We start from the raw sequence: 72,089 nt of genomic DNA, 5'->3' as shown, positions 1-72,089 counted from the left end.
TTTCTCATGTGGCTATTAGTATAACTACTAGTCCTTGGACCTGAAGTCACCATGGATCCCTACATAAGGAGTTACGTACTTTGGCTTCATCAAACGTCACCGTTACTGGGTGGACTATAAAGGCAATTACTGGGTATGTAACGAATTATGCAGAGGGATGTGAGTGATGTAGATGAGATCTATCCCTCCTATATGACGGGAGTGACATCGATATTCTTGATAGAGTGAGACCACGAAGTGCATGGCCATGCCCAAATGAGTCAATATGAGATATTGAGCTCATTTGATTGAGTGAGTCTACTTGGAGTTCAAGATTTAGATTGATTAGAGGATGACACGGTCTATGCCTCATATTGATCAATCTAGATGTCTAGGATAGAAGGACACTTGTCATATATTGTGAGGAGTCACAATTAGTAATCACAAGGTGATGTTGGATCTCAACATTCTTATAACTTGGGTAGTAATGATGTTGATCCTGTCCGAACCAGGAGTCAACGGAAGCTGGGGGTGTGGCGCTTCTTGCTGGATCCTCAAGTGCTCCGGCGAACCTGCAGCAAAACCGAGCCGGGAGGGGTGTCCCGGCGACGACCCTCCGACGCTCAAGTCAGGCGAGGAATACAAATTGATCCTGTCCGAACCAGGAGTCAACGGAAGCTGGGGGTGTGGCGCTTCTTGCTGGATCCTTGAGTGCTCCGGCGAACCTGCAGCAAAACCGAGCCGGGAGGGGTGTCCCGGCGACGGCCCTCCGACGCTCAAGTCAGGCGAGGAATAACAAAAAGGTGGCCTCAGGATCAAGACTCGCGTACCTCCGGTGAAGAAATAGAGACCTTATATAGACCTCTCGAAGGAGCCTGGGCGCGCCAATCAAAGCAATCACCTGCTTTCGACCATGCCCGGGTATGGGTCTGTCAGAAGGACCATGCCCAGGTATGGGTCTGTCAGAAAGACGTCCATAAGGCTATACCGCTACTGTACCAACCTCTCCATGATGTGACGGCGAGATCCTCCATCGTGCACTCTTATGTACGGCGTAATCATTAGACATGCCTTTGCTGACATCCCATATCCTGAGCCGAACGAATAGGCCGCTCGGCAAACCTTTGTACCCTCGCCCTTATCCTGGCCGAATGGACCACCCGCTCGGCCCTTCGGTCCTAGCCGGGCAGACTCCCCGCTCGGCCATTCGGTTCTCCCGCCTTGGCGTCGGAAACCCAAGCCCATGACTGGGTTATCTTTGGTTCCGCTCGGACCTACTCAGCTGCTCGGCGCGGCCATTAACCGCTTAGTCAGCCCTCCATCTGTCCTCAAGCTGAGACCCTTCAGGAAGTGGGTCCCCCATTTCACTTGCCTTCCCTTCAAGTCTAGTCGAAGGAGGCAGTGAGTCCGACTGACTGGACTATGTGTTCGAGCGGGCGGTCGTCGCCTTACCGTCGCTTATAATATCCCTTGAGCCGTTCGGCCCTTATGCCAAATTCAGCCGCTCGGCTCTTCGTTTTGGCTGTCTTGTCGCTCAACGTGGATGTTTGCTTGTCTAAATCTTCTCGAAAATCACGCAAATCCTCTTCATTAAGCCGAAGCATGCGCGGTATGGGCGCATTAATTACACCTGGTGACAGAGCGCCACGTGGCTCTTCTTGCGTGGCGGTGATGATCCGTACGATGGGACGCCGATTACTTTGAAATGGACGGTTAGATGATGACCTCGTCTCTCGTGACCTGCATCCGACGGCGGAGGCCGACCGGCCTCGGCCGTATAAAGCCTCCGTCTCCTTCCTTCGCCGCATGTTTGCTTGCGCGTTGTCCTTCTGCCTCTTCTTCTGCTGCGGCCCCCGACGATCCAGTTCCTATTTTTCGGCGGCTACCATCCCACCGGTGATCCTTTCCGCCCGTTTCCTTCTCAGTGAGTCTTCTCCCTTCGTTTACAAGGTCTTCCCAACTCGTTTTGCCTCTTTCGTTCCCATTCCTTCGTTTTCTTGCTATCTTTTTGCTTCTCCGAGATGGCAAGCTCCTCCGAACCCGCAGTTGGTGTTCATGGCCCTTGGTATCTGACCATGGAGAGTCGATTTGATGAAGAGGGCGCTCGGCGCCTTGTTCGGACGTACGGGATTCCTGATGACCATGAAATAGTTATAGCCGACCCGATCGACCGGCCCCATGACCCTCCGATCGGCACCGTTTGTTTTTTTCTAGACCAATTCCAGGGTGGCCTTAGATTTCCTACCCATCCCTTTATTTTAGAGGTTTGTAATTATTTCCACATCCCGCTCGGCCAACTTGTGCCGAATTCCTTCAGGCTGCTGAGCGGGGTGGTCGTCCTCTTTAAGCTGCACAGTATCCCACTCGACCCCAAGATATTCCACTATTTCTTCTACCCCAAACAATCCGAGTTGGGCACTTTTATTTTCCAAAGTAGAATAGGCTTCAAATTTTTTGATAATATGCCGACCTCCAACAAGCACTGGAAGGAGTTCTTCTTCTATATCGACTTCGGCGGCCATTTAGAACCAAATGGCGGACATGCCCAGCTCGGCAAATTCAAAAGCGATCCGACCTACCTTCATGCGCAAACTGGTTGTCCGGTCAGCAATACAATTGCTTCTCAAGGTGTTGTACATTTTTGGATTATCTCCCGTTCGGGCCATCCCCTCCGCATGGGTAAGGACTCTTTACTTCTTTCACCTTTTTGTCTAGCGATTTTAATTTCTTCTGCGGTGAAGTCATGTGGCGCTCAAGGCTACCGATCATCGAAATTGAGGCGTGGAAATGGGCGGCCACGAAAAGAACTTCATGACGGGTCTCATCCCAACCGCGGCGGAGAGGGAGGCGCGATCGCCTGAAGCAGTTGCCCAAGCCGCCAGCGGAGGTCGGCGGATCTGTTTCTTTGCTCCAGTGAGGAATCCCCAGCCAGGGATTCACCACCGGGAGTTCGACGGAAACGTCGAAGAGACTCCAGCCTTCCGCCGACCAAAGAGGGCGAACCACGGGCGCCGATCGAGATTGCCTCGCCCGATCGCACGGAGTCGTAGATCGGGACCCCCGTGGCCTCGCCCATCGCACAGCACTCTGGCTCTCCTCCGCGGACTCGTCGTCGCTTACGACGGTTGGGCGAGACTTCAACCATAGGGGAGTCCTCGGGCCAGGCGACTGCGGCCGAGAAAGGGCTGGCCGGCCACCCGACCATCAAGACGACCCTCCGATTTCCTTCGGAGGAATATTTATTATCTGCCGATCGGCCATCAAGCCCTGTTCATGAAATAACCCTGACGGGTCCGCTCGCCAAGCTCTTCGAGGACGCCCAGATTCAGGTGGCCCTCATGACGCCCAAGCAGCTCGGCGATAACAACATGCAGCAGGCCACTCAGGTACGTTCATTTTTCTTCCTGTGCCATGCTACCGTTTGGCTCCTGATTTTATTATTTCCTTTACAGCGTTGGGCTGAGCAAATCGCCACTAGCCATCGGCTAGCCGAGCTGGAGGATCTCCTGGAAAAACTCCAAGTGTCGGGAGGTCCATCGGCCGAGCGGGAGAAACAAGCCCTCGAGGCCGAACAGAAGAAGGCCGCCGACCTGGCTATAGAGGTGGCTCGACTCGACGACTTAGTGAAGAAGCGCGACGGGGACATTAAGCGTGCCAGCAGCCGGAAGAGGCGGGCGATTGCTGATCTGGATAAGATGAAAGTTGAAGTCCGAGCCCTAGATCAGCAATCTAAAAAGCTAGAGGCCCAATTGGCTGCCGAACGGGATGGGCGCTCTGCTGAACGCACCAAAGCGGAGGTGGACCAGAAAGTTCTTTAAGATTCACTGATTGCCTCCCGGACGGCGCTCAGACAATATAAGGAGGGAGAGTCGAGTCGCCTAGCAGCAGCGCGCCAAGAATACCTCCGCTCGGAGCGGTTCGGCGCAAAATTCGGCGGCAACGTCTCCTCAACTTTCGCCGAGGCGGTCAAGGTCACCATGGCGTACTTGAAGAAGGGTGGCCACCTTCCTACGGGAATGCACATTTCCGCCTCCGACCTGGCGGCCATGATAGATGATATCCCGGATGCCTTTTTTAATTTTGAGGACCCGGAGTGAGGCGAGTTCTTCTAAGTACTTTCTGTATTTCATCCGCTTTGCGAATGTAAAACTTTTGTACGTGCCGTTCGGCATAATTGTGTTCCTTTACTTGTATTTTTGTTTGCCCTTCATTGTCCTTTTTTATTCTGTTTGATGCTCATTCGTAGAATCAATTAGGTTCCACGTGTTTCTCACTAGACGACCGATCAGGTTAATCGATTGGCTCGTTTTCCTCAAAATCGTTTAGCGCTTGGCTATACTGTTTGCGTTCAGCGAATGCGAAGTATTGACAAACTGACAGCTGATCGGCCTTAATCAATTTAGTACTTGCGAACGCTCGTTATTTGGCGTCCTTAGTTTCGTCCAAGAAGTTCATAGTCGCGGGTTCAGCACTCGATCTTTAACGACGGGGCTCGTCGACCTTCCGCTCGGACGTTTATAGACGACGGCTCGTCTCTCGATCTTTAACGTCGGAGCTCGACGACGCAGATATTTATAGCCGGTCGGCGCGACTCTCGATCTTTAACGACGGGGCTCGTCGACCTTCCGCTCTGACGTTTATAGACGCCGGCTCGTCTCTCGATCTTTAACGTCGGAGCTCGGCAGATATTTAGCCGGTCGGGCGGCTCTCGATCTTTAACGACGGGGCTCGTCGACCTTCCGCTCGGACGTTTATGGACGCCGTCTCTCGATCTTTAACGACGGGGCTCGTCGGCGCAGATATTTATAGCCGATCGGCACGGCTCTCGATCTTTAACGACGGGGCTCGTCGGCCTTCCGCTCGGACGTTTATAGACGCCGGCTCGTCTCTCGATCTTTAACGTCGGAGCTCGACGGCGCGGATATTTATAGCCGATCGGCGCGGCTCTCGATCTTTAACGACGGGGCTCGTCGGCCTTCCGCTCGGACGTTTATAGACGCCGGCTCGTCTCTCGATCTTTAACGTCGGAGCTCGACGGCGCGGATATTTATAGCCGATCGGCGCGGCTCTCGATCTTTAACGACGGGGCTCGTCGGCCTTCCGCTCGGACGTTTATAGACGCCGGCTCGTCTCTCGATCTTTAACGTCGGAGCTCGACGACGCGGATATTTATAGCCGGTCAGCGCGGCTCTCGATCTTTAACGACGGGGCTCGTCGACCTTCCGCTCGGACGTTTATAGGCGCGGCTCGTCTCTTGATCTTTAACGTCGGAGCTCAGCGGATATTTATAGCCGATCGGCGCGGCTCTCGATCTTTAACGACGGGGCTCGTCGACCTTCCGCTCGGACGTTTATAGACGCCGGCTCGTCTCTTGATCTTTAACGTCGGAGCTCGACGACGCGGATATTTATAGCCGATCGGCGCGGCTCTCGATCTTTAACGACGGGGCTCGTCGACCTTCCGCTCGGACGTTTATAGACGCCGGCTCGTCTCTTGATCTTTAACGTCGGAGCTCGACGACGCGGATATTTATAGCCGATCGACGCGGCTCGATCTTTAACAGCGGGGCTCGTCGACCTTCCTTCGGACGTTTATATACGCCGACTCGTCTCTCGATCTTTAACGTCGGAGCTCGACGGCGCGGATATTTATAGCCGATCGGCGCGGCTCTCGATCTTTAACGACGGGGCTCGTCGGCCTTCCGCTCGGACGTTTATAGACGCCGGCTCGTCTCTCGATCTTTAACGTCGGAGCTCGACGGCGCGGATATTTATAGCCGGTCGGCGCGGCTCTCGATCTTTAACGACGGGGCTCGTCGACCTTCCGCTCGGACGTTTATAGACGCCGGCTCGTCTCTCGATCTTTAACGTCGGAGCTCGACGGCCTTCCGCTCGGCGGCTTTAACGACGGAGCTCGTCGGCCTTCCGCTCGGACGTTTATAGACGCCGGCTCGTCTCTCGATCTTTAACGTCGGAGCTCGACGGCGCGGATATTTATAGCCGATCGGCGCGGCTCTACGGTTTAACGTCTGGGCTAGACGGCCTAACCAGGCTAACTCCTTACCAGGTCAAGCGACCTTGGCCTTCATACCTTATCCCGTGCTTGAACAGTTTTTATGCCTATCCGAACGACACGGGTCATTTGCTTACGAATCTAAATGCATACTCCTCCTGGCCGATCGGCTCGGGGACCTTCGCTATTCGAGCACTTGGCTCGAATAATCCATATGCCCCTGCCGAACGGTACGCCGTTCAGCGGAGAATGCTCAATGTGTTTTCATCTTTTTGCTCCCTGCATCACAAGTATATAGGCGACCAAAAAGTATATAAATTTATATTTAGCGCACCTTTCACCTAGCTTGGAGAACGTACTCCTGGCTGAACGGCTCAGGGTCTGCTTCGTCGAGCATTTTGGCTCGGATAATTTACCTCCGTCCGAACGGTACGGGGCCTTCAATTCTGGTTGATGATGCCTTATATTTGTTCTCTTGATTCTTCATTTCTGCATTTCAAGTATTCGGTCGAAAAAAGTACACAGGATGATTTACATTGATACACCTTTCACCCCGCCCGGTAAGGCTGGAGGTGGTTCGCGCTCCACGGTCTATCTAGCTGCCGACCGTCCTCGTCTTCCAAATAATATGCGCCTGAGCGGAGCTTTTCGATGATTTTGAAGGGACCTGCCCATGGAGCTTCAAGCTTGCCGACGTCGTCGACCGGCTTGACTTTCTTCCAGACCAGGTCGCCGACCTGGAATGATCTGGGAATGACGCGCCGGTTGTAGTTTTACTTCATCCGCTGACGGTATGCCATCAGCCGAACGGATGCCTTGGCTCGCTCCTCGTCAACCAAATCCAGCTCCATGTTCTTTCGCTCGGCGTTGCCTTCATCGTAACATTGGACCCGGATGGACTCGACGCCGACTTCAACCGGAATGACCGCTTCGCCGCCGTACACCAGATGAAAAGGTGTGACGCCCGTTCCTTCCTTAGGAGTCGTTCGTATGGCCCATAAAACGCCCGGCACTTCATCCGGCCAACTTCCTCCCACGTGGTCGAGCCGAGCGCGTCGGAGAATTTCCGATTGGCTACTTGACGGCCGTTGCTTTGGGGTAAGCCACGGACGTGAAGTGTTGCTCGATGCCGTAGCTTTTGCACCAATCTTCTAGCACCTTCCCTGTGAATTGCCGCCCATTGTCGGAAACCAATCGGCGAGGGATACCGAACCTACAGATGATGTGTTGCCAGATGAATTTTTTGACCATCTGCTCGGTGATCCTGGCTAGTGGTTCGGCCTCCACCCACTTGGAAAAATAATCGACCGCCACCAGCAAAAATTTCCTCTGCCCGGTCGCCATCGGAAATGGACCCACAATATCCATTCCCCATTGATCGAACGGACATGAAACGGTTGATACTTTCATCTCCTCTGCCGGTCGGTGGGAGAAGTTGTGATACTTCTGGCATGAAAGGCATGTAGATACTGTCCGAGCGGCGTCTATTTGTAAGGTCGACCAGAAATATCCAGCTAGCAGGATCTTCTTAGCTAGTGATCGTCCGCCCGGATGTCCTCCACATGATCCTTGATGTACCTCTTGGAGGATGTAAGCTGAGTCCTCCGAGCTCACGCATTTCAACAGCGGGCGAGAGAAAGCCTTCTTATAGAGCTGATCACCAATGAGTGTGAACCGACCGGCCCTCCTCCTGAGCAGCTGAGCTTCATCCCGATCGACCGATGTGGCTCCCGAGCGGAGGAACTCTATGATGGGTGTCCTCCAGTCGCTTGGAAACGTGAGGCCTTCCATCCGGTCGACGTGCGCCACCAGCAGTACTTTTTCAATTGGTTGCTGAATGGCGACCGGCGTTATAGAACTTGCTAGTTTGGCCAATTCATCGGCTGCCTGGTTCTCCGTTCGGGGAATCTTCTGAATAAGAACCTCTCGGAAAGTAGCTTTAAGTTTTTCAAAGGCCTCAGCGTAGAGTTTAAGCCGAACGCTGTTGATCTCAAAGGTGCCAGAAAGTTGCTGAGCGGCCAACTGTGAATCCGAATAGAGTGTCACCCGACCGGCACCCACATGCCGTGCTGCCTGCAATCCGGCTATGAGGGCCTCATACTCTGCTTCATTGTTGGTAGCTTTGTAATCCAGCTGGACGGATAGGTGCATCTTTTCTTCTTGAGGTGAGAGCAGCAATATTCCAATCCCACTTCCGAGCCGAGTGGAGGACCCATCCACATATATTCTCCACATAGCTTCCGGCTCTGGCCTTTGCACTTCGGTCACAAAATCAGCCAAGGATTGCGCTTTGATCGCCGAGCGGGGCTGGTATTGGATGTCGAATTCACTTAGTTCTGTTGTCCACTTAATGAGCCGTCCGGACGCTTCTGGATTCAACAGCACTCTTCCTAGTGGACTGTTCGTCCGGACAATGATGGTGTGAGCCAAGAAATATGGTCGAAGGCGCCGAGCGGCTAGAACCAAAGCAAAGGCCAACTTCTCGAGCCCGGTGTAACGAGATTCAACATCTTTTAAAATGTGGCTCAGAAAATACACCGGTTGTTCCTCGCGCTGGACCTTACAAGTGCCGAGCCTACAGCATGCTCGGTTGAAGACAGATAAACATAAAGTGACTCACCCCCGATCGGCTTGGCTAGTACAGGCAGGGAATTAAGATATGTCTTCAATTCTTCGAATGCTCGGTCGCATTCCTCGTCCCAGTGAAATTTAGTGGCCTTGCGCAAAATTTTGAAGAAAGGGAGGCTCCGGTCGGCAGTTTTGGAGATGAATCTGGACAATGCGGTTATCCGACCGGTCAACCGTTGCACTTCCCTTGTATTTTTTGGAGGCGGCATGTCTTGTAGAGCTTTCACCTTGCTGGGATTTGCTTTGATTCCCCGCTCGGTCACTATGTACCCCAAGAAACGCCCTCCTTTTGCTCCGAACAAGCACTTCTGGGGATTTAGCTTGACTCCATATTTGCGCAGCGTTCGGAAGGTTTCTTCCATGTCCTTGAAGAGATCGGCCGCTCGGACAGATTTGATAAGAATGTCGTCCACATATACCTCCAGATTCCGCCCGATCTGCTCCCTGAACACTTTGTTCATCAAACGTTGATAGGTGGCCCCGGCATTCTTCAATCCGAACGGCATCACATTGTAGCAATATGTGCCGTCGGCAGTCACGAAGCTGACTTTTTCTTGATCTTCACGGGCGAGCGGCACTTGATGATAGCCTTGGTAGGCGTCGAGCATACATATTAACTCGCAGCCGGCCGTAGAGTCCACCAGCTGATCTATCCGGGGCAGGGGATAAAAATCTTTGGGGCATGCTTTGTTTAAGTCCCTAAAGTCGATGCAGACTCTCCACTTGCCGCCCGACTTGGAGACTAATACTACGTTAGCCAGCCAGCTCGGGAACTTCACCTCGCGTATGTGGCCGGCCTCCAGAAGTTTCTCTACTTCCGCCCGGATGATGGCATTCTGCTCGGCGCTGAAATCTCTTTTTCTCTGCTTTATCGGCCGAGCGTCCGATCGGACATGCAACTCATGCTGCGCTATGCTCGGCGAGATTCCGGGCAACTCATGTGTCGACCAAACGAAGACATCATGATTTCGTTGGAGGCATTGGATCAGCTCTGCCTTCTGCTCCTCCTCCAGATCAGAGGCGATAAAAGTCGTGGCCTCCGATCGGGTTGGATGGATCTGAACCTCCTCCTTTTCATCATAAATTAAAGCAGGAGGTTTCTCGGTTATGGCGTGTACCTCGATCCGGGGCGCCTTCTGGTGTCGGCCTTTTTGCATGTCACAAGGCGCTCCAAATTAATAAAGATTGGAACTCATTTAAGCTAAAGAAAATGCGTGTAGTAAGGAGTCCCAAGTCGTATTTTTCCAAGGATAACTAGTATGTGTGTATGAATCATATTATTGGTTCCAATCAAAGTATTACATCACAAGATCAAATAATAAGATCAAATAAGGTTCATTCTCATCTAAACATGATCCATTTCCTTCTCTTCAGATGAACGCAATTTAATTCAGATTTAAATTCACCATTGAATCAATTAAAGCAATTCCCTCATCTTCAATCAACAATCAATTCATAATCGCATTCAAATTCAACACTTAACTCATTCACCAAGTCTTCACTTCTCACTAACAATCAACCACATTCTACAAAGGTGAACAATGAAAAGTTTAAGTGATTTATTCATCAATCAAGCTCATTAACAGCTACCTCAACATTCAATGAGTCAAACAAGTATTTCCTAAATTCATGAATTGACTAATCCTAACTTATAGAAACCGAAGCAAAGAATTTCAAGTAAAATAAAATTGCAAACCAAGTTAGTAGCTAACATTACTGTAATTGCAGAAATCTTAAGGAATTAGAATTCGAATCAGAAATAAGAACTGGGTTTTTGCAACAAAGAAAATCAAAACAGAATTGCATAAGAAAAACTCAAACAAATTAAAATGGCAAAGTAATGGATCAGATCTGAGGATCTGAACATGAACATCAACAATTCAAAGACAAAACAAATAAATCTAAACCCTAAGCATTCCTCAATCCGGATCCCGTAGCAAAAACTCCTCCAATCTGCTGTAAAACCAACAGAAATGCTCTCGGAACCCCTATAAGCATTCAACAACAATCAAACAAACTTCCAGCTATTTCCATAGGGCACTCACAGCTCACGGAAACCTCCGTTCAAGCTCCATCCATCTGGAAACCTCATCGGCCGAAGAAACAGAGCCCAGGTCCTGTGAAGTTGCAAACCAGATCGAATGGCCAATTCAACACAGTTTGGCTGCGGAATGGAGATCGGAAAAGATCCAGTAGCATCTGAGAAACCTCCCTTCAGCTCTGGTGGATGCGAAGATCGCCGATTGGGAGACCTCCACAATCGGAATCGCGGCGATGAAACAGAACCCAAATCGCCATTCGGGAAACCTCCCTCAAGCTCTCTGATCACCGGAAGATGAACGTCGGCAGCTGATGATCGTCGTCGTCGAAGAAACCAAGCTCTCGGATCTGGAACGTGGAATGGGAACTCGGGCGCCGCAAGGAAGAAGACGATGACACTGTAGCGGAAATCACGAAGCCGAGCCCAGCTACTGTAGCTTCTCACGCAGGTTTTTAAACCTCCTCAGTTCAGATCCAACGGCTGAGATTCATTTGGGCTAGATCAATGGTGGAAAGTCATCCAAAATCCGATCTGAATGTACTGATGTTGATCTAGGGTCTGGATCTACTCTCCTGTAGGTCGGATCGATCAGATCATCACTGGATGGTCCAGATCAGCCCAGACTTCAATGAACGGTCCAGATTAATCCGGCTGGATCAATGGCTGGATGAACTCAGATCTGGATCAAAACTTCTGGATCTTCATAAATGGCTCAGATCTGCTCCCCTTTAAGTTGGATCGGCCAGATCTTCAACGGATGGCTCAGATCTACTCAATCTTGGATGAACGGCCTATAATGCTCCGAGGCTTGATCTTCTTGTTTAGCCCTTGATTTGAGCCCAAATGCAGCCTGATCTGATCGGGTCCATGACCCTTTTGATGCCTACAAAATAATAAGCAAATATTAGCATCAAATACCATGAAAATAGACTAATTTGCAATTAGGTCCAAAATTGATACAAAGTATAAAAATGTAGTGTAAATGTGGATTCTATATATGAAAACTACATCAAAGCATGATTGTGTGAATGAGAATAGTATAGTAAAATCATGGTTATCAAATTCCCCCACACTTACTCTTGAACGTCCCGTGAAAGTAAAGAAAACTAAAAATCATCTCCATAGAAAATTCCCTAGCAATACCTAAAAGATAGTAAAAAGAATTTAACTACGATCATCTTAAAGATCACAACAATCATGAATACAATCCAAACAATAATCAGTAGGTATGGTAGTTTCAATCCAATTGAAAAATTAAGCAAGTTGCAATCTCACAAGGGATTTACCTATTCTAGCTCTCACACTCAAAATTGCATATATGTGGAGCTCTCTCAATGCAACTCACAACATTTCACTACCATAAGCTTGCTTATTTTCTAATTCTTCACCACTATAAAATATAGCATACATGAATCAAAAAGAATTCATCATGAAGAATTTAACTAGAAGCAAAAAGAACAATTGAAGTGGATGAAATAGGCAAAAGAAAAGGCAATAATGAAGAAAATTGAGAAGATGAGAGTATTGGAGGAATATACTTGATGAGTTGACCATTTTGATGTAAAAAAAGATGAATACCATTTGTTATTACCAATTCAACATATCAAGCTAACCTCTCCTTCAATTTGATGGCAAACAAAGAATCTTGATACTTTATCTCCAACTCTGATACTCTCTCTTGAATGTGCCATTTTTTTCTTTCTTCACTATTTTTACTGTTTTTTTTTTCACTTCAAAGCTCAAACCATCTCACAACGATTAATCAATAAAAATTCCCTCCCCCACACTTAAAATTTGGTCGTCTCGGACAAAGGAATACATCATGCATTTGCAACTCTTTAACTACTGTTTCTTGTGTTTGTCTTCCTGCTGCAGGTTTTTTAATATGTTTCTATTCTTTTGGAACTCAAGTAACCAAACCATTATGATTTAAAACCTCAATTCCAGCAGGAACTCAGATTATCACAGCTATCAAAGAATAAGAATTTCAGCAACTTGCATTTCCAGATTGCGCAGAAATCTCACTGTCTCATAGCTGCAATTTCAAGATAACTGCAACTAAAACCATTTAGAGTTCAGTTTACCAAAGAATAACATGCAATATTATTCTAACAATTCATTTCCAAATTAACTCAATCCAATCTAAGTTGATACAGAAGTTCCATATCTGCAGAAATCAATATCACAAAATTTTCAGTTTGGTTTCTATAAAAACTTCCTGCGTTACAGATAATCCAACTCACTGAATTCATCTCTGAAGCACAGCCGAATCTTCATGTTCAGAGCACTACACAAAGAAATCATACTCCACAGATTTGAATTGGCACCCATATAAATCAAAAGTAAAGGTTGAGTTCTAGTTTTCCAGATATCAGTCCAGAAATTGGATTTCAAAGTTACTTCAGCACAACAATTCTCAATCTGTATCCTATATACTTTTCTTACATCAGAATCTAGGACTCAAGTTACAGAATTCAAAAACTAAGATAACTCCAGCTGCGTTATGAAAATTCCAGGTTAGCAAAGATTCTCATTGCTTCCTTATAAACAGAATCAACAAAATCTGTTTACAGAGTATTATTCCTTGTTTTCAGCAACTCCTGAAATTTTTGGACAACATTCCAGCATTGGCACATTAACACAGCTCCAGAAATGCACATTCATTTCTTGCAGCCTCAAAGTTTCGCACACAAAAGACTTGCTCTTGGTAATTAGTAAAGACTTCCACAGCTTCAATTTGCTGGGTACAGGACACTTTTAGTACAGAAGTTTCAATTTCAGGATTGAATACTTTGAAATTTCAGAAATCAGATCCTATGAAATATTCAACTTAAGCATCAAAGTGATTGGAGCTTCATTTAAAAGCACTGTTAATCAGTCTCTACAGAATCTGATCTTTGCAGAAATTTTCAGTTTCAAAAATTGAAATGCAAATGTTGAATTGCCCATCCACAGAATAAACTTCAGAATCAATTTAAAAGACAGAGACAGCAACAGGTTTTGGCAATACAAAGGTTTCAGAATAGTAAGGAACTCCACTCATCAACTAATGATAATAGCAATATTGCTCAAGCAAACGAATGTGAAGTCAATAATAGTAGTTCAGCTAACCAGAGCTCCTTACTGCATGAAGAGTTCCACTGCTTAGTCTAGATTTTACAAAGTTTCAGCACTTCAACATTGTGTTACCCTTCAGCAACTACTCACATCATCTCGCATCTCCTATCAATTTCTGAATTCAAAAACTTAACTCCAGCTGGATCTTACAGAATTGAAGCTCCACAGGTTCCAGGATTTCAGAAATTAAATTTAAGTTTCAGATTCCATAGCTTAAAATTCCTGTGCTGCAGCAACAAGTAACTCAAATCCAGCAGCCTTACTCTGCTATTTCACTTGATTCTTGCATCACTAACAATTAAATGGGATGATGTTTTGGTTTCTACAAGTTGTTTAGGAATTTAGAGCTTTCTTGTTATTGATTTACATGTTGTTTCTGATTTCCGATACACCTTGATACTCCACAGTTACTAGAAGGTGTTATTCTTGACAGTTTTGCATTTGCTAATTAAAAATTTGCAAATAGAATTCACAGCAATCCAAAAACTGGCCCTTGTTGATACATTCATGGACCATTTCATTCCTTCAAATTCAGTTCAGTTTAATTCATCACAATCAGCACAGAATTCCTTCATTCAAACATTTCATTTCTGCACATTCCAGTTTTTACAGCTTACTGCATCTTTCCAGTAATTTAGAGTCAGAAACTATAGTTGACAATCTGATGTTCTTGGTCCTGTTCCTTTGAAACCTTTTCCAGTAGCAACAACATCAGTGTCAGTCTTATAATTCAGATTCCAAAATGTCACTAATCAGAATGCCCAGAAACTGGACAGTATCAGAATTCAAGTACACTGAAATTATATGTTCTGAGCCATGTAAATCTCAGAAAGAAGACATCAACAAATGGCAATGGAGTGGTAACAAGTTTGATTAAAGTTATTTCCAGCTAGAGACTTTCAGAATAGATTGGCACAATTCTTACTCCTCAAGAGCAGGTCAACACAAAACTAAATACTCCTGCATTTAAATACTGAAATTCTGAACAGGTGTCCAAACATTAGAAATAATCTGTTCATACAGCTCTTGGAATACATCTTTAGCACCAAATATGGACTGCTATTCAGTTTGTTCCATTACATTCCTGCACTTCTTCAATTCCAGAATAGAACTGCTATTCAACAATAGCATACAAAATTGGCACCAATAGAATTTCAATACAAATTCCAGAACTCAGATTTACAATTCCAATTGTGCCATTCAAAACCTACACTTAAGTTTCAATCCTTTTACTTCTGTGGAACTTCGAATTTCTGCATTTAAACTTATCTTTGAACATTCAATATTCCGGCCATTAAAAAAAAAAATGCATCCCAACATTTAAAAACACTACACAACAATCTTAAAATTCCCAATCTCCATGAACTTTGATCATATGCCACTACAAGAAAAAAGCTAATAGACAACGCTTTTAAAGCGTTGTCTTTTTACTTGAAAAAGCGTTGTTAAAGGCACTGTTGTTAAAAGTCTGCTCAACGACAACGCTTTTAAAGCGTTGTCGTTTGTAGCAAAGACAACGCTTTTAAAGCGTTGTCGACGCTTTAAAAGCGTTGTCGATTTTTGCAAAGACAATGTTTTTGCAACGCTTTTAAAGCGTTGTTTTTTTGGTAGAAAAGACAATGCTTTTGCAACGCTTTAAAAGCGTTGTCTTTTTAAAATAAAAAAAAATAAAAAAAAATATTTCCAAAATCATTGTTTTTATATTTACAAAACTATTATTTTTCTTTTACCATATCCAGATTCGAATTTGACATATAATAGAAGTTAATCAGCTTGGCTAATGATTTCAAACTCATACCAAAACAATAGAATTTAGCTACAAAGTAGATATTAATATTTACAGGAGAATTCAGCTACAAAGTAGAATTCAGTTAATGGTTTCAAAGACTAAATAATTCTATTTCAAAATAGATCGTGACATTCAAATTTAAAACAAAAAAGCACAACATAGTTAGCCGGCCTCGAAGGGAACGATCTTCTTGCTTACTTCTACTAGATACATTCAAAAAGGATTGCTGGCTTGAGACTGGGACAAACACCTACCACTGTGTATCTGTCACAGAAAACAATACCATCAGTATTATGCAAAAGAAAAACTGAAAACAAAGGTCACAGTTCAGACCATACAACAATTAGAAAATCTGGATTGAGGTACAGATGAGGTAAATCAAAACTTGACAAGGGTCATTAGTGGACCTATGGTGACAACAATTAGTAAGAAATTTGTTGTGGTTCATAAGCCAATTCCTCATAAACAGGTATGCAAAGCACAAGCACAAAAGTGCACCCATAAATTGTCATGTACACCAAAAATAACATACAAAAATATAGGTGAAAAGTAACAAGATTGAAGTTCTATATCAACTTATAAAAAGTGTAATGATCTATGACAAGCAAAATACATTTGGACAACTCAATCATTTGATAATAAAGGTTATTATCAAGCATTGTTGTTTCTGATATTTGATCGGCAAGCTATGTTGTAACAACACAACTTACATTATACATCTTCCTAAACTTAACAGTAACAAAAACAAAACCTTAATTAACAAGATGGGATCCAAAATAACCAACCTTGGCATTGCCTTGCTTAGAAAAGCCATATTTCATATCCTATCACTGATCCTGTTATAGTACTGTTGAAGAAACCTTTGGTGCACTAACATCGCAGGAGGTCCCAAAACCTTCACGTTGTTGCTATTTTTGTTATTGCTATTGTTGGCATTGTTTATGTGCATCTACCCTGCAAAATAGTAAATAAACATGTAGACAAGATATGACGTTCTATGGTTCACACACATATATACACAGGAAAAAAAATTAAATAAAAGTGCAGGGAGGTGTAAGAAAGTAAAAGTATATAGGATACATTTGTGCAAACTTGGACATTTCCTTCTCTTGGCGTAATTGTTCTCTTTTCTGCCTATCATCACGGCTGCTTCCATGCATTTTTCTCATTTCTTTGAATCTCTGTAGATTTTAGAAAGAATAAAAGCCACATTGACATGTTGTAGGGACTATCATTATTCTAATAAGGTTACAGATGAGGCTATCCTTGACTATGAATGACAAGAATTATTAAAAGAGATGTAAATTGTGAAACCAATAAACTAATTCAGGCTCCTCTCTACAAGAAGCATTATTCTTGCTCAACAATGCTCTACAATCAGAAAAGAATAATACATGAACACCAAAAGGGGAACAATCTTACTCTTAACACAAATGCATTATTGTTACCTACAATCTTGGTTGATGGCTTATAATTTCTCATGTCATAAACAGCAACCCAGCAACTGTAACAATGATTGTCGATGGGAATCCGAATCGCAAATGGGTGAGAAAAGAGAGGTTGTAGCCGAAAGATTAAGACCGGCGAGCCTGTTTGCATACTATCAAATTGGCAGCAGATCCCAGAAGTGACAAGTTTCCTGCAACTGTGCTGACCCAAGCCAACATGAGCCATGCCTTGGTCTCTTCACCAGGAGAAATTTCTGCAGCAGAAGCTGCCACCCGAGCTCCAAGTAACAAGACTGAAGCAAGCATATATATACAAGTTAGACAACAAGCATGCAAAGAGAAGGATAGTTAAGATTAAGTTTTGCCAAGCAACATTATTCATCTGTCAAAATTTGAGAAACGAGGATTCTAAGTACAGAACATTCTAAGTTTTATCAAGCATGATTGTTAGACAGGGACAGTGTATGCATATAAGAAAGAGGCCATGAAAATAAAAATGAATGCAACATCTTTTATTATGTCTCTTGTTTGCTCGACACATCTGAATGAAAATCTCAATGTATAATCTAAGGAGCACACAAAGCATCACATGGATGCAACCAACAAATTCAACAGCACCAATATTTGGAAGTCTCATATTGCTGATAAGCACTCAAAACCCAGTTCTTACACCTCTAATCTTCCATTATCTATGAACAGAAAGAAGGTCTAAGATAGCATACCAGTTGGTACGTTGGAGGCAACATTTGAGAGAAAAAGAATAACAACAGTTAGGACTAAAGCTCCACTAGCAGTGTCGATGCGCGCATAGGGTTCCATATAATCCCACAAAGCGCTTGGTAAGCCAGTCTTGTTAAAGCCATCAACAGTGATGAACATCCCACAAAAGAACAGTAACAATGAATAGGAAACCTGCTTTCACAAGCATTATGATCTAAGTCAACAATCCAAAAAGTAATCAAACAGAAACAGTAGCAATGAACTTCTGACAAACGGAAACAAAGTTGTTCGAGGACAGACACAACTTTGTTGCTTGTTAAGCAAAAGCCAACAGCAAAAGGTTTACTTTTCATATGAATTTTCAGAGAAAAATGAAATGTTGTTATTACCTTCTCGAGGGAAGGACGGGCATCCTGGAAATCGAGTACAATTAGAGCAAGAGCAGCAGCAATGGCGGACCACGACATCAAGAGGAAAAGTTCAAAGAAAGAAATCGCTAGGGCATAAACCTTCTTAAAGCAAAACATCAGAGAAAACAAACAAAAAGAAGAGGGTTTCAGAATCTCACGATCGTAACCAACTAACTTCCTCCCCCAAAAAGTACGATTGAAAGAGGGATTCCTTGATGCAGTGAAATCAAGCGATGAGTCTCCATGCTTCGAGAAGCACTTACCCTCCAACCTTAAGGAAGATGCATGTCACATACCTGAGGAAGATGAATGTCACCTTGGCAAAGGATTTGTACAAACCTGAGGATGATGAATGCCACATAAAAAGGGAAAGAAAATGTCGCACGGCTTTGGTAGAGCATCGTTCGGCGAAGAGGGGTTCACCGAAGAGGGGTTCACCACCGACGAGAGGTTCACGGAGAGGGTTCACCGGAGAGGAGTTAGACAGTAGCATACCAGAAGCCACCGGGATCTGCCGTGGTCAAACTGCCTCAGCGTCGGGGGCGAAGGAGGTGAAGAGCTGGGTCGATCTGTTGCGGTCGATCGCCTCAGCACCGGGATCTGCCACTTGACGAAGCGTGAATGAGGCAACGGAGTCGAAGAGATTATGGAATGAAGAGTTGAAGGAATAAGGTGATTAATCCCGTGGTCTTGACGGAGAGGAGTTCGGAGGAGTGGTTCGCGGAGAGGGGTTTGCCGGAGAGGGGTTTACCGGAGAGGAGTTGGAAGGAGAGGAGGAGTTGGATGGAGAAGGCCGCTTGAGATGAGAAGTTGGGAGAAGGGTTCGGGATAAAAATGATTGGAAGATAGGAGTTGGGAGAAGGGTTCGGGTTTTCTACTCCTTACCTAGATCCAACGGTTTGTATTAATCAAGATTTAGATCCAACGGTTTATATTAATCAAGATTTAAATGAGATTTTAAACATAGACAACGCTTTTTATAAAATGTTGTCGTAGACACTAAAAATCAGTCTAATAGACAACGCTTTTTACAAAGCGTTGTCTTTGACCCGTAAAAATCACTAATAGACAACGGTTTTTAGAAAAGCGATGTCTATTAATAAGAAAATAATGAAATAGACAACGCTTTTCACTAAAAGCGTTGTTAAAAAAAAATAGACAACGCTTTTTATAAAAAGCGTTGTCGTTTAAGTGTTGTAGAATCCCGATTTTCTTGTAGTGTGCAATCTCATCATACTCAAAATATTGAGCCATCATTGAACAATCAAACTCATCAAGATAATCAACCAAAACCCTCAATGAAATGGACCAAGCAAAGATTATCAAGGGTTTGATTAACAGATAAAATGAAAATGTTTAAAGAAAATTGTGGGGAAGAAATTAGAATTTATGATGGAACAAGAATGATAAGTTTACTTTATCTCCATGCATAATATGCTATTGTGACTTTGAAAAGAAGCAAAGCAAGTTCTAGAGTTTCAATTATTGTGAGTGCATGTCACACAAATAAAATAATCGAGTGTAGGCTTAAAGTGGTCCTCACTAGGTATTTTTTTATGCAATCATGCCTAATTGATCAAATTGGAATCCACCACCAAATTAACCAATATCATGTAAGAAAAACATCCCATCATGTCAAATGATCTAAAATTGATGATCAAATTTAAGAAGCTTTTACCATCTTAAAAATATTACTAGAAAATTCCCATGGAGACTATTATTCAAATGAAATGCTATGCACTAACTAAATGCAAAGTATGAAAGTAAAATGCAAAATAAAATGCAAAGCGTAAAAACAAAGTGCAATTGCAAAGTATGTAACTAAAGAAATGCATAAAAAGAATTTTATTAACAAAGCATGAATTAAAATGCATAAGAAAACGAAATTGGACCCAACTCCCCTTTAGATCCGGTGGTCGAAGAAGATTTAGCAACAAAATCCACACCGGTAGAGGTGTCATTGTGGTTCCACTAAAATTCTTTTTATTCTTCATTTTTCCTTCGCAAATTCTTTCCGGAGGTCTTAGGCGGTTCAGTGTAAGCATCCACTCCGAAAGCTTATGTTCTCCTACAACATCAATCAAAGAAAACGTCTCCCACACACATATGGGATCAAAAGAAAATAGGAGAATATTAGTGTGGATAGGAAATATGTCAAGAAATGAATCACAACTAATAAAATCAACCAATAGTACCTTTATTGAATTTTCTGAAAAATCACAAGAAAGACTCACCTTGTCAAGTTGATAGGTACCTGGAGTGGTGATTGTTACCTCCTTTTCATCAATAAATGGCTCAAGCTCTGGTTCTGATGAATGTTCATCCTCATGTAGTGATTCTTGGGTGCTTGGCTCCATAGCACAAGTCCCTACACTTACATCTTCAATTCTTGGTGGTTCTTGAGGTAATGCTTCCAGTAAGCATTCCCCTACACTTAAATAATCTTCAACAACATATTCAGAACCTGATTCACTAACAACATCTTCAACAACAATATCAGTAGGATCAGAAATTTGCATAATCACATAATCATCACAAAAAGTATTAGAAAAATCATGTGAATTAATGGAAGTAGGGTCAGGCCTGACAGAATCGCTACTTTCCATCTCTCCACTGGAGTTTTGTGCTTGCGGCTGATTAATAGATGATGTAATCTGATCTAATTGAATCTGTATGTTCTGAATCCTTGAAAATTGTTGCTCTTGATGTTCGATCATTTGTTGCATCATCTCCCTGAGTTTCCATGTTGACTCATCCATCTGAGGGTCATTTTGTTGAAAAGATTGTGGCATAAAATTTGTTGAAACTTCTTGAAATCCATATGAACTCTGGTAGGTAGGATATGGCTCAACCAATGGTCCTTGTGCACTTTCATACCTGAAACATGAATTATCCACCCAATTAGCATTAAAACCATTAGAAAATGATTCATACCTATTTTGTTGATCCATGTTTGGGTAAAACTGATACTCAAGTTGAAAACACTGATAATTCTCCATTCCACCTCCAAGATTCTGAAAATACGGATCCATGCTAAAGAAATCTCCTGTTCTTTCAAAACAACACTACAAATCAATGTTAGAAGATTCTAGAGCATAAAGTTTCAATCTCATGAAAACATAAACAGTAAAGGCACTTAAAAATTCAAGAACAAATCAACATGAAAATACAAAAAGAATAAGCAATCAAATCAACCAAGAAAAATGCTAACCAATTAAAATCACACAATGATCAATCTAAAATCAACACACATTGCTAGTTAGTTGGTCCCCGGCAACGGCGCCAAAATTTGGTGTCGGCCTTTTTGCATGTCACAAGGCGCTCCAAATTAATAAAGATTGGAACTCATTTAAGCTAAAGAAAATGCGTGTAGTAAGGAGTACCAAGTCGTATTTTTCCAAGGATAACTAGTATGTGTGTATGAATCATATTATTGGTTCCAATCAAAGTATTACATCACAAGATCAAATAATAAGATCAAATAAGGTTCATTCTCATCTAAACATGATCCATTTCCTTCTCTTCAGATGAACGCAATTTAATTCAGATTTAAATGCACCATTGAATCAATTAATGCAATTCCCTCATCTTCAATCAACAATCAATTCATAATTGCATTCAAATTCAACACTTAACTCATCCACCAAGTCTTCACTTCTCACTAACAATCAACCACATTCTACAAAGGTGAACAATGAAAAGTTTAAGTGATTCATTCATCAATCAAGCTCATTAACAGCCACCTCAACATTCAATGAGTCAAACAAGTATTTCCTAAATTCATGAATTGACTAATCCTAACTTATAGAAACCGAAGCAAAGAATTTCAAGTAAAATAAAATTGCAAACCAAGTTAGTAGCTAACATTACTGTAATTGCAGAAATCTTAAGGAATTAGAATTCGAATCAGAAATAAGAACTGGGTTTTTGCAACAAAGAAAATCAAAATAGAATTGCATAAGAAAAACTCAAACAAATTAAAATAGCAAAGTAATGGATCAGATCTGAGGATCTGAACATGAACATCAACAATTCAAAGACAAAACAAATAAATCTAAACCCTAAGCATTCCTCAATCCGGATCCCGTAGCAAAAACTCCTCCAATCTGCTGTAAAACCAACAGAAATGCTCTCGGAACCCCTATAAGCATTCAACAACAATCAAACAAACTTCCAGCTATTTCCATAGGGCACTCACAGCTCACGGAAACCTCCGTTCAAGCTCCATCCATCTGGAAACCTCATCGGCCGAAGAAACAGAGCCCAGGTCCTGTGAAGTTGCAAACCAGATCGAATGGCCAATTCAACACAGTTTGGCTACGGAATGGAGATCGGAAAAGATCCAGTAGCATCTGAGAAACCTCCCTTCAGCTCTGGTGGATGCGAAGATCACCGATTGGGAGACCTCCACAATCGGAATCGCGGCGATGAAACAGAACCCAAATCGCCATTCGGGAAACCTCCCTCAAGCTCTCTGATCACCGGAAGATGAACGCCGGCAGCTGATGATCGTCGTCGTCGAAGAAACCAAGCTCTCGGATCTGGAACGTGGAATGGGAACTCGGGCGCCGCAAGGAAGAAGACGATGACACTGTAGCGGAAATCACGAAGCCGAGCCCAGCTACTGTAGCTTCTCACGCAGGTTTTTAAACCTCCTCAGTTCAGATCCAGCGGCTGAGATTCATTTGGGCTAGATCAACGGTGGAAAGTCATCCAAAATCCGATCTGAATGTACTGATGTTGATCTAGGGTCTGGATCTACTCTCCTGTAGGTCGGATCGATCAGATCATCACTGGATGGTCCAGATCAGCCCAGTCTTCAATGAACGATCCAGATTAATCCGGCTGGATCAATGGCTGGATGAACTCAGATCTGGATCAAAACTTCTGGATCTTCATAAATGGCTCAGATCTGCTCCCCTTTAAGTTGGATCGGCCAGATCTTCAACGGATGGCTCAGATCTACTCAATCTTGGATGAACGGCCTATAATGCTCCGAGGCTTGATCTTCTTGTTTAGCCCTTGATTTGAGCCCAAATGCAGCCTGATCTGATCGGGTCCATGACCCTTTTGATGCCTACAAAATAATAAGCAAATATTAGCATCAAATACCATGAAAATAGACTAATTTGCAATTAGGTCCAAAATTGATACAAAGTATAAAAATGTAGTGTAAATGTGGATTCTATATATGAAAACTACATCAAACCATGATTGTGTGAATGAGAATAGTATAGTAAAATCATGGTTATCACCTTCCGAGCGGAACAGGCTTCTGCTCGGATCATCTCTATATAGCACCGCCGAGCTGCTAGCTGATCTCCCCGTACTTCTCCCACTTTGTCCTCCACGGGGAACTTGATCTTCTGATGGAAGGTTGAGACGACTGCTCGGAATTCGCTGAGCGTCGGTCGTCCCAAAATGACGTTGTAGGACGAAGGAGAGTCGACCACCACGAAGTTTATTGTCCTAGTCCTCCTGAGCGGCTCTTCTCCCAGCGAGGTAGCCTGTCGGATCTGTCCGACCGGCTGCACTTCGTTACCCGTAAACCCATAGAGCGGCGTTGTCATGGGCAGCAGCTCGGCTCGATCAATTTGCAGCTGATCGAACGCCTTCTTGAATATAATGTTGACTGAGCTCCCTGTGTCAACAAATATGCGGTGAATAGTGTAATTTGCTATTACCGCTTTAACGAGCAGAGCATCGTCGTGGGGCACTTCAACTCCTTGTAAGTCCCCGGGCCCGAAAGTGATTTCCGGTCCACTTGCCCGCTCTTGGCTGCAACCGACTGCGTGGATCTGGAGCTGCCGGACGCCCGCCTTTCTGGCTCGATTGGAGTCTCCTCCGGTCGGCCCGCCGGCAATAACGTTGATCTCGCCCCGGGAAGTATTGCTCCTGTTTTCCTCTTCCCGAGTGGACGGTCGGGACCGTTCTCTGGACGCCCGGCGATTCTCCTGTCTCGGAGATCGGTGCCGATCGGGCGTCTGTTGATGTCGCCTCTCGGTGCGGGTCCGGTCGGCTTCATGGGTCCTTTGTCTCCTGTCGCTGGGAGGAGACCGTCGTTCGGCATTCCTAGGAACGGGATTAGCCACGAAGGGAAGACTTCGACAATCCCTCGTGTTGTGCGTATCCGTCCGGTGGAAGGAGCAGAACATAGGGGTCCACCTCTTCTTTGGCTTGGGCCGAGCGGCAGCTACCTCTTGTACTTGGGACCTCACCCGAGGGGAGCGGATTGCTTCGGCCCTTGGTCCTCTCGGTGGTTGATGAGCGACGTGCTGTTTCCGTTCGGCATGAATAGGTGCCCGCTCGGTTGGAGTTTCCTTTTTCCGGGCGGCTTGCGCTTCTTCCACGTTTATGTATTCGTTGGCTCGATGTAGCATGTGATCATAATCTCGGGGCGGCTTTCGGATGAGCGCCCGGAAGAAGTCCCCATCCACAAGGCCTTGCGTGAAGGCATTCATCATCGTCTCCGATGTGGCCGTTGGAATATCCATCGCCACTTGATTGAATCGCTGGATGTAAGCTCGAAGCGATTCTCTCGGCTCTTGCTTGATGGCGAACAAGCTGACACTTATCTTCTGATAACGCCGACTGCTGGCGAAGTGGTGGAGGAAGGCCGTTCGGAAGTCCTTGAAGCTAGTGATGGATCCGTCCGGCAGCCTCCGAAACCACCGTTGAGCCGATCCCGAGAGAGTGGTAAGGAAGACGCGACACTTTACTCCATCTGTATATTGATGGAGCGTAGCTGTGTTATCGAATTTACCCAGATGATCATCCGGGTCTGTTGTTCCATTGTACTCGCCGATCGTCGGAGGCACGTAGTGCTTGGGCAGAGGGTCTCGTAGAATAGCCTCCGAAAATTGGCGATTGATCCGCTCGGGAGATGAGTCCACTCGGGGAGCTTTCCCCTTTCTGTCGTCTCGCCTAGGCATTTCGTCTGAAGAGGATCCTCTATCTCTCCGAGCTGGTATGGCTTCAGGGGTGCGAAATAAGGCCCGATGGAATGCGACGGTGGCTTGAGGTGCTTCCGCTCGGCCACCCGACGCAGATGTTGCTTGTTGCTCCGGCCGCTCGGCGGCTGCTTTCTGTTTTTGCTCCACAAGTTTGGCGGCCCTTATCTTGACCAGAGCTTCGAGTTCTTCCGTCGAAAGCGCCACCGTGTGTTGTCGTCCAGCCTCATCCATTGTTTCCAGTCGGATGCAGGAGCGTTCCCACAGACGGCGCCAAATTGATCCTGTCCGAACCAGGAGTCAACGGAAGCTGGGGGTGTGGCGCTTCTTGCTAGATCCTCGAGTGCTCCGGCGAACCTGCAGCAAAACCGAGCTGGGAGGGGTGTCCCGGCGACGGCCCTCCGACACTCAAGTCAGGCGAGGAATACAAATTGATCCTGTCCGAACCAGGAGTCAACGGAAGCTGGGGGTGTGGCGCTTCTTGCTGGATCCTCGAGTGCTCCGGCGAACCTGCAGCAAAACCGAGCCGGGAGGGGTGTCCCGGCGACGGCCCTCCGACGCTCAAGTCAGGCGAGGAATAACAAAAAGGTGGCCTCAGGATCAAGACTCGCGTACCTCCGGTGAAGAAATGGAGACCTTATATAGACCTCTCGAAGGAGCCTGGGCGCGCCAATCAAAGCAATCACCTGCTTTCGACCATGCCCAGGTATGGGTCTGTCAGAAGGACCATGCCCAGGTATGGGTCTGTCAGAAAGACGTCCATAAGGCTATACCGCTACTGTACCAACCTCTCCATGATGTGACGGCGAGATCCTCCATCGTGCACTCTTGTGTACGGCGTAATCATCAGACATGCCTTTGCTGACATCCCATATCCTGAGCCGAACGAATAGGCCGCTCGGCAAACCTTTGTACCCTCGCCCTTATCCTGGCCGAACGGACCACCCGCTCGGCCCTTCGGTCCTAGCCGGGCAGACTCCCCGCTCGGCCATTCGGTTCTCCCGCCTTGGCGTCGGAAACCCAAGCCCATGACTGGGTTATCTTTGGTTCCGCTCGGACCTACTCAGCTGCTCGGTGCGGCCATTAACCGCTTAGTCAACCCTCCATCTGTCCTCAAGCTGAGACCCTTCAGGAAGTGGGTCCCCCATTCTTACTGCCGGATCAGATGTGTTGCTAGATACCGCTCATTACTTATGCTTCTAAATGTGTTTAAGAGCATTGCTAACATTATAAGAACCTATACAAAGGACAATTAGATGGAGATTAGGTTCATATGATGAACCAGAGGGTTAGATTCATGTGATGAATCAAATTGGATTAAGAGTAATCCTAATTGTACTAATTGAGTTGGACTCAAGTTGATTCATGTGTTCAATGAGTCTAATTTAGATTATGACTCATTGAATCAATTTAATTAAATGAATTATATTCATTATATTAAATTGGCTTGAATCAAATGGTTGGATTAGATCAACCATGGGAGTTATAATGTCAAGTTTGACTTGACTTGAGAGGAAGAGGAAAAGTCAAGTTTGACTTGACTTTATGCCACATCATTTGTGAGTTGACATTAAGTGGCCAATGATGATGTGTCACATTATCATGTTTAGCACATGTGTGTGCCACCTAATGGAGGTTACAAATCCCCTCTTTAATGGCCACATTAAATATGAATGGAGGTTACAATTCCATTATGTGGCCGGCCACTTTTGTGATGAATGAAATTTTGATTTCATTCAAGGCATTCATTTCATCATCTTCTTCCTCAAGCTCTCAACTCTTCTCCCTCTCCTCCTCCTTGGCCAAACACTTCATAGGTGCTAGCACACCTTTTGTTTAGTCTCTCCACCTAGTTTGTTCGTGTGGATACTTCTAGAGGATCGTACGCTTGACGATCTCGAGATCCGGCGAACCGTTGGGATGAGCGGGATTGCGAAGGGCATCGCATCGAGGGTAACTTCCTTCTCCTAGTGTAGATCTATCCTTTAGTAAACTCGTACTCGAATTTTATTTTATTTTTACTTCGCACGGATCCGGTGACGGGGCTTTCGAGGTTTCCGCGATGCGAAAAAGCGATTTTTACGGCCCGAAATTCCCAACAGTTTGGTCTGACTTGCCCAAGTTGGATACTACTTACTAGAGATGAACATGGATCCACCAAGTGGAACTTAGCGGAGGGGGTAGTGACTAGTCACTTGGCCGAGGTGGACTTAGCCCTGCCAAGGTGAAGATGGGTCATCTCATTTGAGCTAAGCTACTTGGTTTGACTAACTCACATCTCTCTCGGCTCGATCCCTCCTTAGAGGGTCAAATTGACAGATGAGGGTAGTAAGATAGAAGATGGCATCTATGCCAAAATTTGTAATAGTTTCATTGTTACTACTATATTAACCTATTTACAGACACTAGTTAGCAAGGTCCTCTTTACATAACACCAACTTCTTCTACTTGACACATAGATCTTCATTTGGTTAACACTTTGTACAATTGTCTCTCCCACACCATACATTACACTGGTACACATTTCATTATTCAGTCACCACTGAGAATAGTTCAGACCATGAGCTAGTCCAACCATTGATCACGAATGAAGGGTGTGATGATGTAAAAAAAAATTTGACAATTATATTGATCAAACATTTACATGAGAAGAGACGCAATCAAGTCCAATCATATGCTTCTAGTGGAGGTTGAAGAAAAGGCTTCTCAAAGAAAGTTTATATCTAAGATAAAAATGATGTGTTGACCATCTGATTTATATGATTTGAGTTACATAATGGTGATGTGTTGACCATATGATTTGAGTTAATTATGTTTTATATTATGATATGTACATCAAGTGTCTAGGTACTTGGATGATGCATATGTCAATTGTGGAGATCTTATTTTTGATTGCTGGAAGCCTAGATCAAGTAGAGTGAAGCTCAGTGGATTCGATTAGATTGATTTGTGAATGTGACGATTATGAAAATGTGTGCTTGAGATCTTGGCTTAGATCAAGTTGGAGATCATAGGCTCCAAAAATAGAATCCTTTCTAGATGGACACTAAGTAGTCCTCCTTTACTTGACTTAAAACCAATTGTAAGCATAAGCAAAGGTTCAAGGCTTGAGACAGTTAAAAAAAACTCAACTTAGGATTCAATCTCATATTCAAATGCTTCACAACCATTAAACCCTAGATAGCTCATCTATTACCTATGCAATTACAATTTTATATGTTTAAAACAAAATCCAAGATTTCAACAATGTAATCAATCCATATATGAGCAATATATTTGTTGATATTGTCGAGTAAGTTAAATTTGATTAGATACTTAACTAAGGAAGAAGACCAGTGAGTAATGGTGATGTATATAGATTATATACACTTTAATATATGTTTTGACATACATTCACGTATTTTATTTGTGCTTGATCGATATACTTTTATACTTCTTATCATATTTCCAGCATAATTACTATTCTTTGTCAGAGATATGTTTTTTTGTGTAAATTCTTGTTGACAAGATATACTTTTGGAGCAAAAATGATCCTGGTAGACAACTCAGAGAGCAAATGAAGAACAAGGGCCCGGCCGTGTGGAATCCACACTGCCGTGCCACATGCCTAGAGGAGGAGAAAGCTCGGACCATATGAAACCACACGGGTCGTGCCACAAAGTAGAGCAAGCAAGCCCTAGCCATGTGGAATCCACACGACCATGTCAATGAACTAGAGAAGTAGACTACGACCATGTGGAATCCATACAACCGTGTGGAATTTTCAGAGACTAAGCAGGTTATGACCGTATGTAATCCACACGGTCATGCCACCAGACCAGAGCTAAGGTAGCTTTTGGCCATGTCGATTCACATGGCTGTGGCACGGGTGATGCCCTGCCTGTGCCATGCTCTATATAAAGAGGGGTTTCTCCCCTTTTCACTCATCTTTGGCTTCAGGCTTGCTCCCATTCCATGGGGAAGGATTCTCCCCCTTGGAGGAACCCTAAAAACTTCATCTTCGTCGATCCGTCCACCTCTGGAGAAAGGATTGCATTTAAGAAGATCGACGCTACATGGATAAGCCTTCTTTTCTATTCTCTTTATGTTTTGAGTTGTAGATTACTTTACCTCTTGTCTCTTGGTTGTATTTTGTTCGCAATGGAGTAGATCTCTAGATTTAGGATGTAGGATGTAGTTATGATATGTTGTGAATATATAAACTATGTATTTGGATATTTTATTATGCTATGATATGTTTATATTATGTTTTATATGTTTTGTGCCTTGTGTGTTTGACGAAATATGTGTGAGGTATATGCATGTGGATTATGGAGGATTTGTCACTTTGTAGAAGAGAAGTACTAGATTATATGACCATGGAGCCCGGTAACTGGGGGTAACCCTTTAAGCGGACTTTCTAGAAAAATCCTTTGCAAGGACATCGTTTCATTGCATAGGAGTATCTAATTAGAGTTTAGAGTGTTTCTCCTAAATTAATGTTAGTAAGTAATTTGTGTAATCTAGCGATTATATGACCAGGGTATCTCTTTAACCGAACTTTCTAAGTTACCTCTTATACTTAATTGCATTAATGTATCATTAGAAAGTAAATCGGTTAACTCTAGGATTATATGACCGGGAAGCCTTAGCGTAACCCTTTAACCAGATTTTCTAGAGTTATTTCTTTACTTAAAGACATTAGAAATTAGGTAAACTCTCCAGTGCGGCCTATACAGGGTTGTGTTGGACTTTGGTTAGAATTCCTACATAATTATAAGAATGGAGTTAGGTAGATAAATAATACATAGAGACATTAACTAGTATCATAGTGAAACCGAAATCCTAGAATTTATCATCCTTCACTCACTTACGCTCATTCCCTTTTTACTTTCTCTCTCCCTCTTTACTATCTCTCTCTCTCTCTCTATTCCTTTCTCTTTCTCTTCTTGCATTCGTGAGCCAACACTATTTGTCTAGATAATTCGTTGTACGAAGTTAACTAGTGCTTAACCAATAGTTCTCGTGGGATCGATATTTTATTACTTGATAACCACCGTGCACTTGCGAATTGTACACACCACATGGTAAACTAGACACTTAGTAATAAGAAAAGTCTAATAAGGGTGTTGGCAGATATGAAAGACTAATAACATGTGCCGGTAGGGGCAAAAGTATAATAAGGAAGTTGACATATAGGAAATCTAAGTGGATCTAAGTTAATTAGATACTTAGTTTATTAGATGTTTAAGTGGATTAAGTAGATTAGACACTTGACATTAGTAGAAGACCAATAAGTATTGTAAAATATCGAACAAAATAAAAATAAAATAATAAGCTTATTTGAGGAATAACCTTAACGGAATTTTTAGAAATTTTTAGAAATTTTTAGAAATTTTCTGAGAATTTTTCGAAACTTGTATGATGAATTTAAGGGGATCAATTATTGGGCTAAGGGAAAATCTGTTTAAGGTACCCCATTTAAACGAGGAAATGTCGAATTTCTTTAAATAATTTTTATTCTTTTTCTTTTATTTTTCTCACCCGTGCCCTATATCTTTGGCCACGCCGAACTACTCTTCTCCCCTTCTCTTCATCTCGTTGCCGAGCAGCGCTGAGCTGATCTCTTCATCTTCCCCCAACCGGCCGCGACCCTTCTTCTCCGTCACGATTAAAGCAGTGGCCAAGGGAAATCGGGCACATCTCTTTCTCGATTTCCTTCTCTTCTTCCTCTCTTGCGCGGAAGACTCGACGCCGATGGAAGCTTTCTCCTGCAGCGATCATTTTCATCGCATAGTTTGAGGAGGACGTCACTGGATCTCGATGGTATCGGCAGAGTCCTAGCTATCTTCGTCTAATTGATCGACTCTTCGGGGGTTCTTGTGCTTGATCGACGAAGGCTTGGTGGCTAGGGAACAGTGGGAGGGGGGGGCTTGATTCGCGTCGTTCCCAGCCGAACAATCCCTTCGTTCCTCCTTCCCGAGCGGTTCACAGAGCCATCAATGTCTCCTTTCAAGCGGGATCAGATCATGCGACAAACTCTGGAGGCGACCAAATAAGTTAAGGCAGTGTCGGGAATTCTGTGAATTTAAGGATCTTGTTGATTGGTACCCCTTTTTGCGATGTTCTTTCTGTTTGGACTAGGGGAATGCATCGGAATAGCTCACTATTGGTTTCCCCTGATCAGATCCTGGTCCTCCTCATTCTTGCGGCTAATTGAGGTCTCTATTGAAGGTATTGGGGATCTTTTGAGGTGAGTAATATTCCGTTTGTTAGGTTTTTACAAGTTACTGCTTACTAGTAAGGTTTGAGCTAATTCTATGAAGAATGAATGTATAGAGGTTATCTGGTAGTAAGTTGAAGAATGAATTGTTATTAGAATTGATTTAAGTCTAGCTTGATATGAGTTGTTGGAGGTTAATTCATTGTTTTGACTTAACGATGCAAATTGATTTAAGGATAGTTAGATTAAATCTGAATGGTAGAATGATTAGGGTTAATGGAGCTAACCCTAGTTGATCGGTGGATTATAACCAGGTTTGGGGGATTTTATTTAGCTACTTAATTCATATGAATTTAGTTAAATAAAATATATGTCTTGATTAATGCAGGACTCTGATTCGAGACGAACGTCTCGACGTCGGATTGGTTGGATACGATCTTATTTTTGAGACGGGTACTTTGACTTATCTTTTTGAATATTGTCATTCTGATATACTTAGTAGGTTATAATTTACAATAATAGTTATGTTTGTTTCTGTTTGGTATGTCATTACTTGATACTTGTAGCATGCCTTATTTGTTGTTTGCTATACATCCATGCTTATACCCTCTTGATTATTGCCATGTGTATTATGTTCATAGAGGTAGTGACGTAGCATGCCTTATTGTGTACAGGACTAGTTATTTTCCATACCTGTCAGGTGTACCTAGATCATTTTATTGGATCTATTTACTTTTTGGTACATACTTTATGGATATGGACATGGTCAGGATTTTCATGCTTAGTGTCATGCACCATCTTGCATGATTTCATGTTGAGTGATTGTCAGCTCCATTATTGTTGAGCACATCGTCAGTTACATGGATCTGCACACACCACCACTCATGGGTTAGTGGTATATCAGGCATGGTGTGTGACAGTTTGCTCTATCAAGGGCTCCGCTGGCCTGCTTATGGGTAATGGTGACGCAGCGTGGTAGCAGGACAAAGATCCCTCCTCTGGATTGTCTAAGGGAGATGAGAGCATTGAATTCCCCCACTTATTATTTGGGGAAGGAGGATATGTGTACTCTGACAGCATTCTGTCCACTCAGTCATTTAGGAGTAGTGATGGCAGAGTGCACAGTTGTCATAACCCTACCCACTTGGTCTCACCATCGTGTGTGAGATGGCTGACTGACGTCAGGGGTTACCATGTCATTTGCATCATATGCATGGATTGCATTATTGCTTGTGATTGCTGCATTTTGGATGCTGCATTGGTTTGGGTTGCATATGATTGACATGCATACATGAGACATGAGGTATTTGGTCTAACGACCCTTATGTCAGGACAAGAGGCCCTGGTGAATATAGTTCTTCTTTGCTTGTTCAGTTTTCACATTTCCTGTTATTGATAAGGAGATTGTACTCCATGATTATTACTATTAGATATATCTTACTATGCATGTCAGTTCGATACCCGCTGAGTTTTTGAACTCACTCCATTGCTTTAATTTTCTATTTCAGGTTGAAGCTGTCAAGAGGTTTCAGTCGCTAGTCCCCCACTAGGTGTCGAGATAGCTTTCTGGTTTCAGACTTTCATTGTTTCCTTGTTTTGTTATGACTAGAGACTTATGACGTGTAGTTCTTGTACTTCTGGATTCTATGTCGTGCTTCGGGTATGATGCTCATGTTTTTTCGCTGCAAAAGTTTTCTATTATGTTGTGTTTTCCTTGTTATAGTGGAGTAGGTTTTTATCATTATAATTGCGTGGTTGTGTCAGTCGGAGGTTGAATTATATAAACTACGTGGAATGCTTGTCATATTTTATTGTATATGTTTCGACCGTGTTGGCCGTGGGTTGAGGGGCCCTGAGGGCCTTGTAGATAAGTTTCAGATTGTCACCCATACATGGGAGATGTTGCTGAAATTTTCTCTGACAGGGACTCCCTTGGGGCGTAACAATTTATTTGGTATCAGAGCCCAATTTTGTGAGTCAATCTGGGTATTTTTTGGATTTGTACCGATTTCCATTATTTTAATGTTTCAGAATTTTGTTTCGGATTTGTACGGATTTCTGTTGATTTTTTTTTTATGTTTCTAAATTCTGAGATCTTTTTAGACAAGGTTATATTGGGGACTTGGCAACGACGGAACATCTCCAGACGGCAAATAGGTATGATGATTACTTTTATAATTTAGTACTTGTATTAATACCTGGGTAATAAATTTAAACAGATATGAGGCAAAGTACATGTGTTCCCGTGCCGAGACGTGGTGCAGAATGTCCACGCAAGAGGACATTGGAATCCATAGCGATAGAGTCACCAGAGATGTCTACTAGGGTCGAGCCCGTCAGTCAGGGACAGACTCCACATGGTACTGCTAGCGCATCGGGCTCTCAGACTCCGATGGTTTCAGAGGTACCTACCTTGACCATACCCGTTGTACCCACCCCTACAGTATTCACAGTGTCACTAGCGGTACCACCTGCGGCATATCCGACATCTCCTCTAGCCGTGCCTACTGCGTACCCGGCACCACTGCCACCTGTGCCTACTACTGCATACCCGACCCCCATACCAGCAGTACCAAGATTCATCTTGTCAGCTTTGACTATTCCTAAATTTTCATCAGGATGCACTAGGTTATCATGAGAACATATTATATCATCTTTTCCCATGTGCATGGCTATGGTAGATACTGATTTGGTAACAAGAGTTCACTATTATCTGGATCAACTAAGTGAACATACTTGCATAGCTTGACATTGTCGATGGATTTAGTTTGCGGAATAAATGTAGTTTAGGTTATTATTTTCTTCTGCTCTAGGAACAAATGTCAACATTAAGGGAACATGTTATCCAATACAAAAATAGGACGGAATGAATCACCTTGAGAATGAAACCGGATGGTAGACTTTTACTTCTGGAGAAAAATTAGAAAATAATAATAATAATAATAATAATAATAATAATAATAATAATAATAATAATAATGATGATGATGATGATGATGATGATGATGATAATAATAAATTAAACTCTTCCTAACATGTTAATTGGTTAACTAATTAACTTTACTGTAATTTATTGCTTAATAGAGTAAGATTGATTTAATATAGTAAACCTATATGATAAAGTTGTATAGAATATTAGCCAGATCTCAACACATCTATATTGACAAATATTACTACTTATGAATGTTGTATTCATGAACCTAATGAGACTTCTCATGCATTTATGAGGGAGATTGGTAGACTACCTATTCTTAGACCGTGGCGACTGACCGTTGCCCTAACGTTCGATGATGCATTGGATGTCACTCAGGAGGTCAGAGGATGCCCGTTGGACTTCGACACCCATATACTCCTTGTAGATTTATTGGTACTGGAAATGGTCGAGTTTGATATTATCCTTGGCATGGATTGACTGTCAGCATATCATGCCACGGTTGATTGCCAGATGAGGGCGGTCACATTCCGACCACCGAACCAACCCTCGTAGGATTTCACTGGCATCAGGGACGACGGCATATCAATCATTTCTGCGATTCAGGCTCAGAAGCTATTGTCGCATGGCTGTCAGGAATTTCTTTTGCCATTAATTAATGCTGACAACAATAGTAGTTCATAGCTCTCAGACGTTCCAGTAGTCCAAGAGTATTTGGATGTATTTCCAGATGAGCTACCAGGCTTGCCTCCCTGAAGGCAATTGGAGTTTGCTATTGAGCTGATTCCAGGGACCGCGCCGACATCAAAAGCTCCTTACCGTATAGCACCGAAAGAGTTGGCCGAGCTAAAGGTCCAACTCCAGGAGTTATTGGATAGGGGATTTATTCGCCCAAGTGTATCTCCGTGGGATTCTCCGATATTGTTTGTCAAGAAAAAGGATGGTACTCTGAGGTTGTGCATCGATTACAAACAACTAAATGCAGTGACCGTCAGAAATAAGTACCCCTTACCACGGATTGAGGATTCGTTTGATCAGCTCAGAGGTACATCTGTGTATTCTAGGATTGATCTGCGATCCAGATATCATCAGCTGAGAGTCAAGGATTTTGATGTTCAGAAGACAACATTCCGCACTAGATACGGACATTATAAATTTTTGGTAATGTCATTTGGGCTTATCAATGCTCCAGCGATATTTATGGATTTGATGAACTGCATCTTTCTGGAGTATTTAGATTAGTTCGTTATCATCTTCATTGACGATATATTGATCTACTCACGTTCCGAGGAGGAACATGCACAACATCTTCGCATAGTCTTAGAGACTCTTCGACGACATCGACTATATGCGAAGTTCAGCAAGTGTGCATTTTGACTTTCCTCAGTCAATTTTCTGGGACACATGGTGTCTAGCCGAGGTATTTCCGTAGACCCTCAGAAGTTCGAGGCTATCACCAGTTGGGAGTAATCGAAATCAGTTCAGGAGATGCGTAGTTTCCTGGGACTGGCTGGATATTACAAATGGTTCGTCGAAGGTTTCTCTCGCATAGCTATGCCGTTGACACGCCTGATCAGAAAAGGCATGAAGTTCACTTGGTCAAAAGCCTGCAAGACCAGCTTCCAGGAGCTAAAGTGGAGATTAGTGTTGGCACCAATTTTGGTTTTACCTTTTGGAGAGGACAGATTCGTACTCTACACCGACGCTTCTCTATAGGGTTTGGGTGCTGTTTTGATGCAACACGGCAGGGTAGTCTTCTATGCTTCTCGTCCGTTGAAGGAGAATGAGAAAAACTATCCAGTAGATGATTTGGAGTTGGCCGCTATTATCTTTGTTTTGAAGATTTGACAGCATCATTTGTATGGTATTACATTTGAGATTCTCACTGATCATAAGAGTCTCAAATATCGTTTCACTCAGAATTTAATCTCCGACAGAGGAGATGGATGGAGTTCCTGAAGAATTATGACTGTACCATTAGATATCACTTGGGGAAAGCTAATATGGTTGCCGATGCACTTAGCCAGAAGTCCAAAGGGACTTTAGCTTGCCACCGAGTTTTGGTCACGGACTTGATTCAGGGTTTCTCCGAGCTAGGCCTTGAGGAGTAGGGATGGACAGAGCAGGGTATTCTGATTACCATTGTTGCTTAGTCGTCGATCAGGATGAGGATCTGAGAGGCCCAGGCCAGTGATCAGCGCTTACAGTCCATTGGCAGCCAGATAGCTTCTGGGCAGCATACCAAGTTCACTCGAGATGATGAGGGTATTATTTATTTTTGAGGCAGGTTATGCGTACCTCAATCTCACCCAGTCTTGCCGGAGCTACTTCAGGAGGCTCATCGCTCTCGATTTACGATCCATCCAGGCAGAATACACATGTATCAAGATTTGAGGTGTTCCTATTGGTGGAATGGCATGAAGAAAGACAACGCGAAATTTATAGCTAGATGTCTAGTCTGTCAGCAGGTGAAGGCTGAGCACCAAAGACCTGCCGGATTACTTCAGAGGATTCTGATTCTAGAGTGGAAATGAGAGCACATCACTATGGATTTTGTGGTGGGATTGCCTAGGACACGATGAGGCCATGACATGATTTGGGTGATCGTTGATCGCTCGATTAACCAAACTGCACACTTCTTAGCGATCCGAAAGATCAATTCTCTGGATCAATTGGCAAAGCTGTATTGTCGGGAGATCATCAGATTGCATAGTATTCCTTTGAGCATTATATCGGATAGAGACCCACGGTTTACGTCCCGGTTCTGGCAGAGTTTGCAGCAGGCCTTGGACACACAACTCCGTTTCAGTACAGCATTTTATCCACAGACAGATGGACAGTCAGAGCGGGCCATCTAGACTTAAGAGGACTTGTTGAAGTCTTACGTTATGGATTTTGGAGGCAGCTGGGAGGACCACCTACCATTAGTAGAGTTCGCCTACAACAACATCTATCATTCGGTTATCAAGATGGCACCGTTTGAAGTGTTGTATGGTAGTCCCTGTCGGACACCCACCCTCTGGGATGAGGTTGGGGAGGCCCAGCTACTAGGATCTCAGAGAGCTCAGTAGGAGGCAAAGTTAGCCGCACTATCAGACGGAGGATGTCAGAGGCGCAGGACCACCAGAATAGTTATGCTGATCAGAGACATAGACCCCTGGAGTTCTCTACTGGCGACCATGTATTCCTGAGAGTCTCACCCACGAAAGGGGTGAAGAGATTTGGCCTCCGAGGTAAGCTACCTCCATGATACATTGGGCCTTTTCAGATCTTGGAGAGGATTGGAGTGGTAGCTTACCGTCTGACGCTACCACCGTCTCTGGTAGGCGTACATGATATATTCCATGTGTCTATGCTGAGGAGATACATGGCCAACCAAGCACATGTTCTGTCAGATATATCAGTTCTTATTCACCCTGATGTTACCTACGAGGAGGTTCCAGTATAGATTTTGGACCACAAAGAGCGTCAGCTGCGGAACAAGACTATCCGGCTGGTTAAAGTCGGATAACAGTATCATTCTGATGAGGAGGCTACCTAGAGCTCGAGGATACGATCCGAGCTCGATACCCCCATCTTTTTACTTGAGGTATATGGGTTAATTTCCGTTCAACATTTATACTGTCTATTGATTGTTAGTACTTGCTAATGATAAATAATGAAAATTTAGAGACTAAATTTTTATTAGTGGGAGAATGTAAAATATCGAACAAAATAGAAACAAAATAATAAGGTTATTTGAGGAATAACTTTAACAGAATTTTTAGGAAGTTTTAGAAATTTTTTGGAAATTTTTTGAAACTCGTATGACGAGTTTAAGGGGATCAATTATTGGGCCAAGGGAAAGTCTGTTTAAACTACCCCATTTAAATGAGGAAATGTTGAATTACTTTAAATAATTTTTATTCTTTTCTTTTTATCACTTGTGCCCTATATCTTCGCCCGCGCCAAACTACTCTTCTCCCCTTCTCTTCATCTCGTTGTCGAGTAGTGCCGAGCAGATCTCTTCATTTCCCGCTACCGGTCGCGATGCTTCTTCTCCCTCACGATTAAAGCAGTGGCCAAGGGGAAACCCGGGCACATCTCTTTCTCGATTTCCTTCTCTTCTTCCTCTCTCTCGTGCGGAAGACTCGACACTGACGGAAGCTTTCGCCTGCAGCGATCGTTTTCACTGCGTCGTATGAGGAGGATGTCACCGCATCTCGACGGTATCGGCGGAGTCCTGGCTATCTTTGGTCGATTGATCAACTCTTTGGGGGCTCTTCCGCTTGATCGACGAAGGCTTGGTGACTAGGGAACGGTGGGAGGGGGGCCTTGAATCGCGCCGTTCCTAGCCGAACGATCCCTTCATTCCTCCTTCCCGAGCGGTTCACAGAGCCATAATGTCTCCTTTCAAGCGGGATCAGATCGTGCGACAAACTCTGGAGGCGACCAAACAAGGTAAGGCAGAGTCGGGAATTCTGTGAATTTAAGGATCTTGTTGATTGGTACCCCTTTTTGCAATGTTCTTTCTATTTGGACTAGGGGAATGCATCGGAACAGCTCACTATTGGTTTCCCCTGATCAGATCCTAGTCCTCCTCATTCTTGCGGCTGATTGAGGTCTCTATTGAAGGTATTGGGGATCTTTTGAGGTGAGTAATATTCCGTTTGTTAGGTTTCTGCAAGTTACTGCTTACTGGTAAGGTTTGGGCTGATTCTAGGAAGAATGAATGTATAGAGGTTATCTGGTGGTAAGTTGAAGAATGAATTGTTATTAGAATTGATTTAACTCTAGCTTGATATGAGTTGTTGGAGGTCAATTCATTGTTTTGACTTAACGATGCAAATTGATTTAAGGATAGTTAGATTAAATCTGAATGGTAGAATGATTAGGGTTAATGGAGCTAACCCTAGTTGACCGGTGGATTATAACCAGGTTTGGGGGATTTTATTTAGCTACTTAATTCATATGAATTTAGTTAAATAAAATATATGTCTTGATTAATGCAGGACTCTGATTCGAGACGAACGTCTCGACGTCGGATTGGTTGGATACGATCTTATTTTTTAGGCGGGTACTTTGACTTATCTTTTTGGATATTGTCATTCTGATATGCTTAGTAGGTTATAACTTGTAGTAATAGTTATGTTTGTTTCTGTTTGGTATGTCATTACTTGATACCTGTAGCATGCCTTATTTGTTGTTTGCTATACATCCATGCTTATACCCTCTTGATTATTGTCATGTGTATTATGTTCATAGAGGTAGTGACGTACCATACCTTATTGTGTACAGGACTAGTTATTTTCCATACTTGTCAGGTGTACCTAGATCATTTTATTGGATCTATTTACTTTTTGGTACATACTTTATGGATATGGACATGGTCAAGATTTTCATGCTCAGTGTCATGCACCATCTTGCATGATTGCATGTTGAGCGATTATCGGCTCCATTATTGTTGAGCACATCGCCAGTTACATGGATCTGCACACACCACCACTCATGGGTTAGTGGTATATCAGGCAGGGTGTGTGACAGTTTTCTCTGTCAAGGGTTCCGCTAGCCCGCTCATGGGTAGTGGTGACGCAGCGTGGTAGCAGGACAGAGATCCCTCCTCTGGATTGTCTAAGGGAGATGAGAGCATTGAGCTCCCCCACTTATGATATGGGAAAGGAGGATAGGTGTACTCTGACAGCATCCTGTCCACTCAGTCACTCAGGAGTAGTGATGGCAAAGTGCACAGTTGTCATAGCCCTACCCACTCAGTCTCACCATCGTGTGTGAGATAGCTGACTGGCGTCAGGGGTGACCATATCATTTGCATCATATGCATGGATTGAATTATTGCTTATGATTGCTATATTTTGGATGTTGCATTTGTTTGTGTTGCATATGATTGACATGCATACATGAGACATGAGGTATTTGGTCTGACGACCCTTATGTCAGGACAGGAGGCCTTGGTAAGTACAGTTTTTCTTTGCTTGTTCAGTTTTCGTATTTCCTGTTATTGATCAGGAGATTGTACTCCATGATTATTACTATTAGATATATCTTACTATGCATGTCAGTTTGATACTCGCTGAGTTGTTGAACTCACCCCGTTGCTTTATTTTTCTATTTCAGGTTGAAGTTGTCAGGAGGTTCTAGTCGCTAGTCCCCCACTAGGTGTCGAGATGACTTTCTGGTTTCGGACTTTCGTTGCTTCCTTGTTTCGTTATGACTAGAGACTTATGATGTGTAGTTCTTGTACTTATGGATTCTATGTCGTGCTTTGGGTATGATGCTCATGTTTTTACGCTGCGAAGGTTTTGCGTTGTGTTGTGTTTTCCTCGTTATAGTGGAGTAGGTTTTTGCCATTATAACTGCGTGGTTGTGTCAACCGGAGGCTGAATTATATAAACTACGTGGAATGCTTATCATATTTTATTGTATATGTTCCGGCCGTGTTGGTCGTGGGTTGAGGGGCCCTGTGGACTTTGTAGATAAGTTTCATATTATCACCCGTACAGGGGAGGTGTTACTGGAATTTCCTCTGGCAGGGACTCCCCCGGAGTGTGACAAGTACTGGCAATAGAAATTCAAATAGGCCAAGGTATATAGGGTATCTAGCAAAAGAGAAGTTCAACAAGTATTGGAAGTGGAAGTCGAGATAGACGAAGGAGAATCAAATAGCTGGAAAGTGATAAAAAGTCCTAACAGGTTGCTGATGATTGAATATTAGGCTGTTGAAGTCAAATAGGTCATTAAGACTAGATACTTGATAATGAAAGTCTCAACGGGTTGATGAGAACTAGACACTAAGAAGATGAGTGAAAATCCTAACATATATGTCAAGGAGGATTAATGTTAGGTAGGTGATGAAGACCTGATAGATATGAATGTTTGGAGGATTGAATGTTGATTAGATATGCCAGATAAGTATGAAAGTTTTGAAGGAGTAAACCCTATACAAGTGTAAGTCCTAGAGAAGTGAACTCTAAGTAGTATAAGTCCTGAAGATGAGGCTAGAGAAAGAAAAGTTCTGATAGGCAATGTGAGGTTAAATACTAGACATGAGTAAAGTCCTAAGAGACAGGGAGTCTCTAGATAGGTAAAGCCTTGGTAAATCAAGGTAAACATGCACTAGGGAAACAAGAGACATGGTGTCTCTAGTATGACATAAATTCACATTAAGGTTTGAATCAGAATGTCAATCGACTAGTAAAGGAGTAACAATCAATAAATATGAAATCATAAATTTATGATTTGAATGAATTCAAGATTTGAGCAGTTGATGATAGTCTAGCTGTCAACTCTGGTTGAAATCAGAATGAACTAAATTATTTTATTCAGTTGTAGATGAAGGGTAATTGATTGGAGTAGTCGATTGATGAAGATAGCCGATGATTATAAACTAGAATGAGCTGTTGGAGAAAAATTGCAAATAAAACAGTCGAATTCTGAAGCGCCAACTGGAGCAATTGACTAGACGTGTTTCAGTAGTCAACTTATAAGCATCGTCTAGGACCAAATAGCTTATAAAGCCTGATTCCTAGAAGCTTCCAAAAAGAGGGATCTTGGTCAGTTCTAGGGTGAAAGGTGATGTGTTCCAAAGCCTTCCTTGAGCCTGGAAAAGCAAGAAATAAGCAAAAGTGATCTTCATTCTTCTAATCAATTATTAATTCATTTCTTGTATTTACATTATTTCTTGTATATCTTTATATTGCTTGTAAGGACAAATTTTCCAGAGGTTTCTCTACCTTCGAAAGGAATTTGAGAAGGAAAAAAAATAGAGATATTCTTAGGAGTGACTTTCTTAATGAGTCATAGGTCATGTAATAGGAACCGAAGGACTTCAAATCATGTAAAAGGTTTGCATGTTGTGTTCTTATATTTATGTTTTTTGTTATATATTTCCATCGCACTAACTCAACTTATAGACAACAGCAATGAAAGAATTTAAAGTGTTTATTCATCTCCTCTAGTCACACATATCAGTCCTACAATAGCTCTCATGCCTTAAGGAGTTCAACTCCTTGAACCCACTTAGCTTCCCCCAAAGCTCTAAGTGTAGCAAGTCAATCTAAGCAAAACCTTGATGTAAACCTCCAATTCTTAGTCCATCGAGCTCCTCGTGTTTCAGTGCACTAACTCAATCCAAGCTAAGTTCTCAACTCCATGATTACCACATCCACAACTCAATCTCATTGAGTCCATTGAATTCCTAGCTCTAGTCAATCCAAGTCTTCAACCCTTGAGCATATGATTTCTACCATTGCCATATATATCCAAGTGCCTACAAACTTTTACATCTAACTTTAATCATACTGTCAACATATCAAAACAATATGAGTAAACTTAAGTACAAGGTAGGAGTATTTTAACAAATAAATGTTGTGTTGAATTTAAAAATACATGGATTAGGCAAGTTTTAGCTTTCCAAAAAACTTAACCTCATCTAATTTAAGTTGGTCTATAAAAAAAATGTTCATATTTAGGCCCTACTAGATATTCAAAATCATACACATAAATATATACCAACAAGTTTTTCGGGACATCTAGAATTAATTCAGGCATTTCGAATCAATTTTTTTTTAATTATTGTTCAAAGTGTCTGGATTAAATTTTGTCGTTTCAATTATTTTATTTATTTATTAATTTTTTAAAATAAAACATTTTTCTGAAACCTCCATAAATACTTATATTATACCTCGTGAGCACTTAAAATTATTTATTTTGAACATTATAATCCAAAAGGGAAGCCTGAACCCTAGAGGAAAATCTTATTAGCTTAAACTCATTATAATCCAACCTCTAAATTTTAAAATCTTAAACCCTAAATACATATAATATACTCTATGAGCATCTAAAATTTTTAATATGGAATACTATCACTCAAGAAGGAAGGCTGAACTTTAGAGGGAAAATCTTATTAACTCAAATTTGTTATAACTCAACTCCTAAATATTAAAATTTTAAACCCTAAATACATATAATATATTCCAAAATAAAAAAATTTAAAAATTATTAAAGGAGTCAAGGTGTCTAGATTCATTCTAGGCGCTTGGACTATTTTATTCACGGACGTCTGGATTAAGTCCAGACGCCTATATATATATATATGATCTTGTCCGAATGTTGAATCAACGGACGCTGGGCACGTGGCGCTCTCCGGTTGCCTGCGTGGGTCTTCGACTGGTGGCACGAAACTCCGGCGAACCTGCACAGAAGTCGGGCCGGGAAGGGGTTCCCGGCGGCGACCTTCCGACGCTCAAGTCAGGTAAGCAAGTGGTGGAAAAAAGTGGCTCCAAAGGTCTTCAACGCGTACCTCCGGCGAAATATGAGGCTCGTTATATAGAACGGTGGAAGGGTTCCTGTGCGTCCACCGAGGCACATACATGTCCGAAGCCCATACTTCGGTATGTGTCTGTCAGAAAACTTACCTGACGCCATATTGCTACAGCCCAATCACGTCTTCGATGGGACAACAAAACACCTCGTTGTCAGACTTGGAGTATGGCCTAGCCATAGGACTTGACGGCTGTCAGAAGATGGTCCTGTCCCCCTTTACCCACCGCCAGCCGGGACGTACGTCCGGACGGCTGGACGGAGACCGTCGTCCGGACGGCCCTCATCCCCTGTGCCGGCCGGGCGGCATGCCCCTCACGTCTCGCCTGTCGCTTGCATTGATATGCTGGGGAGACTTCCGGGCGAGTGCCTTCCGCTCGGCCCTTAGACATTGTTTCAACTGAGCGTCGGAACCCCGACCCCTGTCAGGGCACCTTTTACTGTTGGATTCTCCTCGGTTAGCCGATCGGTCTATCCTTTTCTTCCGAGTCCGGTCGGCTCATTCTCCTCCAGTGGACCCCCTGGCCCTTTGATCTCCACGTGGCGCTGACCTCTTGCAATGGGGTCCCCTGCCTTGACCACCGGATCACTTGCCTTCCCCTCAAGTCTATTCGAAGGAGGCGAAGTCCGATTGACTGGACTGCCGATCTGATCGAGTGGCGACCTATACCTTAGTCCGCTCGGACAGGCTGAGGGTTGCTCGACCGTTCGGCGATATCTTGCCCGTGCCTTGGAAATTATTTCGAGGCGTCTGTCAACCACGTGCGTTAACCCGTAACTTGCTGACACGCGGCTACCTTTCTCTTGTCAGGGTATGGCGGTGGCGTCACTTCCGATGGGACAGCAACCGTTTGAAATGAACGGCTGGATGATGACCTCGTTATCGACGACCTGGATCGGACGGTTGAAATTGATAGCGGCCGCCCTTATAAAGCTCCGACTTCCGCTTTCCGCCGCATTTCGGCCTCATCTCCTCCCGACACCTCGCTGCTCCTTTCTTCTCCGACGACCTTGCGTTCCGGCTCTCCGGCGACCTTACAATTTCTTCCGATCATCTCCCTTGCCCGTAAGGCTTCCTTTTCCTTGCTGCCTCTCCTTTCTTCTCTCTATTAGCTATTTCTTTTATCATCCCGCACTCTTTCCTAGTTTTATTTCTCCTTCCTTCCATCACGCGTCCATCCCAGGCCTTATACCATGACCAGTACCTCACAGCCGACCGGCGGTGCTCCTGGTCTTTGGTATTCGACCATGGAAAGTCGGTTCGACGAGGAGGACACCTTGCGCCTCACTCGAACCTATGATCTGCCGACCGACCACCACATCATAGTAGCTGACACCACCGACCGGCCACATGAACCGCCGTCCGGCACCGTTCTTTTCTTCCGAGACCAATTTTTGGCCGGGCTACGTTTTCCACCCCACAAGTTCTTCTTACAAGTTTGCAATTATTTTCGCATTCCGCTCGGCCAGGTAGTCCCTAACTCCATTAGGCTGTTGAGCGGAGTGATAGTCCTTTTTAAACTGAACAACATCCCCCTCGACCATAAGATTTTTCACTACTTTTTTTATCCCAAGCAAGCCGAGTGGGGTACCTTTATTTTCCAGTCTAGGATAGGTTTCGTCCTTTTTGATAATATGCCGAGCTCCAACAAACATTGGAAGGAGCACTTTTTCTATGTGCGTTTTCCCGAGCCGTCAACTTTTCGTACCAAGTGGCAGACGGCGATGCCGGCGCAACCGGAGCTCGGCAAATTTAGAGGCGATGCGGCATACCTTCATGCGACCGATCGGTTGGTGGGTCAGCGCTATCACATTGACAAGCTGCTCCTTCCGGGAGTAATGTATATATTCGGTCTGTCTTCTACCCCAGCCGATCTGACCTGCAGCATGAGTAAGCGATTCTCATCCCTCCTTTTTCTTTTGTTCTAATTGATTTAATCTTTATTTCTGCAGCTGAAGTTACGTGGCGGGCTAAGGCGACCGAGAAGCTCAAATTGAAGGCCGCTCAGATTGAGGCGGTGAAGAACAAGGAAGTCGCCGAGCGGGGCCTTGATCCAGCTGATCCGACAGGCAAAGTAGGTGAGGGGACTCAGGATGCCCCTGAAGCCTTAGCAGCTACTACCTCTCACGACGAGGCAGCGGGCGGCACAGAACCTTCTACCCAAGCCGAGGTGAAGGGCCGTTCGGCCGATGATGTTCCCCTGCTCACTCGGAAGCGCAGACGGCCAGAGCCGGCATCTGCATCAACTGCCTTTGATGAGCCACAGCCTGAGCGGGGCGCGGATGCTCCGATGTTATCGGGGACCATTTCTCTAGAGAGTACCCCGACCCCACATGGCTCTCCGAGGGCAAGCTATGAGGTGCCGCCGTCCAGCCCTTCAAGAACTCTGCGCCGTATCAGGCGTTTGGGCGAGCTTCCTTCCTCGTCCACCGGTGGGCCATCCGGTAAGGCCGATGCTTCTCAGAGCGAGCCGAGCGGCCCGAATTTAATTAAAACCGTCCTGCGCCTCCCCTCAGAGGAATACATGGCTGCTGCTGATCGGCCATTGGTCCCCGAGCAGCAGATCACCTTGACGGGCCCTCTTGCAAAAGCTTGGGAGGATGCTCGGCGCCGAATAATCGCGATGACTCCCGGGCAGCTCAGCGACAGCAACCTTCAACAGGCCACCGGGGTATGCTCTTTTTCTTTGTTCGTGTATTTGAATTTAGTTTTTAACCTATTCACTTTTGCTCGCAGAACTGGGTGGAGCAGATTGCCATTAGCAATTGGTTGGCCGAGCTGGAGGATGAATTGAAAAAACTTAAAGTCGCAGGGGACAACCGACAACCGACGGCCGCTCTGGAGAAGGCCAAAAGATTACTGGAAGCCGAACGGAAACGAGCTTCCGATCTGGCGAGCGAGGTTGCTCGGCTTGAAGCGATGGTCAAACAACGAGATAAGGAGATCAAGACGGCGACCACTCGGAAGCGCCAGGCCATCGATGACATGGACCGAATGAAGGTGGAGATCAGAGGGCTAGAGCAACGCATCAAGGATCTGGATGCCCTTTCTGACCACCGAGAAGGAGAGCCGCTCGGCCGATTTGCTGAAATTTGATGAAGACTTAAAGGCTCTCCATACTGCCAACGATGCCTCCCAGGCCGCGCTCAAAGAGTATTAGGAGGGGGAGTCGGCTCGTTCTGAGGAAGTGAGGAAGGCATTAGTCCGCTCGGATGCCTTTGGGGAGAAATTTACTGACAAGATCTCCCTTACCTTTGAAGAGTCGATCAAGGCGGCTGTGGATCACTTGAAGACCAAGGGTCACCTTCCCGCCGAGCTGACCATCCCCCCAGAGGATCTGGCTACCGTGATGGGCGCCATTCCTGATGCACTTTTTGATTTTGACGCGTGAGGAGTGTTTTTCATCAACTATTTTGTTCCCCTACCGTTCGGCCAAACTTGTTTTTTGCTGTAACTTTTTTGGTTTGCCCAGTGCTCGGCATAAATAGATTATCTTTTTCGTTCCTTCAACTTTTATTTTGGCAAGAAATTTTTCTTTCGTCACATTAAGTGTTCTTTAAAACTCCTCCGCTCGGCTTCACGCTCTAACGTGGACTCAAGCCGCTTGCCTTCAATAACGTCTTTCGCCATGCAATCGGGCAGCCGCTCGGCGTGCGAACGTCACCCGTTCACGTGCTCACATTTTTAATTCTAATTAACCATCTTTTGCTTTGCGCCTTACCTCAAAGGGGTTTTTGCTAGATTTTTGCAATGCGAGCCGCTCGGACGTTTATAGACGTCGGCTCGTCTCTTGATATTTAACATCGGAGCTCGACGGTCTTCCGCTCGGACGTTTATAGACGCCGGCTCGTCTCTCGATATTTAACGTCGGAGCTCGACGGTCTTCCGCTCGGATGATTTATAGACGCCGGCTCGTCTCTCGATATTTAACGTCGGAGCTCGACGGCCTTCCGCTCGGACGCTTATAGACGCCGGCTCGTCTCTCGATATTTAACGTCGGAGTTCGACGGTCTTCCGCTCGAACGTTTATAGACGCCGGATCGTCTCTCGATATTTAACGTCGGAGCTCAACGGTCTTCCGCTCGGACGTTTATAGACGCCGGCTCGTCTCTCGATATTTAACGTCGGAGCTCGACGATCTTCCGGTCGAACGTTTATAGACGCCGGCTCGTCTCTCGATATTTAACGTCGGAGCTCGACGGTCTTCCGCTCGGAAGTTTATAGACACCGGCTCGTCTCTCGATATTTAACGTCGGAGCTCGACCGCTCGGCGATTTATAGACGCCGGCTCGTCTCGATATTTAACGCCGGAGCTCGACGGTCTTCCGCCCGGACGTTTATAGACGCCGGCTCGTCTCTCGATATTTAACGTCGGAGCTCGACGGTCTTCCGCTCGGACGTTTATAGACGCCGGCTCGTCTCTCGATTTTTAACGTCGGAGCTCGACGGTCTTCCGCTCGGACGTTTATAGACGCCGGCTCGTCTCTCGATATTTAACGTCGGAGCTCGACGGTCTTCCGCTCGGACGTTTATAGACGTCGGCTCGTCTTTCGATATTTAACGTCGGAGCTCGACGGTCTTCCACTCGGACGTTTATAGACGTCGGCTGATCTCTCAATATTTAACGTCGGAGCTCGAAGGCTTTTAAGCCTAATTTGGACAATGTTTACCTGGCCGAACTGCGAAAGGTCTTCGGTATCGAGCCTTTGGCTCGGATAATATACCTCCGTCCGAACGATCCGGGGCCTTCGATATCGAGCGTGCGGCTTGTACAATATACCTCCGGCCGAACGGTCCGGGGCCTTCCATATCGAGTGTGCGGCTAGTACAATATACCTCCGGCCGAACGGTCCGGGGCCTTCCCATCGAGCGTGCGGCTCGTACAATATACTCCCAGCCGAGCGGCACGAGACTTCCCATCGGGCCTTGGGCTCGGTTAATACACTCCCGGTCGAGCGGCACGGGACTTCCCATCGAGCCTTGGGCTCGGTTAATACACTCCCGGCCGAGCGGCACGGGACTTCCCATCGAGCCTTGGGCTCGGTTAATACACTCCCGGCCGAGCGGCACGGGACTTCCCATCGAGCCTTGGGCTCGGTTAATACACTCCCGGTCGAGCGGCACGGGACTTCTGTTCGCTCAAAGTAAGGTAAACAAATCTAATCTTAAAGATCAACAAACAAGAGTTTAGTGTTTTGGGTTATGATAAAGGGAGATTCTAGGAGTTTCGGTTTCTTTGTAGGATTTCTCGAATGTAAATGGTTCACCAATTCTTATCCCTCAATTGCCAAACATGTAGAAAGTTGCCGGTTCTCTCTTGCAATAGACAACCGGCTAAGGACTGAGAAATGTATCTAAATAGGATTAATTAGACATGAACCTATGTTGTCCTTGCACAGAAGTGCACCTATTACTATGCCTTCCTCGGATATCAACGTAGAAGCCCACGACTTATCAATCTATCAAGATACAAGAAACTAATCACAAAATCCATCCTACTCTCTTGAATATTCCTATTTCCTCTTCAAGATTGTCTCTCAAACGTCCTTACACGGGCTTGCACCTGTCACGTGGATCCCTCGGATGATCGAGTGAGAGTGTATCTTTACAAAGTCCATAAGAAATTCAAACAATTAATCAAGAATTAGAATTAAGCACGAATCATCTTTAATAGTTCAAGATCTAATTGATACAAGCAAGATATTGTCATTGAAACAAGAGAATGGCAAATCCATAAGATATTACATCAATCCATCATACAAATACTCCCTTCATCCTATAATACAAGATCTACTCCATGAATCGAGGAAGAAAACCCGAAGAAATAGAGAATACAAGCATTCCTTAAATCCCCAATCCAAGAAATCAAGAAAAGGAAAGAAAACTTATCTCTGAAGAAGCTTCGTCTTGGATCAATCCTCGCTCCGAGCCGAATCGCCAAGAACTCCCTTGAATCGCCTAAATCCTCCCAAGAATGGGAGAAACCACCAAATCTTGCCTTCTCCCAAAGGGAGAGATCTCCTTTCAATTCATGAAGGAGGGTTTAAATAGAGGAGGGAATCGGGCACATGACACGGACGTGTGAGATTCACACGGCCATGTCCATTCCTTCTCTGCCAAAGCTGCACGTGGTTCACACGGCCACAGCCTGCTTAGTCTCTGGAAATGCTACACGGTGGTGCACAGCCACTGCCTCTGGAAACCTCACACGGCCGTGTAGATCCACACGGCCATGTAAGGCTTCTGCTCTGGTTGGCTTCAAATCTTGACACGGCCGTGTGAAGTTCACACGGCCATGTCATTCTCCACTTCTGTTAGTGCCAAACTCCACACGGCCCGAGCTCCATACTAGTGCAGGGCCGTGTGAGGTATACGGCCCGATGCTTTCTCCCTTTTGTTTCCTCCAATGCTTGCCCAAGGATGTAGATTCTTCACCAAATCGACTCCTGTGTACAGAAAATGCACAAAAAGCAGATCTCCGAACCAAAAGAGTAAATATACTAAAAGGAAAGCTGGAAGTATAAAAATGCATAGATCAAGCATGCTCAAAGTATGTAAATGTGCGTAAAAACATGCATAAAAGAGTATATAATCTACGCACATCACACCCCCAGACTTAAACCTTTGCTTGTCCTCAAGCAAAATGCCGCAGTCTAAATTCATATGTTCTACAACACATTCATAAAACCTAGTGCACTTTCCTAACTCTATCAAAAAGTTTCATTAGAAAGCATGATCATAGAAACAAGTAAAATATGGTTCAAGCATAAGAATCTTGTGCACAGTGTAAAAGTAACTCAACACTCTTCAAGTTTCAATCCATGTCCAAGTCAAGTCGTCATCAAATTTAAATTCCTAGTGTTTCCAGTAAAAGACAAGTAACCAGTGATAGACTGTAACGACCACCCTTCTTACTACTACTACTACTCTCTAAGAGTGACCGTTACTTATCTACTAACTCTACTTAACCGGTATAATTAAAAACCACGAGGAATCTCTACCGAAAAATTTCGACAGAGTCTCCCCTGTACCGGTGACCAAATCCTCAATACAAACAAACTATACTCAGCCACAGGCGGCCGGAACATATATCTTCACAACCACGCAGTATAATATCACAAATAAAAGAAGGAAACTACCCTAACAATAGCAAACATCAATATCACTCCATCAATAGAACCCAACTACAAACGCGGAATAAACTTAATTACAATATTGACTCATAATAGCATTAAAAGAAAACTAAAGAACTCTAAACAGAAAAGTCTTAACAATTCCTTAACAAACTCTTGATCTCCCCATAGTCCAGCCATCACACACCTTCATCACCACCACCTTGTCGCCTTCCTTGCTAAATCTTTTCCTTTCCTTTATCTGCAGTAGGAGGAAGTGCAGTCTATAAGCATAAAGCTTAGTGAGCGCTATCTACTCACAAAAACTCGATATGCATGTATATAAATAAAAACATGCTAAAACTGAATGCTAACATATAAAACTACTCATGCTCATAAATAGCAAAGGAATCATACTAACTGAAATACTAAACATGTATAGCTAATCATGCTCATAAACCAATAAAGGAATAAAACTATAACTGCATGCTGAAAGCAAATAAAGCTAAACATGCTGAATAATCTAATAACAAGAAACAAATAAAACTACTACTGCATGCTTCAAATAACAAGAAACTAAACTTTCTAATTCTAAACATATTTGAAGCTTGTTTCATTTGTTTCAAAACTTATACTTTAATACTTCAAAATAATAATAAACTTCTTTTGGGCCCGGCATTGTACCACTTAGCGCGCATTCTTAATAAGAATCGAGGTAGCTAATCCCGAAACTACTAAGATACTTCTAGGCCTTGTGCCTAGGGGCATCTTGGAGCCCATCCCTTGGACCTTGTGTCCGGTACATGCCCTTTAAAAGTAAAATACTTTTTTTTTAACTATAACTTCTTTATACTTGTTATGCTTTAATTCTCTTATAATAAAATGCCTTGGCATTTCTTTGAGCACCTGGCGTGCTGCTGATCCCAATACTTAAACTTTAGGGATCCTATCAAGACCTTGGTCTTTTCTCACTTATAACTACTCATCATAGCAAGGAAAATCTAAACTAAATGCTATGTATATATATGTATATACTATAATCTGTTCTTGCCCATCTTAAAGCAAAAGGGTAAACTAAATCAACATACTACACTTATAAAACGAATCTGCTAATGTTCAGCTAAGGGTAAACAAAAATCTGCACATGTTCAGCTAAGGGTAAATGAATTCTGCACACTAAAATGTTACCTATTAAGTTAACACAATTCTGCATATTAAGCTACTCAATTCTGCATACTAACTTAATTAAATTCTGCATTATAGCTTAATAAAATCTGCATGCTTAAAATAAATTATCTAGAACTGAGGTATGAAATCTGTTCCTACTCATGGCAATAACAATAAATTCAACTGCAAATGTTAATGAGGAGACTGTTCATACTTGTTAAAGTAGCAAGGAAATCCAGAATGCGTGCTTAAATAACAACCCACTATACTGCTCACAGCAGTAGCAAAAGAACTGAACCGCATACTCAAAATGAGGGCAGTTCGTGCTAGTTACATAGCAAAGGAACATCTAACTAAAATGCTATTCATACTTACATAATAAGAATCTATTCATGCTTGTTAAACTAGCAAACTTCTTAAACTATCTACTCAAAATAAGGGGCTGTTCAGGTATGGTAATTAGCAAGGAGAAATCAAAACTAATATGCTGCCCAAGATCTAAACAGTAAGCTTAAGATGAGGGCTATTCATGCACGGCAGTAACTAAATGGTTCTAAAACTGCACACTTTAGATTAAGGTAAATGGCCGCTTGTTCTTGTTAAATGGCACGAAAGTGACAGAAATGCTAATGTTTGCTTAAAAATTCTACATGGTATACTTAATGTTGTACAGGAAATCCATAGCAAGGAAAACAAAGCCATTAAAATCCGGACTGCAGCAAGCTCCAAGAGGGTCTGTTTTTTTCATTGCAGTAAGAAAAACATGAACAAAACCTGAAACTAATCCTTCTCTTCTTCCTTTTGGTTTCACGGCAGCAAACAAAGAAAAATACAAGCTTCATGAATCATGCTCTGATATCTTCTAAGATACAGAACTATATATAACTACACATATATGTAACAATTTCTTGTTATTTAATTCAATCTAGATACTCAATTAAACTAAACCATCTCTTGATCCTTCTTTGAAACCCACGGCAGCAACACCCAAAATCGCAAGAACCAAAAGAAAACTAGCCGAACAACAGGAAGGCACAGAAATACCAAATCAGAGCTCATTCGCAAATCAAGACTCGCGGAACAACTCCTACTGCAGGTGAGAAGCAACTCACCTTAGGCTTTTCTTGAACTTACAACCGACGGCAGCTTCTAGGGTTTGCGGAGAGATGAAGATCCCGGTGGTTTCTTTGCGTCCGCGAGCTCCCCACGACGAGAGGGTCACGGTGGAGTGAAGACCGGCCGGAAAAAAAGGCCTAGCTCCGTCGCCTTCTCCGCCCGAACAGTGGAGTCGCCGCCGCCGTCGCTGTTCGCGAGAGAGAAGAAGATTTTGAGAGGAAATGTTTGTTTTTTCGGAAATCAAAAACCTAATTCCCTTTCTTATAACTAGAGTTTTTTTATTATTATTAACTGTACCTTAAATATAATTCATTCTTTCCTTAATTAACAAAACTCACCGGCACAGCTGGTTAACCAGTTTTTAACCGAAACAAGAGGTCTCGGCTTCAATCCCTCAGCCGCGCATTTTTTTCCAATTAATTCACTAATCATTAACTATGCTATAAACTTAATTCTCACCATATAAGGTTAACAAAACCGTGTAGCTCAGCTGGTTGAGCCGGTTTTGCTTAGGTTCGGCTCGGGTCGAGGTTGTGGGTTCAAAACCTGGCTTTAACATATTTCTTCTCTTTTTTTTTTTTTTAAAAACTTCTTTCTCTTGGTAAAAATGCCAAACGAACTCAAAAAATTACATAAAAATACTCTAAAAATTTCTAAAAATCTCTAGAATATTTTAAAAACATTTCCAAATATTTTTAAGGATGTTTAGAACTTGAGATAGGGAAAATTGGGTCGTTACAATTCCCCATACCTTATAAAAAGTTCGTCCTCGAACTTAGAATAACTCTGGATATTTCTGTCTCATACTGTCCTCACGCTCCCAAGTGACTTCCTCGTGCTTCTGGTTCTGCCAGATGACTTTCACTAGTGGTACTTCTTTGTTTCTTAGTCTCTTGACTGCTCTGTCCACTATCTGTGTAGGTCTGCTCTCATAGCTAAGATCCTCTTGGATCTGCACTGTCTGAGGCTGAATCACTTGGCTAGGGTCGTGAATACGCTTCTTTAGCATAGAGACATGAAATACATTGTGTATTGCTGGCATGTCTTGTGGTAAATCCAGCTTATAAGCTACTTCCAATCCTCTCTATGATCAGGTAAGGTCCTTCGTAGCGAGGACTTAATTTGCCCTTCTTGCCAAATCTCATCACTCCCTTCATAGGAGCGACTTTGAGAAAAAACTGAATCCCCTACTTGGAACTCAAGTGGCCTACGGCGTGTGTCAGCATAACTTTTCTGCCTACTCTGGGCAGTCTCAATCTTCTGTCTGATCTTCTGGATAGCCTGAGTGGTCTCATCTATCATCTCAGTCTAAATGCCCAGCTCTACTTCCATTTCTTTTCTTTCACTCGCTTCTTGCCAGCAAATAGGTGATCTGCACTTCCTGTCATACAGTGCCTCGTAAGGTGCCATCTTGATAGTGGCCTGATAACTATTGTTGTAGACAAATTCAGCTAAGCACAGATACTTGCACCAACTTCCCTTGAAATGTAGTACACAAGCCCTGAGCATATCTTCTAAGATCTGATTTACTCGCTCTATCTGTCCATCAGTCTGAGGATGGAAGGCTGTGCTGAACTTGAGTTTGGTGCCTAGTGTCTTATGAACACACTCCCAAAGGTGAGAGGTGAAACGTCCATCTCTATCAGAAACAATAGATTTCGGAACTCCATGAAGTCTGATCACTTCCTTAACGTATATTTGTGTCAACTGCTCTATAGAGTGGGACACCTTGATGGCTAGAAAATGGGCAGACTTAGTCGATCTGTCCACTACTACCCATATTGCGTCATATCCATTCGTAGTTCTTGGAAGACCTTTTATGAAGTCCATGGATATGTCTTCCCACTTCCACTCTGGTATTGGAAGAGGTTGTAACATTCCTCCTGGTCTCTGGTGCTCTGCTTTGACTCTCTGGCATGTCAGGCAGGCACTGACATATTTCGCAACATCTCTTTTGAGTCCAGACCACCAGAACCTCTGTTCATTAAGTCCATGAAGACCGCTGGTGCATTAGTCACACCAAAAGGCATGACTACAAACTCGTAGTGTCCGTATCTGGTCCTGAAAACTGTTCTGGGTATATCAATTCCTTTCACTTCCAACTGATGGTACCCAGAGCGCAGGTCTATCTTTGAAAATACTGTTACTTTGCTTAGCGCTCTAAAATCTATGCACATCCGCATAGATCCGTCTTTCTCCTTAACGAACAACTCTGGAGCTCCCCGAGGTGAATGACTAGGGCGGATGAAATCCTTGTCAAGTAGCTCCTGAAATTGTTCTTGTAACTCTTTTAGCTCTGCTAGAGACATTCGGTACGAAGCTTTTAAAATTGGACCGGTACCAGGAACCAATTCAATTTCAAACTCCACTTCTCTGTTGGGAGGTAGTCCAGGTAGCTCTTCTGGAAATACCTATGGATACTCACAGACTACCCGAACATCTTCCTGCTTGGGTCTTTCTTGTTATCTTTGTCCTTCTAGTTCTGATTACTTGACTGGGTTCTCTGTTTCCCCACTGTCTTGTCTTCTATCTTGACTGGCTTGTGTTGCGTTTGTTGAGCCTTGTTGCTGTTCAGACAGTGCTCACTAATGCCCTGCTGACTAGCTCTTCACCAATCTATGGTCGATGAGTTTCACTACTCACATTAGGTGTTATTTCTGGTCTCAGCCTTAGGGGCATCAGTTTGACTCGTTCTTCCACTGTACTTACAACTCTAGGTAAAGGTGAGCTAGCCTGTTAAATCTTTTAACCGCTTCTTCTACTGGTAGGTCACCTTGTCTGAATTCCCTAAGCTCCTCATACTGTTTATTGGTGATCCGTTGACAGAAGACTTCTTCGTAAAACTCTGTCTCGAAGTCAACCCAGCTCATCTGGTTGACTGCTCTCTTACTCTCCACTCGCTCCCACTACATACAAGCATCTCCAGATAGACAGAAAGAGGCACACTTAATGGTATCAACATTCTCGACTTCTGGTCAGTCAAGAAGCTTCATTGTGCTCTCAAATGTCTTGAACCAAGCCTAGGCATCCCAGGGCTCAGTCGTGCCTGAGAATCTTTCTGGTTTTAGCTTCAGCCACTGTATCAGATATGCTTCTTGTCTTCTAGGTGCTGTGGCAACTTCCAGGGCAGCTGATAGGACTTCAATCACCACTAGGGTCTCCACATTAATGGCTGGGGGAGTGGGAGGAGCTGACTTCTGATTGGCCATTAGATTGGCAATCACTTGCTGCTGCTCGCTACTTGTCTCTGAAGTTGAGCAACAACTGCAGAGAGAATAGGCCCAGGGGTTCTGGGCTCTTCGTTCTCCTGAACTCGGTCCTCAGTACGAACGGTACGGGGACGTCCTCTTCTTGCCATCAAGTCAGGCAGAGGAAAAGAAACTTAAAATTATCATTATACTTTCTAGATATATCTTACTTATACATGATTCTTGACTTTCAACACCTATGAGTAGGTACTTCTAAACATTTCTCTATCCTTTCTAAACATACATACATATGGATCAAGAAAGGAGAAACCATAATTTCTATCTTACTTAAGTACTCATAAGCAATTACTCTGTACTGCAGTTAATAATAAGGAAAGCAATAAAGAAAGAACTTAAATACTTTCTTACTTGAAGACGGCAAGGATGATGCTGATGTGTGTGATGCTGGAGAATGGGAACTGCTCTGATACCAACTGTAACGACCACCCTTCTTACTACTACTACTACTCTCTAAGAGTGACCGTTACTTATCTACTAACTCTACTTAACCGGTATAATTAAAAACCACGAGGAATCTCTACCGAAAAATTTTGACAGAGTCTCCCCTGTACCGGTGACCAAATCCTCAATACAAACAAACTATACTCAGCCACAGGCGGCCGGAACATATATCTTCACAACCACGCAGTATAATATCACAAATAAAAGAAGGAAACTACCCTAACAATAGCAAACATCAATATCACTCCATCAATAGAACCCAACTACAAACGCGGAATAAACTTAATTACAATATTGACTCATAATAGCATTAAAAGAAACTAAAGAACTCTAAATAGAAAAGTCTTAACAATTCCTTAACAAACTCTTGATCTCCCCATAGTCCAGTCATCACACACCTTCATCACCACCACCTTGTCGCCTTCCTTGCTAAATCTTTTCCTTTCCTTTATCTGCAGTAGGAGGAAGTGCAGTCTATAAGCATAAATCTTAGTGAGCGCTATCTACTCACAAAAACTCGATATGCATGTATATAAATAAAAACATGCTAAAACTGAATGCTAACATATAAAACTACTCATGCTCATAAATAGCAAAGGAATCATACTAACTGAAATACTAAACATGTATAGCTAATCATGCTCATAAACCAATAAAGGAATAAAACTATAACTGCATGCTGAAAGCAAATAAAGCTAAACATGCTGAATAATCTAATAACAAGAAACAAATAAAACTACTACTGCATGCTTCAAATAACAAGAAACTAAACTTTCTAATTCTAAACATATTTGAAGCTTGTTTCATTTGTTTCAAAACTTATACTTTAATACTTTAAAATAATAATCAACTTCTCTTGGGCCCGGCATTGTACCACTTTACGCGCATTCTTAGTAAGAATCGAGGTAGCTAATCCCGAAACTACTAAGATACTTCTAGGCCTTGTGCCTAGGGGCATCTTGGAGCCCATCCCTTGGACCTTGTGTCCGGTACATGCCCTTTAAAAGTAAAATACTTTTTTTTTAACTATAACTTCTTTATACTTGTTATGCTTTAATTCTCTTATAATAAAATGCCTTGGCATTTCTTTGAGCACCTGGCGTGCTGCTGATCCCAATACTTAAACTTTAGGGATCCTATCAAGACCTTGGTCTTTTCTCACTTATAACTACTCATCATAGCAAGGAAAATCTAAACTAAATGCTATGTATATATATGTATATACTATAATCTGTTCTTGCCCATCTTAAAGCAAAAGGGTAAACTAAATCAACATACTACACTTATAAAACGAATCTGCTCATGTTTAGCTAAGGGTAAACAAAAATCTGCACATGTTCAGCTAAGGGTAAATGAATTCTGCACACTAAAATGTTGCCTATTAAGTTAACACAATTATGCATATTAAGCTACTCAATTCTGCATACTAACTTAATTAAATTCTGCATTATAGCTTAATAAAATCTGCATGCTTAAGATAAATTATCTAGAACTGGGGTATGAAATCTGTTCCTACTCATGGCAATAACAATAAATTCAACTGCAAATGTTAATGAGGAGACTGTTCATACTTGTTAAAGTAGCAAGGAAATCCAGAATGCGTGCTTAAATAACAACCCACTATACTGCTCACAGCAGTAGCAAAAGAACTGAACCGCATACTCAAAATGAGGGCAGTTCGTGCTAGTTACATAGCAAAGGAACATCTAACTAAAATGCTATTCATACTTACATAATAAGAATCTATTCATGCTTGTTAAACTAGCAAACTTCTTAAACTATCTACTCAAAATAAGGGGCTGTTCAGGTATGGTAATTAGCAAGGAGAAATCAAAACTAATATGCTGCCCAAGATCTAAACAGTAAGCTTAAGATGAGGGCTATTCATGCACGGCAGTAACTAAATGGTTCTAAAACTGCACACTTTAGATTAAGGTAAATGGCCGCTTGTTCTTGTTAAATGGCACGAAAGTGACAGAAATGCTAATGTTTGCTTAAAAATTCTACATGGTATACTTAATGTTGTACAGGAAATCCATAGCAAGGAAAACAAAGCCATTAAAATCCGGACTGCAGCAAGCTCCAAGAGGGTCTGTTTTTTTCATTGCAGTAAGGAAAACATGAACAAAACCTGAAACTAATCCTTCTCTTCTTCCTTTTGGTTTCACGGCAGCAAACAAAGAAAAATACAAGCTTCATGAATCATGCTCTGATATCTTCTAAGATACAGAACTATATATAACTACACATATATGTAACAATTTCTTGTTATTTAATTCAATCTAGATACTCAATTAAACTAAACCATCTCTTGATCCTTCTTTGAAACCCACGGCAGCAACACCCAAAATCGCAAGAACCAAAAGAAAACTAGCCGAACAACAGGAAGGCGCAGAAATACCAAATCAGAGCTCATTCGCAAATCAAGACTCGCGGAACAACTCCTACTACAGGTGAGAAGCAACTCACCTTAGGCTTTTCTTGAACTTACAACCGACGGCAGCTTCTAGGGTTTGCGGAGAGATGAAGATCCCGGTGGTTTCTTTGCGTCCGCGAGCTCCCCACGACGAGAGGGTCACGGTGGAGTGAAGACCGGCCGGAAAAAAAGGCCTAGCTCTGTCGCCTTCTCCGCCCGAACAGTGGAGTCGCCGCCGCCGTCGCTGTTCGCGAGAGAGAAGAAGATTTTGAGAGGAAATGTTTGTTTTTTCGGAAATCAAAAACCTAATTCCCTTTCTTATAACTAGAGTTTTTTTATTATTATTAACTGTACCTTAAATATAATTCATTCTTTCCTTAATTAACAAAACTCACCGGCACAGCTGATTAACCAGTTTTTAACCGAAACAAGAGGTCTCGGCTTCAATCCCTCAGCCGCGCATTTTTTTCCAATTAATTCACTAATCATTAACTATGCTATAAACTTAATTCTCACCATATAAGGTTAACAAAACCGTGTAGCTCAGCTGGTTGAGCCGGTTTTGCTTAGGTTCGGCTCGGGTCGAGGTTGTGGGTTCAAAACCTGGCTTCAACATATTTCTTCTCTTTTCTTTTTTTTTTAAAAAACTTCTTTCTCTTGGTAAAAATGTCAAACGAACTCAAAAAATTACATAAAAATACTCTAAAAATTTCTAAAAATCTCTAGAATATTTTAAAAACATTTCCAAATATTTTTAAGGATGTTTAGAACTTGAGATAGGGAAAATTGGGTCGTTACATAGACACTTACTCACCATTCACTAGGTTCATATTTCTCAACTAACCCAAGGTCTCAAAGGTGTGCTCAATCTCAAGAGAAGCTAAACAGTCATTTCCCCAGTAACCTAACTCGGTCTCAAAGGGGTGACTTGCTAGATTCCACTCATGACAACTGTTTTTTATATCCCTTATTTCCTTTTTTTTTATTTTTTTTTATTTTTATTTTTATAAGTGTTTGCATTGTGCAAAACTTATTCACAAATGTAATTTTTAGCACACATGTTGGGATATTTTGATTTTTCCAAATGAGCTTTAATGATTTGAGCCTCATCCAGTAACCAAAGTGAAAGTTGAGAAATCACCATAGAAACCAAGTACTAAGCAAACAAGATGAATCATGACTATTTCAATGACTTCAACTATTCAAGCATCAAGCACAAGTGTAGTGAAGATAAAATCCTTAAGGTTGAACCAAAACTAAAACTCATCACCATAAGATTCTTAGCTTGTTTCATGCTACCCAAGATAGAGAAAAGAAGTACATAAAGTTTACTACTAGCATCATTCGAACATCATGAATCAAGACAATAATCGTGCTAACATTTCACTTGAATCCAAGAAAGCATATAAGTGAAGATTTGATGTTCTCAAATTTTTTTTGCCATGATTATTTCAAAAACAAGCAAAATAAAGCAACAAGCAATGAAAATAAGAACTAACATGAAAAACTAACAAAAACAAAAAGAAACTGAAAACCAAACTAAACAGTACATAACACTCCCCCAGACTTAAACTTTTCATCGTCCCGATGAAATCAATATGGTGGAGGTGGTGGAGGTGGACGAGGGAAAGGAGGTCTACGACGTGGTTGGCCAATAGGAAAACTAGGAAAACCTGGAATCTCACCCAAAGATCTATGATACTCATATAAAGCATCTACTTGTTGGCTAGTAAGCATCATGCTCTGCATAAAATCTCTCATCCTAGCCTGATCAGTATCATAATCCTGCACAAACTCAGCCACTTGACCTTGGAAATTCCTCGTAAACTGAAAATGATTTTGTACCTCCCTAAACTGATCATCAGATAAAGAGAAGCGCCCCTCCAACATTTTTCGTTGGGAATCTTTCTTCTCATGAAGTGATTCTAGAGACGTACGAAAATCTGAAAAATCAAACCTAGAAGATCCCGTGCCATATGCAAAAGAATGCCTAGCGGGCTCCATAAAACTAGAAGGCTGCGGGTGTCCATATGACGAGGGCTCATGATGTGGCTCAGTGTCTCCAGGTATAGAAGGGTTATCCTCAGAATCTAACTCGGAAATTACCCAATTAGCCGGGTTACAAATAGTAGTTCATTCAGGAAAAGGAAGGGGTAGAGGAGAACCACTCCTCCTAGGAAACGCAAAGCCATTCTCATCCCGAATGATCATTTTCATAGCAAGACATGCATCAATGTCAATCATGTCATTACCATGAATTATTTCCAACCCATCAACATCAAGATTTAAATTACAAGCTATTCGGGTAATCAAACCACCAAAAACAATTGATCCCGATGATGCCCTAGCAGATCTTAATAAGGTTTGAACAAAATGAAAACCAGAATCAAATTCAACCTTATAAAGCATAGCCCATAAAGCATAAAGCTCTATCTTTTTAACCACCCCATCACTCTCTCCCCTACCAAAAATAGGTTTACCCATAACTCTATGTAGATACCTAAAAATGGGGTTTTGCATATGGGAGGCCTTAGCTCTTGAAGGCTCATAAGGTTGATCTAACCCAGTTATTGCATTCCAAAAATGATTCCAATTAAACCTTGGATCAAACCTACGAGGGCTACCGGTGGTTAATCCAAAACAAGAATTAAAGTCACTAAATGCCCATAGAAATTCTTGATTCATTAGTCTAAAAGAGATTTTTCCAAAATAATCATCTTCATTAGTAAAATGGACATCCAATGAACTCAAAAATTCCAAAACAAGACGAGGATATGTAGGCAAATGGGTGAACATAATATCACTCCAATCCAAAAACCCAATCATCAAATCTACATCTTCCCTAATTCCAAGCATATCAAGAACAGTTGGGTCCATATATCTAGTACACACTATCTTTCTATTGACAAGAATTGCAAATCTAGTTACTTGATCATCATTTCTAAACACAATATTGAATTCATTGTCATTACCTTCGTTGCGTGAAGTCATTTTGCCTTTGCCCTTCACTGGTTGCTTTCCTTTGTCCCTTGATGGCTCCCTCTCTTTGTCTCCACTAGATCCACCACCTCCTTTGCAAAGTCTCTTCAAAATATTGGACATCTTGATGAGTTTAGATAGGGGAAGAATTATCTAGAGTTGTGGAACTCAAAGAACAAAACTTCAAAGAACAAAAGATCTTAGGTTAAGAGAACAAAAAGTCCAAGTCTTAGAGAGGAGGAAAATCGGATCTAAGAGATCTCGAGAGATTAGAGAGGAGTTTTTAAGAGATTGGGAGAGAAAGATATGTTTTGGAGAGTTGGGGGTGTGCGGAACACGGCCAAGATCTGGCCGTGCGAGGTAGGAGGAAGACTTTAATAGTTCTCCTACACGGGCCGTGTAGATCTACACGGCCTCCCCCTCTTCCTTCTCTGGATTCCTCGCACGGCCGTGTCTGGGACACGGCCTCTCCATCTTTCCTCTCGGGATTCTTTACACGGTCGTGTCTAGGACACGACCTATACCTTTTTCTCCTTGGGAGATCCCACACGGTCGTGTCTGGATGACACGGCCCAAGCACTTCCCTTCTCTGCAACCTTTGCCTGGTCGTGTATAGCACACGGCCTGACTCTGTTTTGCACCTAACCTGAAAACAAAATCAAAAGAATGCATCAAACTAAAAGAAATTACAATACAAATCAAAACTAACTAAAAGAACCCTTGGGTTGCCTCCCAAGAAGCGCTTGTTTAAGGTCTTTAGCTCGACCAAACTTTATCATTCGCTTCTTTTCCTCGCCCTTGGAGGACAGATATACTTTTCGTTTTTGTTGGGAGATCTTCTCCCACCATCTTCCACCACATTGTCTCCTTCATTTGGTGGCCTTCCATGAGGATGGAAATTCCATTCCTCAAGTTTATAAATGCTTGTCCTGCTACAAGCATTTAAAAGAGACGAGACATGGTTAGGGATATTAGATAAATCATATTCCAACTTTTCCTTACCAATTACCAAAGAAAGCTTATGATTTTTGACATCAATTATAGCTCCAGCTGTAGCAAGGAAAGGTCTTCCTAATATGATAGGAATCCTAGGGTCCTCTTCCATGTCCAACACGACAAAGTCTGTGGGAATAACATTCCCATCCACCTCTACTGGCACATCTTCTATAATACCCAAAGGGTACCTGCAGGAATGATCGGCAAGTTGAAGTGCCATAGTAGTAAGTTTAATGTTTTTGAGACCTAATTTATTACAAATTGAATAGGGAATGAGGCTAACACTCGCTCACAAAAAGCTTTTTCAAAAAATTCTTTTCCTATGTTGCAAGGAATATAAAAGCTCCCTGGGTCCTTCAGTTTTGGAGAAGTGTTCTTCTCAAAAATAGCACTACATTCCTCACTAAGCGCAATGGTCTCGACCTCTCCTCTTCTTCTCTTATTTGACATGAGATCCTTCAGGAATTTGGCAAATCTAGGCATTTGTAGAATAGCATCAATAAGAGGTACCTCTACACAAATTTCCTTAACCTTTTCTAGAAACTTGCCAAATTCTTCGTCCTTCTTGAGCATTGTAAGTCTCTGAGGAAAAGGGACAGCTTTGCTATGATGGTTCAGTGGAAGAGTCTCTTCAACCTCAATGGTACTCTCCTCATTAGCTTGAATCTGATTTGGTATAGGAGGAGAGAGCTCTTCTTCTTTTTGTATCCCTTTTGAAGCAGTCACTTGGGAGTCTCCCAAGGTCCGTCCGCTCCTAAGCTCAATTCTATTGCAATGCTCCATAGGATTCACATCAGGTTTTCCTGGAAGCTGTCCTGGTGCTCTGGATGATGAGGAAGCTAGTTGGGCAATTTGACTATCCTGGATCCTTTGATGCTTATCAGAATTATCCATTCTTTGAATGAGCTTTGCTATATCTTGCTTCATTTCATTCTGACTTGAGACAATTTCTTCAAGCATCTTTTCAACATTTGACTTTGGTAAGCCTTGAGAAGATAGATGTTGAAAATTTTGTTGCCCAGCTTGAAAATTTGGTCTTGCCCTCATAGATGGTCCTTGATCTTGATTATTTATGTAAGAAAAATTTGGATGACTCTTCCATCCAGGGTTATAAGTATTTGAGTATGGGTTGTTCTGCCTTTGATTGTAACTCATGATTGCATCACATTGTTCAAGTTGATTGATTTGTGCAGTGATAGCTCCCAATGGACATGAGTCATTTGAATGCTCTGAACTCCCACATACTTCACAAGATGTACTAATAGCATTGACCATATTAGCACTAGTCCCCATATTTTCAAATTTCTTTGTAAGAGCGTCCAATTTTACAGACAAAAGAGTGACTGCATCTACATCAAACTTCCCTGATGCTTTAATTGTTGGGTTACAGAGGAATAGCCACCACTTCTTTCATTTGCCCATTGATGATGATTTTGTGCTACACTTTCAATGATTTCTTCGGCTTCATCTAAGCTTTTGTTCATAAGTGCCCCTCCAGCAGCTGAATCAAGGGACACTTTGGTATGATAATTGATACCATTGTAAAAAGTGTGCAACACTAACCATCTTTCCAACCCATGATGTGGGCATTGTCTGAGCATACTATTATATCTATCCCATGCTTCAAAAAGAGATTCTGAGTCAGTTTGCTTGAAGCTCGCAATTAAATTCCTCATATGAGCTGTTTTGCTTGGTGGATAGAACTTATCAAGAAACTGTTGCTCACACTGCTCCCAAGTGGTGATGCTATTAGGGGCTAAAGAATTCAGCCATTGCTTTGCCCTATCTCTTAGAGAAAACCCAAATAATAATAATCTAACTGCATCTGAAGGAACTCCATTCATTTTCATGGTCCCACATATTTCATAAAAGACCTCTAAGTGTTGATTGGGGTCTTCATGAGGTCCTCCACCAAATTGGTTCTGCTGCACCATAGATATGATTGCGGGTTTGATCTCAAAGTTGTTAGCTTCCACTGAAGGTCTTGAAATACTAGATCGAAAACCTCTTGCATAGGGTGCTGCATAATTCTTAAGTGGTCTATTTGCCATGTTCAAATGTTCCTGTTCTTCAATTTGCCTTTGCAGAATTCTTCTTTTATGGAAGGTTCTATCAATCTCAGGGTCAAAAGGAAAGAATTCCCCTGCAAAGTTAGATCTTCGCATACACAAGAACAAGATAGCAAATGACAATTCAACAAAAAAAGAAAAATAAAAGAATAAAAAATGCAGAATTGAATTTGTACAAAAAGAACTAACAAGAAGTGAAAGTTATACAAGAAAGTAAAAACAGAAATCTAATGATTAGTTACAACTATGCAATATGAAAGGAAAACAAATGTTATGTTTAGTCTAACTCAATTGATAATTCCTAATGTTATAGTGCAGTCCCCGGCAACGGCGCCAAAAACTTGTTCGCTCTCCGCAAGTGTACGGAAATGTCGCAAGTAATATAAAAGATTATCGTATCCACAGGGACTGGAATAAGCACTAGAAATGTCTCAATGCGAATTAGCCAAACAACTATCCAATCGTTTCAAAAGCAAAGTAAGGTAAACAAATCTAATCTTAAAGATCAGCAAACAAGAGTTTAGTGTTTTGGGTTATGATAAAGGGAGATTCTAGGAGTTTCGGTTTCTTTGTAGGATTTCTCGAATGTAAATGGTTCACCAATTCTTATCCCTCAATTGCCAAACATGTAGAAAGTTGTCGGTTCTCTCTTGCAATAGACAACCGGCTAAGGACTGAGAAATGTATCTAAATAGGATTAATTAGACATGAACCTATGTTGTCCTTACACAGAAGTGCACCTATTACTATGCCTTCCTCGGATATCAACGTAGAAGCCCACGACTTATCAATCTATCAAGATACAAGAAACTAATCACAAAATTCATCCTACTCTCTTGAATATTCCTATTTCCTCTTCAAGATTGTCTCTCAAACGTCCTTACACGGGCTTGCACCTGTCACGTGGATCCCTCGGATGATCGAGTGAGAGTTTATCTTTACAAAGTCCATAAGAAATTCAAACAATTAATCAAGAATGAGAATTAAGCACGAATCATCTTTAATCGTTCAAGATCTAATTGATACAAGCAAGATAATGTCATTGAAACAAGAGAATGGCAAATCCATAAGAGATTACATCAATCCATCATACAAATACTCCCTTCATCCTAGAATACAAGATCTACTCCATGAATCGAGGAAGAAAACCCGAAGAAATAGAGAATACAAGCATTCCTTAAATCCCCAATCCAAGAAATCAAGAAAAGGGAAAGAAAACTTATCTGAAGAAGCTTGTCTTGGATCAATCCTCGCTCAGGAGGAATCGCCAAGAACTCCTTGAATCGCCAAATCCTCCCAAGAATGGGAGAAACCACCAAATCTTGCCTTCTCCCAAGGGAGATCCCTTTCAATTCATGAAGGAGGTTTAAATAGAGGAGAATCGGCCACACGGCCCGTGACACGTGTGTGAGATTCACTGGCCATGTCAGTCCTTCTCCAAGCGCAGTAGTGTGGTTCCTGCAGCCACAGCTTAGTCTCCGGAAATGCTACACGGTGTGGTGCACAGCCACATGTAGTCTCCGGAAACCTCACACGGTAGTGTAGATCCACGGCCATGTAAGGCTTCTGCTGGTTGGCTTCAAATCTTGACACGGTCGTGTGAAGTTCACACGGCCATCATTCTCCACTGCTGGTGCCAAACTCCACACGGCCCGAGCTCCATACCAGTGCATATACGGCCCGGTGCTTTCTCCCTTTTGTTTCCTCCAATGCTTGCCCAAGGATGTAGATTCTTCACCAAATCGACTCCTGTGTACAGAAAATGCACAAAAAGCAGATCTCCGAACCAAAAGAGTAAATATGCTAAAAGGAAAGTTGGAAGTATAAAAATGCATAGATCAAGCATGCTCAAAGTATGTAAATGTGCGTAAAAACATGCATAAAAGAGTATATAATCTACGCACATCAACTTCCCATCGAGCCTTGGGCTCGGTTAATACACTCCCAGTCGAGCGGCACGGGACTTCCCATCGAGCCTTGGGCTCGGTTAATACACTCCCGGCCGAGCGGCACGGGACTTCCCATCGAGCCTTGGGCTCGGTTAGTACACTCCCGGCCGAGCGGCACCAAGGCTCGGTTAGTACACTCCCGGCCGAGCGGCACGGGACTTCCCATCGAGCCTTGGGCTCGGTTAATACACTCCCGGCTGAGCGGCACGGGACTTCCCATCGAGCCTTGGGCTTGGTTAGTACACTCCCGGCCGAGCGGCACGGGACTTCCCATCTTGCCTTGGGCTCGGTTAATATACTCCCGGCCGAGCGACACGGGAGTTCTCATACGAGAAACTATACTAACAGAAAGAGAAGATAACTGAAGAACTGACCTGCCGACCAGCGGGGGATCTGACCCCATTTCTCGACTCCCGAATACTAGTGGAGTGAGGAAAATATGATATACTTGCCGAAAATCATCAGGGCTTCCTCGTCGGACCGATATCGGGGCAGGCGTTGCTCCCACTTTAGTTCCGGTCGAACCCTTATTTTGCCTCCATTTCGAAAGCTGCTCCGGTAGGTCCGCTCAGCTGTGCTATCCGCTCAGCTTGAGCCTTCTTTTTCTGTTGCTCCTCGAGCTTAGTTGCTCTTGCCTTAATTAGAGCGTCGGGCTTCTCCCGGGAGAGCACCACGGTGTGAGGTCATCCAGCTTCGTCCATCTCTTTCGTTCGGATGCAGGAGCGTTCCCACAGACGGCGCCAATTTGATCCTGTCAGAATCGCTGAGTCAACGGACGCTGGGCACGTGGTGCTCTCCGGTTGCCTGCGTGGGTCTTCGACTGGTAACACGAAGCTCCGGCGAACCTGCACAGAAGTCGGGCCGGGAAGGGGTTCCCGGCGGCGACCCTCCGACGCTCAAGTCAGGCAAGCAAATGGTGGAAAAAGTAGCTCCAAAGTTGTTCCACGCGTACCTCCGGCGAAGTATGAGGCTCGTTATATAGAACGGTGGAAGGGTTCCTGTGCGTCCACCGAGGCACATACATGTCCGAAGCCCATACTTCGGTATGTGTCTGTCAGAAAGCATACCTGACGCCATATTGCTACAGCCTAATCACGTCTTCGATGAGACAACAGAACACCTCATTGTCAGACTTGGAGTATGGCCTAGCCATAGGACTTGACGGTTGTCAGAAGATGTTCCTGTCCCCCTTTACCCACCGCCAGCCGGGACGTACGTCCGGACGGCTGGACGGAGACCGTCGTCCGGACGGCCCTCATCCCCTGTGCCGGCCAGGCGGCATGCCCCTCACGTCTCGCCTGTCGCTTGCATTGATATGCTGGGGAGACTCCCGGGCGAGTGCCTTCCGCTCGGCCCTTAGACATTGTTTCAACTGAGCGTTGGAACCCCGACCCCTGTCAGGGCACCTTTTACTGTTGGATGCTCCTCGGTTAGCCGATCGGTCTATCCTTTTCTTTCGAGTCCGGTCGGCTCATTCTCCTCTATTGGACCCCCCGGCCCTTTGATCTCCACGTGGCGCTGACCTCTTGCAATGGGGTCCCCTGTCTTGACCACCGGATCAATATATATAGCGAGCTTAAAATTTATGCTTTAAGTATAATATTTAGAATTTAAGAAGTGAAAAAAATACACTAGGTGTACAAAATATGTAACATAAGGCGGGCAACATATTATTGACACACATATATTTGTTGGATTTCATGTTTTTGAGGATTTTGGGCAATTTTAATTTTTTTATTCTAGTTTCATTGCAAATTCACAAAAGTAAGATGTTTATAAGAGTATTCAAAAACTCTAATAGTAGAGTTATAAAAAAAATAGACAATACACACATACATAATCTACATGCGACAACATGGGGTTTAAAATCTTTTATGGCGCCTATGTTAATTATATTAGTATTTAATTGATAAAGTCAGAGTTAACATAAATCATCGATGGCCAATTGGTCACTAACAATCGTCCGACCACTATCAATGATATGCTATTCGGTAAATTTCAATTAGTTCCACAATTGACAGATTGGTAGTGGTATATTCTAGCAAATGTAAAGGTGGTTTTAGAACTTCATAAACTTGGGGGTTTTAGTTTCCATTTTTTTAAAAAAGGCCTTGATGAAGGAATAATATATCTAGTATTAATAAATAAAAAATTATACATATTTTACTAATTTTATACAATAATTAGTATGTTACTTTGATGTATACAAACAAAATCTTTCTCAACAAACTAATTTTAAAACGATCATAACTTTGTGATCGGTTAGAGTTACGGGCTATTCTAGGTACCAAAATGCATCTAACTTCAAGATCTATAACTTGTATTCAGAGTTAAATAGAAGATCACATGGTCTAACTATGATAAAAGGTTCGACCATGCCTCCCAGCCACAGTAGCGTCACACCTTTCGCACAGACTGCAGATCAAACTTTGAACTACCATAACTTTTAGTTCGATTGAAGCCAGAGCTCAATCCAAATATCAAAATCTAGATAATTTCAAGGGATACAACTTTAGTTCAGGGTGAAACATGAGAAAATCAATTTAAAGGGGTGAAAAGCCCATTTTGGCAGAGCCTTGTAAATCTGGTAGATCTGGACGGTTTGGTGGAGGTATAAAAGGATCAAGAAACTCATTTTTTGATGCATCTTGGGTTTGGGACTTTATCATTCTCCTTGGGGAAGGGTTCTCCTTTTAGGGGAAAATCCTATAGCTTCCATCACTACAAAAATACCCGTAATTAACGACGGGAGTAGCGACGGAATTTATATTCCGTCGGTAATTACCAACTGATATAAATAATCAGTCGGAAATTACCGACAGAATTTAATTCAGTCGGGAATACGAACGATAGGAAACGGATCTGGAAGATCCGGGTTAGCGGTCTTCGTGAATTACCAACGGACCTAGGATTCAGTCGGGAGACACCGACTGAATTATATTTCCGTCGGTTAGTTTTCGCCCGCACCCGCTAATTTTAAACCCGTTAAAATTTTATACCGATAAGCTTTACTACTTACCGACGGAAATATAATTCCGTCGGTATTTCAGTATTAGGGCACCAAATCGGCTGCTTTCCTCTTCGCGCGATCTGCTTCCTCCTCCTCTCTCGGCGATTTCCGTCCACGACTCGGCGATTTCCCGGCGCGTCCTCTCCTCCCGTTCACCGGCATCTGCAACCAGCAGTCAAGTATGCTCCGTGCCCCTCTCTCTCTTCGTTTTCACACAGCCGGCGGCCGCCGCGGCCTGCTCGCGGTGAGCGGGGCGCCGCGGCCGGCTCGGGGCCAGCGTGGCCTGATCGCGGGTCGCGGCCAGCGACGGTCGGCGCCGGCGGCTCAGGCTTCTTGTCTTCCTGACTGCTACTCGCGGCCGATGACGGCAGCTGCGGCTGCTGCGGCGGCGGAGGTTCCTCCGCCGCCGGCGCGGGCAGCTCGCGGCAGGCCACCCACCGCAGGCAGGTCCTCGCGGCAGGCCACCCACCGCAGGCAAGTCCTCGCGGCAGCCAGTTGCGGCAGCCCAGCTTCCCTTGTTTGCGGCATCCCAGCGGTCGCAGGCACCTGCTCGCTGCCTAATCGCGGCCAGCCAAGTGAAGTTGATAAAGTTAGTGTTAACTGTTAAGCACTTTGTTCATTCTCCTCCATATCTAAATTATCCTGCTATTGAACAAACCAAGTGAAATTGATGCAAACTTGATATATACACAAAAGCTTGTATTCTCTTTTAATGTTATAATTAGAAAAAGTTATCTTGTAGCAAATCTTCAGCTGCACTACGATATATCATTTGATTCTACTTATGTAATGGATCACTGGATCACTAGCTCTCTTCCTTGGTTCTAGTGTTTTATTGTAACCTGCCCTTATTTCTTTCTTTAGTTGTATAAAATTCTAATGCTTGGAAAGAAATTGTTGCTTAAACTTTCACTTTGAATTCGGATATATGATATGTTAGTTGTTCAACAACAATAAGAAGTCCCTTCCTATTGGTTTTGAACGAAACGGACATTACTTTATAGTTTGCATTTCGGAGATATATTAGTTTCATTTATTTGCTTTAGTGTAGAGGAGATTTATTGTAATATGATACGATGATTGTGAGATGAAATTGTGCGCATTTAAAATTATTTCAAGTGATATAAGTTTAATAATGTTTCAAATTATATTCTCTTTAGGTTATAACAAAGTATATGAACAAAGCTTGGATGTACAATCGATTAGATAATGGTTTTATTAGAGAGGATTTTATTGCTGAAGTTGACCAGTTTGTGACCTTTGCTAAAAGTCATCCAGAATGTATGAATGGTGCTGAGTTACGGTGCCCTTGCAATCATAAAAAATGTCAAAATAGAGCATTTCGTGATGATGATACTGTAAAAATGCACATATGTAGAAATGGTTTTGTGCCAAATTACTACAATTGGTACTGTCACGGAGAGGCTTATTTATATGAACCAATTGGGCCTTCTGCTGGTTCGTCTTCTGGGACTACTGTTACCGCTCCTGAAACATCAAATAATATTGATATTTCAATGCAATCAATGGTTCAAGATGCGATGAATGCAGTTGATTATTCAAATATAGATGAAATACCAACCCTTGAATATCAGCAACTATATGAAATGTTACAGGCTAGTGAAAGAGAAGTGTGGGAAGGTATTCCTTCTGGTCATTCTCAACTATCAGCTACTGCAAGGTTATTGAATATGAAAGCAGAACATCATTTCTCAGAAAGGTGTTACGATGACATTTGTCAATTGATGTCAGAGTTGCTCCCTGCTGATAACATAATGACTGATAGCTTCTATGATACAAAGAAATTGATCAGAGGTTTAGGTTTGCCTGTACAGAAGATTGATTGTTGTATAAACAACTGCATGATATTTTGGAATGAAGATAGTGATTTGAATGAATGTAAAATATGTACTCACCCGCGTTTTAAGCATCGTACTCGCATACCAGGGAAGAAAAAGAAAAATATTGCTTGGAAAGTGATGTATTATTTTCCATTAACTGTTAGACTGCAACGCTTGTAT

The 72,089-nt window shown here is 43.0% G+C and overlaps 1 protein-coding gene, 1 long non-coding RNA gene and 1 other non-coding gene across 6 annotated transcripts; 2 read left to right on the top strand and 1 right to left on the bottom strand.

The window, feature by feature from the left end:
* Positions 1 to 16,697: 16,697 nt before the first annotated feature.
* LOC121967179 (silicon efflux transporter LSI3-like) lies at positions 16,698 to 18,337 on the bottom strand. The gene is made up of 4 exons (XM_042517246.1): positions 18,124 to 18,337; positions 17,737 to 17,926; positions 17,015 to 17,307; positions 16,698 to 16,747 (listed from the first exon to the last, which is right to left on the bottom strand). Exons 1-3 carry the CDS (start codon positions 18,259 to 18,261, stop codon positions 17,141 to 17,143), a joined length of 495 nt encoding a protein of 164 aa, XP_042373180.1. The 5' UTR covers positions 18,262 to 18,337; the 3' UTR covers positions 16,698 to 16,747; positions 17,015 to 17,140.
* Positions 18,338 to 30,644: 12,307 nt separating this feature from the next.
* LOC121967178 lies at positions 30,645 to 40,557 on the top strand. Of its 4 annotated transcripts, XR_006107675.1 has the most exons (5): positions 30,645 to 31,326; positions 31,685 to 31,749; positions 32,805 to 33,453; positions 33,516 to 33,700; positions 40,340 to 40,557. It is a non-coding gene; the product is annotated as an uncharacterized LOC121967178 (long non-coding RNA). The 4 variants fall into 4 exon arrangements; XR_006107674.1 differs by having other exon boundaries at positions 32,805 to 33,700; XR_006107676.1 differs by lacking the exon at positions 33,516 to 33,700 and having other exon boundaries at positions 30,647 to 31,326; positions 32,805 to 32,956.
* Positions 40,558 to 64,612: 24,055 nt separating this feature from the next.
* LOC121968917 lies at positions 64,613 to 64,718 on the top strand. Its single transcript, XR_006108432.1, has one exon. It is a non-coding gene; the product is annotated as a small nucleolar RNA R71 (small nucleolar RNA).
* Positions 64,719 to 72,089: the final 7,371 nt, after the last annotated feature.

The sequence above is a fragment of the Zingiber officinale genome, chromosome 3B (genome assembly GCF_018446385.1).
Source record: "Zingiber officinale cultivar Zhangliang chromosome 3B, Zo_v1.1, whole genome shotgun sequence".
NCBI lineage: Eukaryota > Viridiplantae > Streptophyta > Magnoliopsida > Zingiberales > Zingiberaceae > Zingiber > Zingiber officinale.
Note: the sequence above shows the minus strand (reverse complement) of the source record. Positions and strands in the feature narration are given on the sequence as shown.

Excerpts from the sequence above, each read along its gene's own strand:
- LOC121967179 (XM_042517246.1), bottom strand. The coding sequence starts at position 18,261 with ATGTTTTGCTTTAAGAAGGTTTATGCCCTAGCGATTTCTTTCTTTGAA. Across the intron at positions 17,927-18,123 it reads CCCGTCCTTCCCTCGAGAAG|GTTTCCTATTCATTGTTACT; the intron begins GTAATAACAACA and ends TTGTGAAAGCAG. Across the intron at positions 17,308-17,736 it reads TGCCTCCAACGTACCAACTG|TCTTGTTACTTGGAGCTCGG; the intron begins GTATGCTATCTT and ends TGCTTGCTTCAG.